Here is a 72,089-nt window from a genome sequence, read left to right on the forward strand (position 1 = left end):
CACCCAAAGGAGTAACCCCACCTTAATGCAACCAAGCAAATTCCTACTCCATGCACACTACATACTTCACGAATAACCACTCATTCATTCCATGATTCCCAGATACCCATAGAATGTAATACAACCCGTATCCACAAATTCCCTTACTCGAGTCATCCTCAATCTCAACCCCTGCAGTCATAGCTGATTCACCAGTATACCTCGAACCGAAACATAATCGTACAATCAACTCGTCGATTGCAGACTCCCCCACTTGGCTCAAAGCCATAGAACAAAATAGTCGATAACATCACGATACCCATACTCTATTACTGCCAAAATCCTGCACTGAAATTCAACTAAATCCTTCATAAGCTCATGTAACACAAACCATATAATACCTCAAATCGTCTGCAAATCTCGCATTCATCCTTGTGATAGTCAGGTCAACTGTTACAATCGATCCAAACTCAAATCACACAAATATACCCCACTAGTAGAAAAGAAAGCCTCCACAGAATATTATAAAAATTACACATCTATAGATTACCTCGCAGGTTATAACTCACTTGCTTAGCCTCAAACTGACATCTCTTTATACCCTTTCATAGCCACAACTACTAAGCAATCACTTAATCTCCCCGAGTCTGAACTCACCAACAAGGCATGAGAACCTACTCCACTTCATAATTAAACAACATGAAAGGTGCCCTCAACACCCCCATAACCCGAGCCAATACGTCAGATCAAGATAGAAATCTAACACCCAATGGTCCTTTCTACATCTCAAGCAAACTCTTCCCGTCACACTCAAACCATATGAACATATATGGCAGTCACATCATACTTATCACGTAGTCATCCAGCCACTCATCGAGCTATATATTTCGCTCATAGGGACACTATCGGATGTATAGGTCCAAAAGCTTGTGCTCACACAACCAAAATCTCCATGCTCAAGCTACAGTCAAAATTTGGCCTCAAGTCCTCCAGACTGGACCATCATCAGCACACAGAAATCACATCTCGCACCCCATCCATGGAAATCGCAAGCCGTCGACGCACCACTAATGTCGAGCGCTCACATGCGCATGAGAATGCATGGAAGGAATTCAAAGAGTTATGCTTCAAGATGAATCAATGCCATACGATAAGGAAAGAAAGTTGAGAAGTATATCCTAAATGTCCTGTAGCCTCTCGAAGATAGGTATGGATGTCACCTCGACACTTGCTCATGACTTGTAGAACCTATGAACCTAGAGCTCTGATACCAACTTGTCACGACCCTAAATCCAACTAGTCGTGATGGCTCATAACCCAACCCGCTAGGTAAGCCAAATAACTATCAAATTCCAATAATATTAATAAGACAATTAATTGAAAGAGAACATCTGAATCTTATACATTCCCCAAGGACTGGTAGTACAAATTATGAGCTTCTAAGAATAGAGTTTACAAAACTGAAATGAAGTTAATACATCATCTGTTTGAAAAGTACATAAACAGAGTTTTCTAAATCTAAGGCTACCATGAACAAGAGTCAACTACAACCGGAACGCAGGTACATCTTCAATTCCGTCTCCCATCAGTCACATCAACATCAACAGTCAATATTTGCACGCAAGGTGCAGAAGTATAATATGAGTACAATCGACCACACGTACTCAATAAATAACAAACCTAACCTTAGGTTGAAAGTAGTGACGAGCTAGAACAAAGGTCGGGTCCAATACCAATATCCCACAACAATTCATAACAACATAGTACAAGTAATAAAAGGAGTATCTCAGAAATAAAGTGCTCAGCCCATTCACAGTTCCAGAAAATAGGCATGCTTTTCAAGTATATAAGTGAAAACTCAAATCTTTTATCGCAATTTGCCAAAAATAAGAGTAAGTTTGAAAACTGTGATTTTTCCCAAAACTCCTTTCAACAATAAATAAGATGTTTCATTTTCCTTTGAGATAACACATGTAAGATGTCTCTCTATGCCCATATGTCAAAATGTATAAGAAGTCATAAATGATGTGATACTATACAACATGAGAAAAAATGCATCTCTATGCCTGTATGTCAAATGTGCATGCCAAATTCGATGCAAATCAGTGATAAAGACCATTTGCATATTCTCAGAGTATCAATTCACTCAGTCCTCCCACCCACTCAGTTCTCCCAATCACTCAATTCTCATAGTCACTCAGTCCTCCCAATCTCTCGGCACTCGCACTCAGTAGGTACCTGCGCTCACTAGGGGTGTGTACAGACTCCGTAGGGGCTCCTTTAACTCAAGCGCTATAATCTGCATGGATAACTCACATGATGCACGGACAACTCACATGCTATGGTATCAATATTTGGATCCGCACGGACAACTCACGTGCTATAATAAGCTAATTTGGCCTTCTACGACGTGCAACCCGATCCTCACAATTAGGCCCTCGGCCTCACTCAGTCATCAATCTCTCCAGTCTCTCGGGTTCATAATATCACGAAACTAGCCCAAAATAATGATATGATGTATCAATAAATAACAACTGAGACTGAGATATGGTATGAATGCATGAATATGACTGAATACAAAATATCAATGAAATCAGTAAAATGACAACAAGAAACGACCACTATGGGTCCTAGAAGTATTGTCATAAAGCCTAAACATGATATCTAGCATGATTGACAGCTCAATTACTTTATCACATGGTGAAAACACGGACATCAACAAAATAGGACCACTATACAATGCCATGGAAACAACAGAGTCTCAATTCACATGGTGCACGCCCACATGCCCGTCACCTAGCATGTGCGTCACCTCAATACCAATCACATAACACGTATTTCAGGATTTAATACTCTCAATACTAAGTTTAGAAGAGTTACTTATCTCGAACAAGCCAATACCAATGCCGAGCAAGCCAAGCGATGCTCCAAAGATGCCATCACGCGCGTTCCGACCTCTGAACGACTCGAAACTAACAAAAATAACTCAAGTACATCAAATAAAGCCCAAGGAAACAATTCCAAATGATAAAGATCGAATCCTTAAGTAAAACCCAAAATCGGCCAAAAATCACACCCGTGCGCGCGCCTCATAACCCAACAAAACTCAAAAAATCCACAACCCATTCAATTACGAGTTCAACCATACTAGTTTCACTCAAATCCGACTCGAATTAGATGTTGAAAACTCGAAATGCATATTATGAAACTTTTGGCCAAAACCCTTAATTACCTCTTTAAAATTCACCAACCAATAGCCAAAAATAAAGATAGATTCATGGAATAAGATCAAAACCAAGTATAGAACACTTACCCCAATCCTTGTGATGAAAATTTCTCCAAAAGTCGCCTCAATCCGAGCTTGAAAATGTTAAAATGAAGCCAAAATCGCGAACCCTTGTATTTATCATTCTGCCAAGCACTTTCGCACATGTGGCACATTAGCCGCTTCTGCGGCGTCGCTTTTGCAACCAAAAAGACGCTTCTGTGGAGAAGCACTGGAGGTCTGCCTTCGCACCTACGGTAGAAACTCCGCTGTGTGCACAAGCAGGTGTGAGTCCAAATTGCGCTCCTGCGCTGATGTTCGCTTTCGCGCCCTTTCACAATGCATCTGCGCCTTCGCATATGCGAATAAACCTCCGCTTCGGCGGACTCCTTCTCCCAGCAATACCTCCACTCCTGTGACTCCTTTGTCGCTTCTGCGACCATCGCACCTGTGCAAACCAACCGCTGGTGTGGTCACACCAGAACCAGCAACAACCAATAATGAAAACATGAAGAAAATGATTTGAAATACTACCGAGCCCCTCGAGACCCCGACCAAGCATACCAACAAGTCCCATAACATAACACAGACCTACTCGAGGCCTCAAAATACACATAACAATATTGTAACGACGAATCACACCTCAATTCAAAATCAATGAACTTGAAACTTCAAACTTCCATAACCGATGCCGAATCCTATCAAATCACGTCCGATTGACCTCAAATTTTGCACACAAGTCCCAAATGACATAACGAAACTATTTCAATTCCCAGAATCACAATCCGAATCCGATATCAAAAAGTCCACTCCCGTTCAAACTTTTCAAAACTCCAACTTCCGTCATTTCAAGCTAAATTCCACTGCGGACCTCCAAATCACAATCCGGACGCGCTCCTAAGTCCAAAATTATCCAACGGACCTACCGGAACCATCAAAATTTCGTTCCGTATTCAAATTCACAAAAAAGTCAAAATTGGTCAACTCTCCCAATTTAAAGCTTCAACAATGAAATTCATTCTTCCAATTTGATTCCGAATAACTTGAAAACCAAAATCGACGATTCACATAAGTCATAATATATCACACGGAGCTACTCATGCCCGTAAACTATCGAGCGAAGTGCAAATGCTCAAAACGACTGGTTGGGTCATTACAATATTATTCTTAGAGATAGAGATTTTATGTGTTTAGTTTGAATATAAATATGCAATGAAGTTTAGATTCAGTAGAAGTTCTCCTAAAGATAAGCCTCGACCGACATTGCTAAGAATGCTTAGAGGATGTTCTTCTATGGTAAGCTAATACCTACTTGCTTACTTTCCGAAACTGATATCTTTGTATACTATATTATATTGAGAAATAAGATTTCTCCACTATATGCTTGAGACCACTAAGATGCACATTATGTGCATTAATCTGCACATTTGGTAGTTGTTCAATCGTGTTTTAATGTACTAATTAGTTTGAATTGCTCCTTTTATCAGTAATTTTCCCGCGTAGATTGATTAGGATATGATTTATATTGTCCACCTACCTTGTTGTGTCTCTCCTCGCTAACTTTGGGATTGCTGAATCACAGACAAAAAAATAGTGTACCACTTCTGATTTTAGCTGGTTTCATATTTTGCTGTCACCAAAATAGTGTACCACTTCTGAATCTCAAGACTTAGATCGCATACTGTATTTCTTTAATAGCTGAACAATGTCCTAAGGTAGAAGAAATTACTGCAATTACTTGATTTGTTTTGTGAAAAATGTTGACTGTTGGGAGTATCTTTGGTCCCAATATTCTGGAAAGAAGAGAGGAGAGAGGAGAGAAAAAAGGAAAAAGGTGTAATTAAATCCCTTGATTGAAGACACTAATAATGAATTGAGAGCCTTTTAAGGTGGAATATATATAATTTATAAGTAATTTTTGTTTAGGACGTGTAATATACAAAATTAGAATAATTTTGGTAAATGAATTTCAAATATTATATAGGAACAAAAAAAAATCCAGTAAATAATCCGCCAGTCCAATACAATCCTAAAAGCGCCATAAACTATTGAAGTAGTAGGTTAGGACTTTCTTTTCTCTTTAAAAAAGATGCTTTAGTTCCTTGCATCCATTTACTGAGGTTACCAAGATGTTCAAAATATTAAAATAATGGATGTTTCAAGAATCAAAATATTGGAGTTGGAAAATATTGGACCGAATATTTTCAAAGTTGAAACGAGGAGAGTGGCACTAGTTCCTTTGATTCAGTTGTGAAATTCATTGAATCCATTATTTTTTAAATTAAAAGTCCATCATATAGATGGGAGGTTAGGCAGAACCCTAACCTATGGATAATGAAATAGAATCAATAAATGGAAGAAGACATGGACGTTATCCTTATTAATGAGATGAAGAATGATATTTTGTTAGGTGTAAACACCTAATATGAGTATTTACAGTAAATATTATTGATCAAACAATTTAGCCGTAATTTGTGTACTGGAACAAACGGATAAAACTGTATTATCATATGTTACAATAAATTTTATTATGTTTGATAAATTATAGTACTATAATCTTATTTTTTGTTCTAACTATTTATTATCCGAAATTCACTGGTCAGAGTAATTAGGATTTATGCCAAATAGTGTAAATTGTGGCCTACGTGACTTTTAATTTGGTTTAATAAAATTAATTAAAAATAAAGGTTAAATCATATTGATGTGGGAGTTACTAACCGGTTTAAAACTTCCCCACTTTTACACGTTTATGGAACGTGTAAATAAAGTTACAAAACTCTCAATTATATAGGGTCCTCTCTTTGCCTAACAAGAACATAAAGGAAAGGGAGAGAAACTACTTCTCCGAAAGTGAAAATTAAGCACTTCCCTCAAACAATTCCATCAAGAAAACTTATGAATTCGGGTAAGTTTCTTCAGTACAGTATTTATGTTCTAAATATATAGTGAAAATCATTAAGTTCATGATCCTGAAAATACTGCTAGGATTTATGTTAGATTGTTAATGAATCACAATCTAGGAGTAAAAATCCTAACATGTGGTATCAAGAGCGCAAGGTTTAGGAACTAATGATTTTTCGCTAAAATTACCGTTCTTCTTTTTTCCCCCAAATTGTGAACCCTAATTATGTGATTTAGGAATTTACTTGTTATTAGTAAACGGCTGATCCTGTTGTGATATGAATACAATTATCTGAAAGAAGTATTTGTCATCCACTTTAATGTCATCCATGGATATAGGGAAGAATAAACATTGTTGTTTTCCTGTATACTAGTTCATATTGGGTTGAGATATAAAATTATTTGTGCGTCCACTTGCTAGGATCTTAATTTGGTTCTCTTGGAAAAAGAGATTTGTGGGCAAAGGCAATAAACTTAGTTACTGTTTTGCATATGATACTCATGAAAGTTGTTTCTCTTGAGAATTGCTCTTGAACGGATTAGCCAGTATGATTTCTCCTAATGTGAACTACATGGAAGAAGTACAGAAACAAGTTAATTCCAGTATCCTTTCATGATTAATTTATGCCCTCCAAGTAGTTTGTTTCTAACTTGGAGATGCTTCCGCTGAAACTCCTAACAATAATGTGAATAAAATAATGAAGCTTTTGGTGTTGTAAAGATATGCACACTATTAATTTGTTAGAGACAGTTTAATGGATGTCTGAATCTTAATTATTCAGATCTAAGACATTAAGTGCGTTTATTTTTAAAGTCTGAAACTTAATTATTCAGATCTTAATCATTAAGTGTGTTTGTTTTTTTATTTCACAACCACTTAATAGGTCTGAATAGATCTGTATCATTAAGATCTATAACAGAGACTTAACTTCATTAAGATGCTATCATCCATATTCATTATTAACTGCCGCCACCGCCTACCATTATCAACTACCACCCACCACCACCATCCTCAATCATAGTCGCCACCATTGTCGACTACCACCACCCACCATCCCCACTACTCCCACCACCATCATTCTCAACAACAACCAACACTCATCCACCTCAACTACCACAACTAACCACCACATCACTATCAACAACCATAGCTGGCACTGCCCACCATTATAAACTACCACCACCCACCACCATCTTCCTCAATCATAACTACCATCACCCGCTATTTTTAACTATCACCACCCACCACCGCCATCCTCAATCATAATAGCTACCACTACCAATCACCACTAGCTACTACCCTAAACTACCACCATCAACTAAATCTACCACCAATCATCGCTTTTAGTCAGCATTCACAAGCACTATGATTAGTCATCACCACCAGCAACTATCATATTTTAAAAAGCTATGTATTTTAGTGATGGAATATTATATTAATTAGTATTTTATTTGAACTTTATGTTTATTAATTTTCAAATAAACGTAAATTTTATACATTCAGATGTTAAAAATCAAACAGTCTTAATTATTTAGTATTCAGATCTTAATACACATCTTAACATTCATATGTGTATTCAGATTTAGATGTCTTAATCTTAATACACATCTTGATATTCAGACGTTTATTCAGATTCATACGTCTTAATCTAAAAAAAAACAAATGAGGCCTTAATGCATCACATGGACTAATAGTATATAAATTAAAATACTTATATTAATTTATATGGAATTATTATGTATGATTCGTTAACCACTAAAGTGATCGAATCTTTAAGAATGATTAATTCCAAAATAATGATTGAATCTATATTCAATTACCCATAAGTTGTGATGCTTATAAATGCTATAATATTTATGGGTAAATTGAAGTTCTTAATTATAAGACATTTATGGATCGCCCAAAGGTTGGTCATTTGTTCTTCTAATCATTGAACATTAAGTCGATAATTTGAATGTGCTATTAGTTTTATTTATATATATCCAAAGATAGTAAGTATTACTAATTGATGTATTAAAAAATTATCAAATTAAGTTAAAATATTTAAGCATCATAATGTCTAAAGTTGTATTTTGATGATTCGCCCAAAGGAGGACATCAATATACATTTAATAGTACATAAACCATTTGAATCTGATAGTATATTTAATTTTAACTCAAAGCATTAACGAATGAGCATATTTTATTTGCAGCACTTGCTCTTCACTCGCACTCTGCTTTTGTTACGAGCTTTAATGGACTCAACTTCTCATATTGGTACGAACATATCAAATTCCATCTTGGAGTTTTATATCTTGACGTTGCACTTTATACTGAGAGACCGACTGCTATTACTGAAACTAGTAGTACTGAAGAAAGGTCCAATTTTAAGCATTGGGACAGGTCTAACATATTAAGCCTAATGTTTATGCGAATGAATATTGCGGGCAACATTAAAACTACTTTTTCCAAAATTGAAAATGCTAAAGAACTTCTGAAACTTGTGAAAGAATGCTCCCAAACTGCTGATAAGTCTTTTGCTGGGACACTAATGAGTACTTTGACCACCATAAAATTTTATGGTTCGCATACCATGCATGAGCATGTCATTGAAATGACAAATATAGCAGCAAGACTTAAGTCTTTGGGAATGAAAGTAGATGAGAATTTCCTTATTCAATTCATAATTAACTCATTACCATCTGAGTATGGTCCTTAAAAATGAACTACAACACTATGAAAGACAAATGGAACGTGCATGAACTGCACGGGATGTTGGTTCAAGAGGAAACAAGGCTGAAGAATCAAGGAACCCACTCCTTTAACCTTGTAGGCCATCAAGGAGCTGGAAATAAAGGAAAAAAATATGGAAAGGGCAAACGTAGACAACATAATGTAATGAGTCCTCTTCTCAAGTACGTAAGAAGGAGCACAAGAATGATAAATGTCATTTTTGTGGAAAACCTGGACACTTTCAAAAAGATTGCCTGAAACGTAAGGCATGGTTTGAGAAGAAAGGTAAGCCTTGTGCTTTTACGTGTCTCGAATCAAATTTAACTGAAGTTCCTTATAATACTTGGTGGATTGACTCTGGTTCTACTGATCGTGTTTCTAATACGATGCATGGATTCCTTACAACCCAAACCATAAATCGGAATGAAAGATTTGTGTATATGGGGAACAGAGTGAAGGCTCCAGTTAAAGTTATCGGGACTTATCGCTTAATCCTAGATACTAGGCGTCACTTAGACTTATTTGAAACTTTTTATGTACCTTCACTTTCAAAAAATTTAATTTCCTTGTCTAAGTTGGATAAATCTAGATATTTTTTAAATTTTGGCAATGGATGTTTCAGTTTGTTTAAGCATAATCATCTTATTGGTTCTGGTATTATTTGTGATAATTTATACAAATTGAACCTTGATAATCTGTTTGGCAATACCCTCTTAACTCTGCATCATAATATTAGAACCAAATGTAGTTTGGTGAATGAACATTCTGCTTACTTGTGGCATAAACGTTTAGGTCACATATCCAAAGAAAGACTGGAAAGGTTAGTTAAGAATGAAATCCTTCCATATTTGGATTTTACGGACCTTAATATTTGTGTGAATTGTATTAAAGGAAAACAAACAAAACACACAAAGAAAGGAGATACAAGAAGCACACAACTTCTTGAAATTATACACACTGATATATGTGGTCCTTTTGATGTCACTTCTTTCAATAAGGAAAGATATTTTATCACCTTTATTAATGACTTTTCACGTTATGGATATGTCTATTTATTGCATGAAAAATCTCAAGCAGCGAATGCCTTAGAGGTATTTATTAATGAGGTTGAAAGACAACTAGATAAAAAGGTGAAAATAATCAGGTCAGACAGATGTGGTGAGTATTATGGAAGATATGACGAAACTGGACAACACCCTGGTCCATTTGCTAAATTCTTTGAAAAATGTAGCATATGTGCTCAATACACAATGCCTGACAGACCACAACAAAATGGTGTGGCAGAAAGGTGTAATCATACATTAATGGATATGGTTAGAAGTATGCTAAGTAATTCATCTTACCCATCTCATTGTGGATGTATGCATTAAGGACTGACGTTTACTTGCTAAGTAGGGTTCCTAGTAAAGCTGTTCCAAAGACTCCTTTTGAACTTTGGACTGGTAGGAAACCTAGTTTGAGGCACTTTCATGTTTGGGGTTGCTCGGCAGAAATAAGAATTTATAATCCATAAGAAAAGAAACTAGATTCAAGAACAATAAGTGGTTTCTTCATTGGTTATCCAGAAAAATTAAAAGGGTATAACTTTTACTGTCCTAATCACAGTACGAGAATAGTTGAAACTGGAAATGCTAAGTTCATTGAGAATGGTGAAGTTATTGGGAGTGAAGAACCACGTAATGTAAAAATTAAAGAAGTCAGGGTGCAAGTTCCTCTTCCCTGCACTTCTTCTAAACTTATTGTTCCTGAAGTTGTTGTACAACCTAACAATCAGCAAGAACAACAAATAAATGATCCTACTACTAACAATGATGTTGCAGTTAATGAACCTATAGTATATGAACCACAAGAACTAGCATTAAGGAGGTATCAAAGACAAAATAGACCTGCTATATCAGATGATTATTTAGTTTATCTACATGAGCCAGAAATTGACTTTGGAATTGATAATGATCTAGTTTTATTTTTACAAGCCATTAAAAGTAATAATTCTGATAAATGGTTAGATGCTATGAAAGATGAGTTGAAATCTATGGAACAGAATAAGGTTTGGGACCTTATTGAATTACCAGAAGGTTGCAAAAGAGTCGGGCGTAAATAAGACCAAACACGACTCAAATGGCAACATCGAACGTCATAAGGCCAGACTTGTTGCCAAAGGTTTTACTCAGAATTATGGTATTGACTATAAAGAGACATTTTTGTCGGTCTCTAGAAAGGACTCACTCAGAATTATAATGGCTTTAGTAGCTCATTATGACTTAGAGCTACATCAAATGGATGTACAAACTTCCTTTTTGAATGAAAATTTAGAGGAATAAATTTATATGGATCTACCAGAGGGGTTTGTCATTAAAGGAAAGGAATACATGGTGTGTAAACTTAAGAAATCAATATACGAACTTAAACAAGCTTCCCGATAGTGGTATCTTAAATTTAACGAAACTATTGTCACCTTTGAATTCAAGGAAAACACTGTTGATCGGTGTATATATATCTGAAGGTCAGTGGGAGTAAGTTTATTATGTTAGTCTTGTATGTTGATAATATCTTACTTGCTACCAATGATCTTGGTATGATGTATAACACCAAGAAATTTCTTTCTAACAACTTTGAAATGAAAGATTTGGGAGAGGCATCCTATGTGATCGGGATAGAAATATTCCGAAATAGATCATTAGGATTATTGTGGTTATCTTAGAAAGCCTATATTAATAAAGTGTTAGAGAGATTTAGAATAGAAAAATACTCATCAAGTCCTGTTCCAATTCAGAAAGGAGATAAATTTAGTCTCAACCAATGTCCAAAGAATGAATTGAAACGTATGCAAATGAAAGATATTCCTTATGCATCTATAGTTGGAATGCTGGGCAGATATCAAAGTAAAGTAATCCAGGGATGGACCACTGGAAGGCTGCAAAGAAAGTGTTACGATACTTGCAAGGAACGAAAGATTATATGCTCGTTTATAGAAGATCTGATCATCTTGACATGATTGGATATTCAGATTCAAATTATGCTGGTTGTATGGATACAAGAAAATCTATATTTAGTTATTTGTTCCTGTTACCTGGAGGAGCAATATCATGGTAGAGTGCCAAGCAGTCTGTTATAGCTGCATCCACCATGGAACCTGAATTTGTGGCATGCTTTGAGGCTACAGTTCAGGCTAATTGGTCGCAGAACTTTATTTCAGGACTTGGAGTAGTCAACAGTATTGCCAGGCCGCTGAACATTTGTTATGATAATTCTGCAGCAGTCTTCTTCTCTAAGAACGACAAGTATTCAAAGGGTGCTAAGCATATGGAAGTGAAATACTTTGCCATCAAAGAAAAAGTCTTCAAACACAAAGTGTCAATTAAACATATTGGCACCAAACTTTGATTGTTGATCCTTTGACGAAAGGATTACCGCCCAAACTATTTATTGAACATGTTGAAAGAATGGGTATTATTGACATCAATGTATGAATTTATCTAAAGACTTTATGATGTTTATGCAATTGACACTTTGAGCTCATTTATGTATATGTTTCTGATGTTATATGTTTTCTCTTGTATACATGATGTCGAGAACAACGATGCATGTTTTATCTTAGATAAATATATTCTAAGATATTATTGGTGGACCCGTTATGTATTCCTAAGTGTTGTTATTTGAGTAATAAACTAATATTGTAGTACATGGAAGGGACTACATCCAATAAATGATATACTACCGCCATGACTCGTATTAGTTGATTTACTTGGTAACAACGAATGATATTTCCGGTGAAGGAAGGATTTAGCATGAATTGCACACATGACAGTTGGAATGTTTATTAAACCATTAAGAGAATGAACGTGTGCCAAGTGGGAGAATGTAAATTGTGGCCCACGTGACTTTTAATTTGGTTTAATAAAATTAATTAAAAATAAAGGTTGAATCCTATTGGATGTGGGAGTTACTAACCGGTTTAAAACTTCCCCTCTTTTACACGTTGATGGAACGTGTAAATAAAGTTACAAAACTCTCAACTATATAGGGTCCTCTCTCTGCCTAACAAGAACACGCTTTTTCCATCAAGAGTTGTTCTGAAGGTTAAAGGAAAGGGAGAGAAACTACTTCTCTGAAAGTGGAGATTAAGCACTTCCCTCAAACAATTCCATCAAGAAAACTTATGGATTCGGGTAAGTTTCTTCAGTACAGTATTTATATTCTAAATATATAGTGAAAATCATTAAGTTCATGATCCTGAAAACGCTGCTAGGATTTATGTAGATTGTTAATAAATCACAATCTAGGAGTGAAAATCCTAACAAATAGGCCCACCCATAAGATCAAAGTGCTTCATACAGAAAGATTTCTATTTCTTTGAGTTCAAATTGAAGACCTCTATAGTGGATTCACTCTTGTAAAATATAACTTATAACTAAGCAGAAATGTGTGTATTAACATCTAGTTTTTGTGATTACGATGTTGTGGTGTCGTGATAATCACGTTAGTCTTACACACAAGATCCCTCAATTTGATCTTGGGTAGTATAAGTATTTAGAAACTATTACGAGCATGAAATTTAAGGCCAAACACAAAAACTGTTAAGATCTTGAATTGAAGTGTGGTCGATTGATGTAATTCAACTCAACCAAAAACGATGGTTAGACTGATATGACGTACAATCTCGAGTGTGAATGTTTTGAAAGATCTTTCACGTTGTTAAATTTTGGGGCAAATTAAATTCTCGTGTCTGGTTAATGAGCTTGGACTTATAAAGATTAAGTGATTTTATAGTAATTGTGGCTGTGAAAGGGTATAACAAGATGCCAATTTGAGACTAAGTAGGTGGGTTATCTCCTGTGCAGTAATCTATATAGGTGTGTTCCTTATGATGTGAATAGAGTGTTTCTTTTCTGTCATCGGGGCGTATGTGTTGAGACTTGAATTTGAACCTAGTTGAGAAAGTTGACTTGAGTGTTAAGAGAATGAATACGAGATTAGCGGATGATTAAGGTATTTTATGGTTGGTGTGTCTTGAGCTTGAGAAGAATTTTCGTTGAACTGACTGCGATATTAAGGCAGTAATAAAGTATGGGTATTGTGAGTTATCAAGTATTTTAATCTATGGTTTTCAGCCAAGTGGGGGAGCCTGTTATTGACAATTCAATTCATGTTTATGTGTCAAATCTTTTGTTTTGGTATGAAATATACTTGGGAATTAGTGATGATTTGCAGAGGTGGAGTTCGAGAATGAGCCATGAAGCAAAAAGAATTTGCTCCAATTTGTACCACAATGTCAAACTCAAAAAAGAAAAAAAAAGAAAAAAAAACCACAGCTACCGTATAATGCTTCAAGTTTTCTAATTGTCAAAAATTATGGCCACAAAGTCACTTGACTGTGTCACGACCCGGAATCTCAACCTCGGAGTCACGATGACGCCTAACATTTATTTTCTAGGCAAGCCGATGTGAAAAGAAAATTTGCTGATTTTTAACAATTTATGACAAGATATGAACAATAAAAACGATATAAATCTGAAGACTAGTATAATAATACTGAACAACGAGTCTAAACATAACCTAGAAACTGGTGTCACGAGTACATGAACATCTAGAGTTCTGCAAACATGGTCTGAATAAAATACACTATTTTGAAACTCAGAAAACAGTAAAGATTGGAGGGAAGGGGAGTTCAGGGCTGCAAACGCTGTGCAGCTGCAGCTCAAGTCTCCGTCAACAACTGGGTCCGAGCAAAAGCTACTGAACGCCGCTAGGACCAACTCCGGTATCTGCACAAGAAGTGCAGAGTGTAGTATGATTATAACCGACCCCATGTACTCTGTAAGTGCCGAGCCTAACCTCGACGAAGTAGTGACGAGGTTAAATCAGCTACTTACAAAAAACCCTATTATACACTGTAATAATAATAATAACAGGAAAGGAAAAGCAGGAAATGGAAGTAAAGTAATTAATTTGTGGAAATAAACTTGAATCTCGCTATCAGAAAGTCCATATTAACAAGTATCGTAATAACATATAAAAATACTGAAACTAACACAACAACAAGTACAACACACACAATCCGTTACGGCGCGCAACCTGATCTCACCGTAAAATCCTTTATTAATATCAAGTATAACGTAAATATTCCGTTGCGGCGAGCAACCCGATCCCACCATATCAGTATTTATCAATATTATAATCCTCCCTTATTCCACTATTTCAATTTATTATCTTTCAATTCCCGTTACAGCGTGCAATCTGATCCACAAACAACTTCCATAAACATGAACAATCTAATAACTCAATTTGCAAGAATTTCTACAATCAGGAGTATGAGTGCAAAGCAATAAAGGCACCATGTATTAATCAAAGGAATGACACAAATATTACAAAAACAACAAGATGAGTAAAGCATGTACAATCAAGGTGTGCGAGTAAAGCAATTAAAGGCAAGTAGCAGATAAGCATGAAGTCGTGGAAGGGAAGATCAGTTTAAAACAAGAATAACTAAATGACAAATAAAAATTACGGTATAGAAGTCAAATAAAGCATGTAAAAATTAAGGCATGAAATGAAATAATTCCTTGGAAGGGCGACGTAAGGCTAGGCAACCGATGTCAGTACGGTTGTTGTCCGCCAATTGAGGTCCCCTCCGTACGCTAGACTAGATTGTCAGTGCCGTACGGAAAAACCAATGTCATGAGCAATTGAAAGAGAGCAGAAAAGAGAATTGAGAATGAAAGAAAGCTTGATTGCATTGAATGAAAGCTATTACAGAAAACAAGACGGTGTCGGGGGGGAGAGACACCAGTACAGAGAATTGTTTGCTTGCTTGAAAGTTTTGATTGCTTGGTCCCCCTTAATAATGCTTAAAAAAAATAAACCAAAATTACATGACTAGACCTATGAAAGCTGAAAAATCACACTTAAAGAAAATGCAGCAAAACTACTCTATATTTACAATGAAAAGGACTTAGACTTCTATAAAGCAGCAACAAGTCCGTTGGCAGCAACTTTGTCTTTAGCATCAGGGTCTGCGCGCGCGGCATTGTCTGCGCGCGCGGCGCTGTTGGCTTTTGCCTGTGGCTGGGCACTGGCGATGGCTATCGGTGGGGCGACAGAGGCACATGCGCGCTTGTCACTTGGAGCTGCCGAGACCACGGGGCCGACCGTGGTGACGGGCGTTGGGAGGCTGGCCAGGACGCCACGGGGCGCGTCCAAGGGGTCATGGGGCATGGTTGGAAAGCCGCCCATGACATTCTCCCCCACCTTGCATATACGCCATTTTTTCAAATAATCCACACAATACATAGTTCACAAGTTTCTAATTCCTTCAACTCAAGGTTAGATCCAATATTTACATTGCTCCACAATCAAATCAAAACTCAATCGGGGCCTTTCCTCTAAAATTCGCCTCCAAACCGATCTAATCTAACCAAATTTATTTCAAACAATTCAAAATAAACTTTAAAAACTACCCACGAGTGAAAAAGATTTCATCTTTAATGATTTTGAAAAAGAGTCAATAAACGTCAACCCCGGGCTCGCTTGGTCAAAATCCAAGATTCGGACTAAAACCTGATTATCCATTCACCCCCGAGCCCGATTATGTGATTTGTTGCGAAATTCGGCCTTCATTTGAGGTCTAAATCTCAATTTTATAAATATTTCCAATTGTACCCAAATCCCTATTTTCTACAATGAAAAAGCATAGTTTAAAGGTTAGAAATCAATTGGTGTTGATGGAAATGGAAGAAAACGGTTAAAATCTACTAACCTATAAAGTTAAGATGAAATTTCTCTTCAAAATCTCCTCTATGCCGAGCTCAAAATTAGAAATGGTAAAGAATGGGAAAAATCCCGACTTTGGGATATTTAAGTCACTGGGTATCAGGCCTTCTTCGTGTTCGCGAAGGGCCCGACGCGTTCGCGATGCACATCAACCAAAATGGTCTACGCGTTCGCGATAGTACTGTCATGGACTGCTTTCCAGCCATATCATATGAACCCTTAGACGTGCCCCGTGGCATCCTGGCAAGCCTCCTAACGCCCAGTGCCACGGTCGGCCCCGTGGTTTCGGCAATGCCAAGTCACAAGCGCACATGTACCTTTGTCGCCCCATCGATAGCTCTCGCCAGTGCCCATCAACTGGCATATGCCAACAGTGTCGCACGCACAGACAATGTTGCATGCACAGCCCATGATGATGCCAAGAGTGTCTCGCGCACTGATAGTGTCGCGCACACAGATGCTAATGCCTCGCTAGCGCCCAACTGCAGGCAGATTCCAACAGCGTCGGGCGCACAAACAATGCCGCGCGCAAAAACCCTGATGCCAAGTGCCAGCGCCTAGCCGCATGCAGATGCAAATAGTGTCGCATGCACCGACAACACCACGTGCGCAGACCCTGATGCTAAAGACAAAGTTGCTGCCAACTGACTTGTTTCTACCTTGTAGAAGACTAAGTCCTTTTCATTGTAAATAAAGAGTAGTTTTACTTCATTTACTTTTAGTGTGCTTCTACAGCTTAAATAGGTCAAGTCATGTAACTTTGGTTTATTATTTTAAAGCATTATTAGGGGGGATCAAGCATTCAAACATTCAAGCAAGCAAACATTTCTTTGTACTGGTATCTCTCTGCCTCGACACCGCGTAGCCTTTTGTAATAGCTTTCATTCATTAATGCAATCAACTTTCATTCTCAATTGCTCATTTCAATTCTCTCCATTGCTTATGATATTGGTTTTCCGATACGGTACTGACAATCTTGTCTAGCGTACGGAGGGGACCTCAGTTGGCGGACAACAACTGCACTGACATCGGTTGCTTAGCCTTATGTTGCCCGTTCAAGAAATCTCAGGAAGGCGCAACGTAGCAGTTGGTATCAGAGCCTAGGCTCGACATCGGACGAGGGATCACATTGCCATTACCACCATTTTTGACCATAGTGAATTATGGGGATCGCATCACGACCCTAGAAGAGACGGTTGACGTATTATGGCCCATCGTAGATACGGTGCCTGATCTAAGGACCAACCTAGTGCAAAGGTTGGACAACCAGGACCGCAGAATGCGGCAGGCCAAAGTTGACATAGCAAACATGAGTCGCGACTTTGAGAGAGACCAGCAAACGCTAGCCATAGAGGCAGCCGAAATTCATGGAAAATTTGAGGACCTCCAATAGGAGCGCGCCGAGGATTTATCTTATAGAGAACTAGAGGCAGACATGGTGAATGCCATGCAACAAACCATAGACAACTTGATAGGCCACCTCAATGTTGTCAATGCTGTCCTATAAAGCCTGCTTAGAGGAGGAAAAAATCAAATTAGGAGTGCTGTGAATGTCGCCCCCGTGCCACAAAAGCTTAAAATTCCGGAGCCAAAGCCATAAAACGGAGCTCGGGATGCTAAAGAAGTGGAGAACTTCATCTTCGATATCGAACAGTACTTCGATGCCGTAGGGGAGTTGGAAGAAGCCAAAGAGGTAGCAACTGCTGCCATGTATCTTCAGGGTGATGCTAAACTCTGGTGGCGGGTAAAATACGAAGCCATGAGGGCCAGGGAAGATACTCTCAAGACATGGGCAGAATTGAAGGCAGCCATATGCCTGGAGTTCTTCCCCAAAAATATGGAATACAATGCACGGAGAAAACTATAGGAACTCTGCCAGACCAGGTCAGTGCGGGATTACGTGCGGGAATTCTCCGCACTCATGCTAAATATACTGGTTAAGGGGGACAAAGAGAAACGCTTCACATTCATAGAAGGTTTGGAACCTCATGCTCGTATGGAGCTACAAAGACAAAGAGTAGATACTTTGCCCAAGGCGATCTAAGCTACAGAATGCCTTGGCGATTATCATATGGAAACTCAGAAGGATAGGCCTCAGCTGCCTGTCCGAGGGGGATACAACTGGAGCCAACCTAGCAATGGTGGTCCTAGCAGAAATGGAGGAGATCGAAGTGCAACAAAATCTAAGACTCCTTCCTCAAGTAGCAACAGTGCTGCATCCATCAACAAAAATCAGGGGAGAAAGCCCCCTTCAGAATGTCGTCATTGCGGCGGGCAACATTGGAACAATGAATGCCCACATACACAGAGCAACGCTCATCAGACTGTTTAAGATGAGTCAGATGACGACTCAAATGAGGAAGAACAAGTAGGTGCATTCAATGTAATTGCTGGCTCCATCACTGATACCTTTGCGGGAACTAGTGCTGGTAGCCCTACGAAGGATGCATGCCCAATCGCCAAGAAAGGGAAAATGAAGGCGGATGAGAGGCCTCCTCCCACACAAGAGAGGAACTTAATGTTCGTCGAAATGAAAGTAAATGGCAGACCCATTCGGGCAATGATAGACACGGGTGCTACTCATAACTACTTAACCTTGACTCAGGTAGAGTGCCTCGATTTAGTTGTGCAAAAGAGTAGGGGTCGTGTCAAGGCTATCAACTCTCCACACCAGCCAATGAGTGGAATAGCCAAAGAAGTGCCAATGAAGCTTGGCCCATACGAAGGAAGATTCAACCTACGCGATGCCATCATAGATGACTTCAAACTGATAGTGGGATTGGAACTCTTGAGGCAAACCAACACCATACCGGTACCTTATGCCGACATGCTCCTGATGATGGGAGAAAATGAGGCCAAACCCCACGTCATACCATGCATACCCATAAAGATGGCCGCTGAAAACATCTCGGCCATGCAGTCAAAGAAGGGAGTCAAAAGACATGAACCTTTCGTTCTGGCTACCCTCAACAATAAGAATCAGAAATAATATCATCACCCTCAAATGACTGATGATGCCCCTCAGTATGGGAAGACTTGTCAAGCATTCCAGAAGGACAAGTCGGACCGCTCAGCACAAGCGGGACTCTTAGAGCCACTACTTGTCCCAAAAAGACCTTGGGAAAGCGTTTCCCTGAATTTCATCACAGGATTACCTAAGGTTGGAGATCTTGCAACTATCCTGGTTGTGGTAGACCGGGTTTCTACATATGCCACCTTCATAGCAGCCTCACAGAACATATCAATAAAGATACACTTCGACTCTTCTTCTCTCATATTGTCAAATATTGGGGCCTGCCCAAACACATCGTTAGTGACCGCGACTCACGCTTCATTAGAAACTTTTGGACCCTTCTCTCTAGGTGCCTCGGATCCAAATTGAGTCATAACTCAAGCCTTTATCAACAATCGGATCGCCAAACAGAACGGTTCAATGACATGCTGGAGGAATATCTCTTGCCAATTTGCAACTGGATCACCGAAGAATTGGGTGAAGCTTCTGGATGCTGCTCAACTATGTTTCAATTCACAAAAGAGCTCTAGTACAAACAAAAGCTCTTTTGAAATTATCACCGTAAAATAACAGCTACTCCCATAAACTGTGAATGCACCAAACATGCCAAAATTGCCTCGAGCTGCCAGCTTTTCGAAGGAATGGGAGCGAAATTTGGAGTTAATGCAGAGCTATCTTGTTAAAGACCAAGAGAGGGCAAAGAGGTATGCCGACCAAAACCTTCGCTTTGTCCAACATCAAGCAGGAGATAAAGTGATGCTAAGAATCCCGAAGTTGTACTTGTTCGCAGAGAGGACCCATGACCTTTGCCTATTGGAAAAATATATCGGACCCTTGTCCATTGAAAGACACATTGGGAAAGCCACAGACCAAGTGAATACTCCAGCCTGGTGAAAGATTCATCCAGTCTTCCATGTCAGCCACCTGAAATTATTTCGGAAAGACATGGAGCATCATTCACAAAGCCACCTCACAAGACTGAGGGGAACATACCTCCAAGCCAACAAGAGCCTGATCAATCATCACCTTGTAGGTAAGGCTCCGAGGACATCGCCAACTCAGGTGGGGGAGAATGTCATGGGCTACTTTCCAACCATGCCCCATGACCCCTTGGACGTGCCCCGTGGCGTCCTGGCAAGCCTCCAACACCCAGTGCCACGGTCGGCCCGGTGGTTTTGGCAGCGCCAAGTGACAAGCGCGCATATGCCTCTGTCGCCTCACCGATAACCCTCGATAGCGCCCATAAATTGGCAGATGCCAATAGTGTCGTGCGCACAGACCATGGTGATGCAAAGAGTGCCGCGCGCACAGACAGTGCCGCACGTATAGATAGTGCCGCGCGCACATATCCTTATGACTCGCCAACGCCCAACTGCAGGCAGATTCCAACAGCGTTGCGCACACAAACCCTGATGCCAAGTGCCAGCGCCTAGCCGCAGGTAGATGCAAATAGTGCCGCGCGCACCGACAACACCACACGCGCAGACCCTGATGCTAAAGAAAAAGTTGCTGCCAACTGACTTATTTCTACCTTATAGAAGACTAAGTCCTTTTCATTGTAAATATAGAGTAGTTTTACTTTATTTACTTTCAGTGTGCTTCTACAACTTAGATAGGTCAAGTCATGTAACTTTGGTTTATTGTTTTAAGCATTATTAGGGGGGATAAAACATTCAAACATTCAAGCAAGCAAACATTTCTCTGTATTGTTATCTCTCCCCCTCGACACCATGTAGCTTTTTATAATAGCTTTCATTTATTAATGCATTTAGCTCTCATTCTCAATTGCTCATTTGAATTCTCTCCATTTCTCATGACATTGAGTTTCCTGTACGATACTGACAATCTTGTGTAGCGTACGAAGGGGACCTCAGTTGGCGGACAATAACCGCACTAACATCGGTTGCTTAGGCTTACGTCGCCCTTCCAAGAAATATCAGGAAGGCATCGCGTAACAGTACTCACATGTTCACGAAGGATTCTCCCCCCCATGGCCTTCGTGTTTGCGAGCTAGGGCTCGCATTCGCATAGAGTAACAGTCACGTCCCTTCCCAGGTCCCCTTAACCTTACATGTTCGCGAAGTGTAACCCCTCCAGTGCTTTGTGTTCGCGACCTAGCCATCACATTCGTGATGAAGAAATCCGCCCCCAACCCAACTTCTCCTTCGCAATCGCGAAGCACAAAATGACAGACACCAGTTATCAGCAAATCAACAGCTATCTAAGTCCAAAATTCGATCCATAGCCTATCTGAAACTCACCCGAGCCCCACGGGCTCCAAACCAAATATGCACACAAGTGTAATAACATCATACGAACTCACTCGCGCAATTAAAATACCAAAATAATACCTAGAGCAACGAATCAGACATCAAAATATATGAAATGTTTAATGAAACTTAAGAACTTTCAAATTTACAACCGAGCGTCCGAATCATGTCAAATCAACTCCGTTTTGAACCAAATTTTGCATACAAGTCTTAAATAGTAAAATGGACCTATACCAAGTTTCGGAACCAAAATTCGAACCCGGTAGAAACAAAGTCAACCTATGGTCAAACTTTGGAATTCTGTAAATCTTCAAATTGCTAGTTTTCAACAAATCACGTTAAATCAAGTTAGGGACTTCCGAATTCGATTCCGGTCATACGCCCAAGTCCCAAATCAAGATACGGATCCACCAGGAGCATCAAGATACTGATCTGAGTCCGTTTACATAAAATATTGATCGTCGTCAAGTTCAGTCATTTTAAGGCAAAAATTCACATTTTCTTCAAATTTTCATATAAAAGTTTTTCGGAAAAAGATACGGACTGCGCACGCAAGTCAAAGAATGCTAAACGGAGCTAATTAAGGTCTTGAAACACAAAAATAAAGGCTAAAACTCAAAATGATCTATCGGGTCATCACATTCTTCACCTCTAAAACGAACATTCGTCCTCGAACAGATATAGAAAGGTACCTGGACTGGTGAAAAGGTGTGGGTATCTTCTCCGCATGTCGGACTCAAAATCCCATGTGGCTGCCTCGACCGGCTGACCTCTCAGTTATACTCTAGCTGAAGGATAACTCTTAGATCTCAACTTCCGGATTTGCCGGGCTAGAATGGCCACTGGCTCCTCATAAGTCAAATCCTTGTCCAATTGGACTGAGATAAAATCTAACACATGGGACGGATCACCGTGATACTTTCGGAGCATGGAGACATGGAACAGCGGGTAGACTGCTGAAAAATTAGGTGGCAATGCAAGCTTGTAGGCCACCTCACCCACTCACTCAAGAATCTCAAAGGGCCCGATATACCTAAGGCTCAACTTGCCATTCTTTCCGAATATCAGCACACCCTTCATGGGTGAGACCCAAAGCAATACCATCTCTCCAACCATGAATGAAACATCACGAACTCTCCGATCGACTTAACTCTTCTTCCTAGACTGAGCTGTGTAAAGTCGATCCTGAATCATCTTGACCTTTTCCAAGGAATCTTGAACCAAATCGATACCCAACAATCGAGCCTCTCCCAACTCAAACCAACCAACTTGTGAATGGCATCGTATCCCGTATAATGCCTCATAGGGAGCCATCTGAATACTCGATTGGTAGCTGTTGTTATAGGCAAACTCCACAAGCGGCAAGAACAGATCCCAAGAACCCGTGAAATCTATAATGCAAGAGCGAATCATATCCTCCAATATCTGAATGTTGCGCTCGGACTGTCCATCCATCTGGGGGTAAAATGATGTACTCAACTCAACCCGTGTGCCTAACTCACATTGTATGACCCTCCAAAAGTGCGATGTGAACTACGTACCCCGATTAGAAAAGATGGACATTGGCACACCATGAAGATGGAAGATCTCGCAGATATAGATCTCAGCTATCCGCCTAAAGAATAAGTAACTAATGCTAGAATGAAATGTGCCGACTTGGTCAACATGTCCATAATGACCCATTTCGCGTCGAATTTATTCGATGTCCGTGGGATCCCAACAACAAAATCCATCGTAATATGCTCCCACTTCCACTCGGGAATCTCAAGCTTCTGAAGCAAACCACCAAGTCTCGGGTGCTCGCACTTTACTTGCTGACAATTCAAACATCGAGCCACATTTGCAACTATAGCCTTCTTTATTCTTCTCCATCAATAATGTTGCCTTAAGTCTTGATACATCTTGGCGGCACCCGGATGAATGAAATATCGTGAACTGTGGGCCTCCTCAAGAATCAACTCACGAAGCCCATCCACATTAGGCACACAAATCCGACCCTGCATCCGCAACACCCCATCGTCTCCAATAGTAACCTGCTTGGCACCACCATGCCGCACCGTGTCCTTAAGGACAAGAAAATGGGGGTCGTCATACTGACGCTCTTTGATGCGCTCATACAAAAAAGACCGAGAGACCGTTCAAGCTAGAACATGATTGGGCTCCGAAATATCTAACCTCACAAACTGATTGGCCAAAGCCTGAACACCTAATACTAGCGGTCTCTCACCAACCGGAATATGAGCAAGGCTACCCATACTCACAACCTTTCTACTAAGGCATCGGCCACCACATTGGCTTTCCCGGGATGATACAAAATGGTAATATCATAGTCTTTCAATAACTCCAACCACCTCCTCTGCCTCGAGTTGAGATCCTTTTGCTTGAACAAATATTGTAGGCTCCGATGATCCGTGAATACCTCACACGACACATCGTAGAGGTAATGCCTCCAAATCTTCAGTGTATGAACAATGGCTGCCAACTCTAAGTCATGAACAAGGTAATTCTTCTCATGAACCTTCAACTGTCGTGTCGCGTATGCAATTACCCTACAATCCTGCATCAACACTGCACCGAGACCAATACGCGATGCATCATAATACACCATGTAGATCCTGAACCTGTGGGCAATATCAACACCGGAGTTGTAGTCAAAGCAGTCTTGAGCTTCTGAAAGCTCAACTCACACTCATCCGACTAGCTGAATGGAGCACCCTTCTGGGTCAATCTAGTTAATGGGGCTGGTATGGATGAAAACCCCTCCAAACCCAGGAAACTCCGAATCTCTATAGATGAAGTAGGTCTAGGCCAGTTCTGAACCGCCTCAATCTTATTAGGATCCAATTTTATGCCCTCGTCTGATACAACATGCCCTAAAAAGATGACCGAGTCTAACCAAAACTCACACTTTGAAAACTTGGCATATAAACCGACTATCTCTCAAAGCTGTCTTAGGGACATCCGATGCCATAATGTTCAACTGATGGTAGCCAGACCTCAAATCAATCTTCGAAAACACTTTGGCACCCTGAAGCTGATCAAATAAGTCATCAAATCTCGGCAACCGATACTTGTTTTTGATAGTTACTTTGTTCAACTACCAATAGTTTATACACATCCTCATCGAACCATGTTTCTTCTTCACGAACAACACGGGCGTATTCCAAGGGGAGACACTAGGTCTAATGAATCCCTTATCAAGTAAATCTTGCAACTGCTCCTTCAGTTCCTTCAACTCAGGTGGGGCCATACTGTATGGTGGAATAGAAATGGGCTGAGTGCCCAGAGCCAAATCAATACAGAAGTCAATATATGTGCCGGGTGGCATCTCCGGCAAATCTGCAGGAAATACCTCTAGAAACTCACGCACAACAGGTATCGAATCCATGGATGGAACCTCCACACTAGAACCGTGAATATAGGCCAAATAAGTTAGACATCCCTTCTCGATCATACGCCGGGCCTTCACATAAAAAATAACCCTACTGGTAGAATGGCTAGGAGTCCCTCTCCACTCTAATCGAGGCAACCCCGGCATGGCTAAGGTCATCTTGGCGTGACAATCCAATATAGTATGATAAGGTGACAACCAATCCATACCCAAAATAACATTAAAGTCGACCATATCAAGAAGTAGGAGATCTAAAGTAGTCTCAAAACTCCCAATAGTAATCACATATGAGCGATAAACACGATCTACACCAATAGAATCTCCCACCAGCTTGGACACATACATAGGAGCACTCAAACAATCACGAGGCATAACTAGATATGAAGTAAAATAGAATGATACGTAGGTATAAGTAGAGACCGGATCAAATAGAACTAAAGCATCTATATGGAAAACTGGAACAATACCTGTGATAACAGCGTCAGTTGACTCGGCCTCAGGTCTAGCTGAGAATACATAAAAATGAGGCTAGGCCCTACCACCCCAACCTACGCCTCTTGGATGACCTCTAGCTGGCTGGCCTCCACCTCTAATAGCCTGACCTCCACCTCTAGCTGGCTGAGCGGGCAATGAAGCAACTGGTGCCAGAACCATGGCACGAGAACTCTGCTGTGGCATACTGCTCATTAATCTACGATAATACATCCTGATGTGACCTGTACCCCCACATTCAAAACACCCATCCACCTGCTGTAGCTGCTAAAGTTGCAACTGAACTGAACAGTCCGGATAACCACGGTGGTAGCTTTAGATCAGAGGAGCACTAATAGGAACTGAAGGTGCATTGTAGGCTAGCTACCCAGGATGAGATACATAAGGACCGCGACTACCTGAAACACTGTGGGATGACTGAAGCGCTGACTAAAATAGCCTAGGAGGATGGCCTTTATAAAAAGTACAATTGCCTATAGATGAGGCACCACTGAAACCACTGGAATGATGAGACTTCTTATCAGACACCGCCCCCCTCTCCTGACCATTAAACCATCTCGATCCATCTAGCAATATCTACAGAGAAATATCATCTCTAGTCTCCTTGGCCATCTGTAGCCTGATACTTAAAGTGAGCCCATCAATGAATCTCCTTACTCTCTCCCTCTCAGTAGGAAGCAAGACAATGACATGGCGAGCTAGGTCTACAAATCGAGTCTCATACTGGGTGACGGTAATGCCACATTGCTGAATGCGCTCAAATGGCCTGCGATACTCCTCTCTCAAAGTGAAAGGAATGAACTTCTCTAGAAATAGCTGTGAAAACTGATCCCAGGTAAGTGAAGGCGAATCAGCTGGTCTAGTCAAACATAATCTCTCCACCACCTCTTGGCGGAACCGGTCATCTAGAACACTGGAAAGCTGACCCCATTGGTCTCAACAATACCTATGTTGCGCAACACCTCGTGGTAATGGTCCAAGTAATCCTGTGGGTCCTCATAATGTGCATTGCTGAAAAAAACAGAAAAGAGCTTAGTAAACTTATCCATCCTCATCAAGGCCTTAGAAGACATATCAGGCATATCCCCGGCCTGTGCCGCAACAACCGGCTGAACTGCCCCAACTGGCTGGGCTACTGGAGTCTGATATAGGGGAGCCATCTACTCCAGAGTGTGAGTAGCGGGAGTCTTTGCTCCTCCCCCAGCCTAAGATATGGCTGGTGCCACCGGAAATGCATCGGTCTAGGCCACACTCTTCATAAGGCCTACCAAGCGGACTAGTTTGTCCTGAAGCACTGGAGTGGCTATGAATCCCTCGGGGACCTTAGCTGGTCCGACGGGATGAGACCTCCTCCTCATGATCAATCTGAGGCTCCACTACCGATGATGCTACTCGAGCTCTAGGCTGAGCTCTGCCTCTGGCTCGAGATCTGCCTCTGGCTTGACCTCGGCCTCTGCCCTTGATAGTAGCTGTAATAGGGGGCTCCGGCTTCTTCCCGGCTGTAGATGTTGTGCATGTTCTTACCATCTGCGAGAGGGCAAGAGTGGAATGATTTAAACATCAATGATAGAAACAAATCGCACGATAAGGAAAGAAGGAAGTGAAATTTTTCCTAAAACTCCATAGCCTTTGGAAGATAAGTATAGACGACTCCATACCAATCCCCCAGACTCTACTAAGCTTGCTCATGACTCGTGAGACCCAGGCAACCTAGTGCTCTAATACCAACTTGTCACGACTCAGAATCCCAACCTTGGGGGCATGATGGCGCCTAACATCTACTTGCTAGGCAAGCCGGCGTGAATAAAAAATTTACGGATTTGTAAATATTTATGACAAGATATGAACAATAAAAACGATATAAATCTGAAGAATAGTATAATAATGCTGAACAACGAGTCTAAAGATAACTCAGAAACTGGTGTCACGAGTACACGAACATCTAGAGTACTACAAACATGGTATGAATAAAATACACTATTTTGAAACTCAGAAAACAGTAAAGATTGGAGGGAAGGAGAGTTCAGGGCTGCGAACGCTGTGCAGTTGTACCTCAAGTCTCCATCAACAATTGGGTCCGAGCAAAAGCTACTGAACACCGCTAGGACCAACTCTGGTATCTGCACAAGAAGTATAGAGTGTAGTATGAGTACAACCGACCCCATGTACTCTGTAAGTGTAGAGCCTAACCTCGACAAAGTAGTGATGAGGCTAACGTGGCCACTTACAAAAACACTTGTACGCAGTAATAATAATAACATGAAAGGAAAAGCAAGAAATGGAAGTATAGCAATTAATTTATGGAAATGAACTCGAATCTCGCTATGAGAAAGTCCAGATTAACAAGTATCGTAATCTCATATAAAAATACTAAAACTAACACAAAAGAAACAACAAGTACAACACACACAATCCGTTGCGGCGCGCTACCCGATCCCACCGTAACATCCTTTATCTATATCAAGTATAACGTAATTAATCTATTGCGGCGCGCAACCCGATCCCACCATATCATCACTAATCAATATCATAATCCCCCCTTATTCCACCATATCATCATTTATCAATATCAAGTATTACGTACACAAACTGTTACGGTGCGCAACCCGATCCCACCATATCAGTATTTATCAATATCATAATCTTTCCTTATTCCACTATTTTAATTTATTATCTTTCAATTCCTATTACAGCGAGTTACTCGATCCACAAAAACCTTCCATAAACATAAACAAATTAATTACTCAATTTACAAGAATTTTTACAATCAGGAGTATGAGTGCAAAATAATAAAGACACCACGTAATAATCAAAGGAATGCAACAAATATTACAAAAACAACAAGACGAGTAAAGCATGTAACAATCAAGGTGTGCGAGTAAAGTAATTAATGGCAAGTAGCAGATAATCATGGAGTCATGGAAGGGAAGATCAACTTAATACAAGAATAATTAAATGACTAATAAAAAATACGGCATAGAAGTCAAATAAAGCATGTAACAATTAAGGCATGGAATGAGATAATTCATGAAATACGAGAAAACATGGAAACAAATATTTTGACAGCGTATATACACTCGTCACCTTGCATATACGCCTTTTTCTCAAATAATCCAAACAACACATAGTTCACAAGTTCCTAATTCCCTCAAGTCAAGGTTAGATCTAACACTTACCTCGCTTCGCAATCCAATCAAAGCTCAACCGAGGCCTTTCCTCTAAAATTTGCCCCCAAACCGATCTAATCTAACCAAATATAGTTCAAACAATTCAAAATAAGCTTTAGAAACTACCCACGAGTGAAAAAAATTTAATCTTTAATGATTTTAGAAAAAGTCAACAAAAGTTACCCCCGAGCTTACTAGGTCAAAACCCGAGATTCTGACGAAAACCTAATTACCCACTCGCCCCCGAGCCCGGTTATGTGATTTGTTGCGAAATCCGACCTCAATTCGAGGTCTAAATCTCATTTTTATAAAAATTCTCAATTCTACCTAAATCCCTAATTTCTACCCATAAAAGCATAGATTAAAGGTTAGAAATCAATGGGTGTTGATGGAAATGGAAGCTAGGATGAAATTTCTCTTTACGATCACCTCTAGGCCGAGCTCAAACTTGGAAATGGTGAAAAATGGGAAAAATCCCAACTTTGGGATATTTAGGTCACTGGGTGTCAGGCCTTCTTCGCGTTCGTGAAGGGCCCGACGTGTTCACGATGCACAGTAGACAAAATGGCCTACACGTTCGCGATGTTCCTCATGCATTCATGAAGGCTTCTCCCCTAGCCTTTGCGTTTGCGATCTAGGGCTCACGTTCTCGTAGAGTAACAGTCATGTCCCTTCCTAGGTCCCCTTAACCCTACGTGTTCGCGAAGGGTAACCCCTCTAGTGCTTCGCGATCAACCTAGCCATCACATTCGCGATGAAGAAATCCGACCCCATCCCAACTTCCCCTTCGCAATCATGAGAATAGCTTCACGATCGCGAAGCACAAAATGACAGACATCAGATATCAGCAAACCAGCAGCTATCCAAGTCCAAAAATTGATCTGTAGCATATCCGAAAATCACACGAGCCCCTTGGGTTCCAAACCAAATATGCACATAAGTATAATAACATCATACAAACTTGCTCACGTGATCAAAACACCAAAATAACACCTAGAACAATGAATCGGACATCAAAATGTATGAAATTTTCAATGAAACTCAAGAACTTTGAAATTTACAGCCGAGTGTCCGAATCATGTCAAATAAATTCTGTTTTGAACCAAATTTTGCAAACAAGTCATAAATAGTAAAATGGACCTATACCAAGTTCCGAAACCAAAAACCAAACCCGGTAGCAACAAAGTCAACCTACGGTTAAACTTAGGAATTCGTTAAACCTTCAAATTGCTCGTTCTCAACAAATCACGTTAAGTCAAGTTAGGGACTTTCAAATTCAATTCTGGGCATACGCCCGAGTCCCAAATTACTATATGGACCCACAGGGACCGTCAAAATATTGATCCGGATCCGTTTACATAAAATGTTGACCGTAGTCAACTCAAATAAATTTTAAGGCAAAAATTTACATTTTCTTCAAATTTTTACATAAAGGTTTTCTGGAAAAAGACACGAACTATGCATGCAAATTGAGGAATTCTAAGTGGAGCTAATCAAGGTCTCGAAACATAGAAATAAAGGCAAAAATGCAAAATGACCTATCAAGTAATTACAAACTGCATCTGGAACTATGTAACCATTAGAAAGTTTATTATAAACTTGGTACAATTTTGAAGTTTAAACCGGTAATATTCAAATTTTCCTTCATACATATTGGCCAATAGAATTTCTGCTCTTTTTTAGCAAATGATCATCTTTTTGTTTCTTTTACAATCTATAACGACTCGACCGGTCGTTTTGAGCTCTAGCGTATTGTTCTGCGGTTTGGGGTCTTGAGTATCTTCACTACATGTTTTATGACTTGTACGCGTAGTCGGAATTGAATTTCGGGAAGTCGGAGTTGATTCGGAAAAGAAAATTCTCAATTCGAAAATTTTAAATTGGAAGAGTTGACCAAGATAATTGAAGACTTTGTGTTCACCGTTCAGTTCTATACCATATTATTTGCTTATATCTTTTCTCACTGTTTACTTATCATGTTTTATACTTGTCTACCTTATTATATTTGATTTATTTGACCACTAGTAAGTCTCAATAGCAACCCTTCGTCACTAATTCTTCGGGGTTAGGCTAGATACTTACTAGGTACGCGTTGATTTACGTACTCATGCTGTACTTTTGCACTAAATGTGCAGGATCTGACATATTTATTTGGGCGCATAGGCGTAGCTGCTGAGGAACTTTATATTGAACTGCATTCCATGCTACGATTCACATCACATAGAGTTTCCATCATAATTATTTACTTTATCTTGTCTAGCTTGTATTCTAGACAGATGTTGTATTGTTATTGTACTTCTTAGTAGATGCTCATGCACTTTTGACATTGAGTTTTGGGGTGTTCTAGAATTTATTTATGGTTTCGCTTGACCATTGACACACTTTTACTTTATATTTTAATTAAATTGTACATATCTATGATTTTTAATGCATTGATCTCTCTATCTAATAAGATTCATGATTTTAAAAATAATAAAATAAATAATTAAGTTGGTAGTTCACCGTTGGCTTGCTTAACGACGGCGTTGGGCGCCATAATGACCTATAGTGGGTTTTGGGTCGTGACATATTGGTATCAGAGAACTAGATTCACTTAGGTTTCACGAGTCATGTGCAAGTCTAGTAGAGTCTTGCGGATCAGTACAGAGACATCTGTACTTATCTTCAAGAGGCTACATGGTTATTAGGAGAACTTCCCTTCCTTGATTCCTCATCGCGCGATTTGATTTCGTTGAAGCTTATGCCTTCGGTTCTTTCCTACTCATTCGTACGTGAAGTTGGGCCTTTGTTATCAGTATAGCACCGACGAGTTGTGAAGATGCTACAGATGAGGTACATGATTCTTTTCCCTGCGAATGGGGGAGGACCATTATCGTCGCCTTATGGAGGAGTGATATGTCATTTCAGCCCAATGTTGGTATTGTCTACGGTCGAGATTTGATATTTCCAAAATTAATGGAATTCTTGTTAACATTGGTGTTGCCGTCCTTGATTGAACGCATTGAGGCTCATCAACATGTTGGTCTTTATTTGTTTGGCTCTGGACACGGTGTTGTGAGATGGAACCTAAGAGGAAGTTATCAGATATGGCTATGTGTTGTGACTTTAGGATCGGATCAGCGTTTCCAGTGTTGATAGTTCAAGGGAGTTGATCCCTGAGGTGGTCTCTGTGCTTAGGAATTTTGAATGTGATGAGAAGGGCTTAATTGGAATGTAGGAAAATATAAGTATTCGATTAATGGTTTTGATGCAATACGGCTTTGAGTTTCAAACATATTATTGGACTTTCGGGTGATGTTAATGAATGAAAGGATTCTTACGGCTGGTGGATCAGTGTGGAGCCAGGGAGATTAATTGATTTCATGATGGATGTAACTATAGTAATGATGTTGGAAGAGGTCGATATGAGGTTACACATGTGGGCTATCTCCTGTGAGTTGGTTAGCGGTTGCGTGGTTTTGAGGAGGTTCCTACAAAGAGTTCTACTTTCTGCCTAACATGGGATGGATGTATCGCGATGTGACCTTGGGTCGCTTGAAGAAAACTGTATCACACTTAGGAGGTTGAGCATGCGATGGTGGCTGATAATTCGGGATGTGTTATTACTGGTGCAACAAGTGCTTGTGAGAAGTTGGCCGAGTAACAGTGTGGGATCATGGTAATTGGGAAGAAGAGGTCGTTGTGGGGTCTGGATCTAAGTGATTGTAGCGTAAAGCTAAGTGGGGGAGCCCACTGTTTACGATTAAGTCACGTGGTTGTGTGCCTATGCAATTTTTGATCATCGGTACACTGGTGGATCAGTGGTGACTAAGGGAAGAGAACATCAGGGGTAATTCGAGCAAGGGATTTTATGGGTGTGTGCTATACTTTTGCTTTATCGGTTTATGTGAAGGTTGGGGATGACTCATAATTATTATTTCTTTGAGAGTGTGATGTACAAGGGAAATGATCCTTTTGGTTGCTTCTTGGGAGAGTTCATATGCTAACGACACACTAGTTGTCTGGTTATATATAATCGGGATTGGATTAGAGTGGGCGACTTTCAATAATAGTACTAGTGGATTCGAGATTTAGGTGTGGTGCTGAAGGATTTTTGGGCTCGTTATGTGGCTGAGGATTTGGGTTTTGTGGCAGAGTGTGAAAGGTACTTGGAGAATTTCTATGTTATCATCGAGTTTGCGGTGCGGTGTTAGGAAGATGGAAAGGAAACAACTTCGGATTCGCAATAGGTCTTTCGGAATAGGTGTGTCAGTTGGAGATACTATTGAGTGCATGAGGAGGGTATGAGATGGCTTATGTGTATTGAGACGATGTAGTCTCGTGATTTAGGTCACTCAGGATGAGTGTGTTTTGAGGTTCGTTAAGTGTATGAATAGAGCTATTATTTTGAAGGCAACTCAAGAGTAAATTGGAAGAAGTTGAGTGTCACAACCCCAAATGCCCTCTGTAGGATGTCGTGACGGCACCTAGTCTCTAAGATTAGGTAAGCCTAACAACATGCGAAAACATTAAATAAAAGCTTAGAATTTCAAAACTCCAACAATTTTCATAAATAAAATCTGTAAACTCAATAGATACACCTCTCAAAACCTGGTAAAATATAAGTCACAAGCTCTAAATACAGTGCTGAACAATCCTATACATTACTATCTACAAAAGTGAAATGAAATAAGGAAGAACATGATAGAAGGGGACTGAGGCCTGCGAACGTGGACAGGTATACCTTAAAGTCTCCAAAAGCAAGTTTAGCGCGCTAGTACCGGGACTGATAAAATGTACATGGATCTGCACAAAACATATGCAGAAGTATAGTATGAGTACACCACAACGGTACCCAGTAAGTGCCAAGCCTAACCTCAATAGAGTAGTGACGAGGTCAGGTCAAGGACCTACTGGAGATAAAAAGAAACAAGACAAAAGATATAACGTTATAATGCTAATGACAAAGGAAATGAAACAAATAAGGAATTTACGGAAAGTTAGCAATACAGAATCAAGACAGTTAATACAACATGGAAAGAAATAAGGATTTACACGTTAAGAAAACAAACAACCAAGGCAAATACAGCAAATAAAGATAAAATCAACAAGGGCCACTACCGAGGTACCGCCTCGTAGTCCCAAATCATAAAAGTAACTCACAGTCTTTCCTTATATCACCGCGGGAGCCTTTATATTTAGTTTTAAAAATTATTTTCCCGAAATAGCACCGAGCGTTTTAGCCCACCTTATCACACTGCATGGCTTTTAGTAGATCCCCTACTAGCCACACGTATCAAGCCCACCTTATCTCACCGCATGCGTTTCAACACCCAAACCTTATACCACCACATGCATATCAATAGTAACAACGACACAACAAAAACCTCATGCAAATAGTAACAACAGCACGACAGAAACCTCGTGCAAACAACCAAACAATTCTCTCAACAATAACACGAATGCCAAAATATAACAATTCAATAAAATAATATTTTACAACTTACACTTTGCCTAAATAGAAACCATGGTCTTTGAAATTCAATACCAAACTCGACAGCAAGATATTTCAAGGATAGTAAATTTCAAGTAAAGAATCCCATAGTTAAATAACAAATACGTGTAACGACTCACCCGTTCGTTTGGAGTATTACAACCCTGCTTCGCCATTTTCTGCTCAAATTATACTTTATATTTGTTGTGTGACTTGTCGGGGTAATTGGTTCGGGTCCGGTGAGGTTTTGGAATGAATTAGAACACTTAGTTCCAAGGTTGAGGTTTTGGAATGAATTGGAACACTTAGTTCCAAGGTTTAAAGCTTAAGTTAAAATAGTGACCGGATGTGGACTTATGTGTAAACGATCTCGGATTCGAATTCTAATAATTCCAATAGCTCCGTATGGTGATTTTGGACTTAGGAGCATGTCCGAAAAATTATTTAGAGGTCCGTAGTGGAATTAGGCTTGAAATGCCGAAAGATAAATTTTTTTGGAAAGTTTGACCGGGGGGCTGACTTTTTGATATCGGGGTCGGAATCTGATTCTGGAAATTTGAATAGGTCCGTAATGTGAAATTTGACTTGTGTGCAAACTTTGAGGTCAATCGGACTTGATTTAATGTATTTTGGCACAAGATATAGAATTTGAAGTTTCAAAGTTTAACTATTTCAAATTTAGGTGTGATTCATCATTTCAATGTTATTATGTGGGTTTTGAGGCCTTGGGTAGGTCCGTGTTATGTTATGAGACTTATTGGTATGTTCGGACGGGATCCCGAGGGGCTCGGTTGAATTTCGGATGGTTAACGGATCAAATTTGGACTTAAGGAAATGATGGATTTGCTGCCTACTGGTGTGATCGCACCTGCGAAGTTTTGATCGCAGGTGTAAGCAGCATGTGTGCAAAATCAGTCATAGAAGCGAGGGAGTGGTGGCTGGGAAGGCATCGCAGAAGCGAAAGCAAGGGCGCAGAAGCGCTTGCGCATGAGCAGCCTAACGCGCGCAGAAGCGTGACCGCTGGTGCGGTCCTTGGCATTGCATTAGCGATTATGGCTGGCCAAGCTGTTCTCGCAGAAGCGAAGGTCGCAGATGCAACACCTTGACCGCAGATGCGGAAATCGCTGCGACAGAACCTTAAATTCGAGGGTTCGACATTTTCACCCATTTTTCAGATTTTGGAGCTCGGGTTGGGAGGTTTTGGAGTAAGTGTTCTTGGGGTAAGTGTTCTTAACTCCCTTATGATTATATTCTATGAATTAATCTTTATTTTTGGTGTAAGATTATCAAATCTTAAAGAGAAATAGAAGGAAATTTCTATAATGCCACAAAGCGAATTTTTCTAGTTTGAATACCGATTCAGAGTCGGAATAGAGTGAAATTAGTTCGGTTGAACTTGTAATTGGATGGGTTGTCGTATTTTGTGAGTTTCATCGGATTTCGAGACTTGGCCCCACAGATGAATTTTGGGGCGTAATTTCGAATTTTGTGGAAAATATTAGCATTTTAATATTGAATTAAATCCTATAAATTGTGTGGACTGAATCAAATTAATTGTGGTAGATTCGAGCCATTCGGGAGTTGATACGCGCATAATAGGATTTCTGGAGCATTGTTTAGCTTGCTTGACATTGGATTAGGCTTGTTCGAGGTAAGTAACTCTTCTAATCTTGGAGTTGAGGGTTTGAACCCTGAATATATGTATTTCGTGAATTGTTGGGAGGTGACGCACATGATAGGTGACGGGCGTGTGGGCGTGCACTATAAAAATTATGACATAATTGTTTTTGTGAAATTTTGTAGTTAAATGATCTTGGCATTTTCTATGTGGTTTTATGATTTAAAGAAATTGAGCTGAAAAGTATATTAAAAATCATGTTAAGGCTATGTGCCAGTATTATTGGGACCCACAGAGGTCATATTGTTGTGAATTATTGGTTTTAAATTAAAAATTCATACTTAGTCATATTCATTTCATTGCATATCATATCTCAGTCTCTGTTGTTATTTATTGATACATCATATCATCATTTTTGGGCTATTTTCATGACATTGTGAACCCATGAGAGAGAGACTGGAGAGATTGATGACTTAGGGAGGCCGAGGGCCTGATTGTGAGGATATTTTTGGGATCGGGTTGCACGCCACAATAGGCCATGTTGGCTTTATATATATTATACTATTGCAGGTGAGTTGACCGTGCAACACGTGAGTTGGCCATGCGGATCCTTATATTATGCTATTACACGTGAGTTGGCCGTGCAGCACGTGAGTTGGCCGTGCAACACGTCAGTTGGCCGTGCAACACGTGAGTTGGCTGTGCGGATCCAGATATTTATATTATGGCACGTGAGTTTTCTGTGCAACACGTGAGTTGTCCGTGCAGATTATAGCGCTTGGGCTGAAGGAGCCCCTCCGGAGTCTGTACACACCCCCAGTGAGGGCAGGTACCTATTGAGTGCGAGTGCCGAGTGCTGAGTGACTGGGAGGCATGAGTGATATTGAGGTATGACCGAGTGGCATGAGTGACTGTGAGGTATGCCCGAGAGGCATGAGTGACTGTGAGGTTTGCCCGCGAGGCTGTATATGAGTGATGTTCTGCCCGAGGGGCTATTTATGATTTTATCATTGAGTTGCATCGCATTGGCATGTACACATGACATACAAGCATAGAGATGCATTTTCCTCATGCTGTACAACATCACATCATTCATGATTTCTCACACATTTTGACAGATGGGCATAGTGATGCATTTGTTTTACACGGGTTATCCGGAAGGAAAATGAAACATCTTATTTATTATTGAAAAGATTTTGGGAGAAATTTATTATTTTCAAACTATTCATATTTTTGGCAACTTCGGCAAACGATTTGGGTTTTCACTAATGTATTTAAAAGGAAGAACTATTATTTTTGAAATCATGATTTGGCTGAGCATTTTATCTCTGAGTTACTTCTGGTATTATTTGCTTTATGTTGTTATGGACTGTTGTGGACTATTAGTTATGGACCCGACCTTGGTGGAAGCTCGTCACTACTTTCAACCTACGGCTAGGTTTGTTACTTACTCAGTACATGGGGTCGGTTGTACTGATACTACACTTCTGCACATTGCGTACAGATGTTGGCTGCTGTTGTTGCTATGCTCGATGGTTGCGTGATTTGAGGATGTACTTATGTTCCTGTTGTAGCTACCTCTTGTTCAGGGTAGCCTTAGATTTATAAAAGCTCTGTTTATGTATTATTCAAACAGACTATGTATTTATTTCATTTCCGCTTTGTATACTCTATTCCTAGAAGCTCATGATTTGTACTACCAGTTCTTGGGGATTGTATAAGATTAAGACCTTTATTCACTTAAATTGCTTTAATAATTATTATTGAAATTGGATAATTGAAAGTTTGCTTACCTAGTGGGTTGGGTTAGGTGCCATCACGACTAGTTGGATTTTGGGTCGCGACAAGGTGGTATCAGAGCTCTAGGTTCATAGGTTCTATAAGTCATGAGCAAGTGTCTAGTAGAGTCTTGCGGATCGGTATGATGATGTCCATACTTATCTTCGAGAGACTATAGGGAATTTAGGATATATATTTTAAATCTTTCTTTCCTTATCATGCGAGATTGATTCAGCTTGAGACATAACTCTTTGAATTCCTTCCACGTATTCGTATGCGCACATGAGCGCTCAGTATCAGCTGTGCATCGCCGGCTTGTGATTCCATGAACAAAGTTCGAGATGAGTATTCTATGTTTTGGTGATGGGCCAGTCTGGAGGACTTGAGGCCAGGTTTAGACCGTAGCTTAAGCTCGGTAGCTTCAGTTGTAACTTGTACATTTGGACTCATAAGTCCGGTAATATCCCTACAAGTGGAAATTGGTGGCTCGATGAGCAGTGAAATAGCTTTGTGATGAGTATGATGTAACTGTGGTATGTGTTAAGATAATGTGAATGTGGCGAGAAGTGTTTCCTTGAAGTGTAAAGGAAGGACAATGGGTACTTGATATTCGTTTTGATGTGGCGAACAGTCTCGAGTAATGAATGTTTTGAAGGATATTTCACATTGTTAAATTTTGGGGTAGACCAAACGCTCATGTCTGGTTAATGAGTTTGGACTCAAATAGACTAAGTGATTGCATAGTAATTATGACTGTGAAAAGGTATAACAAGATACCAGTTTGAGGCTAAGTAGTTGGGTTATCCCCTGCATAGTAATCTACGTAGGTGTATTCCTTATGATGTGAGTAGAGAGTTTCTTTTCTGCCGACAGGGTGTATGGGTGGAGATTTGAATCTGAATCTGATTGGGAAAGTTGACTTGTATGTTAAGAGGATGAATATGAGCTTAGCGGATGATTGAGGTATTTTTATGGTTAGCGTTGTATGAACTTGGGAAGACGTTTTGTTGGACTGACTATGGGATTATGGCAGTAAGAGAGTATTGGTATTGTGAGTTATGGAATGTTTTAATCTATGGCTTTGAGCCAAGTTGGGGAGTTCGCTATTGACAATTTGATTTCATGGTTAGGTGTTAAATTTTAATTTTGGTCTGAGGCAAACTTGTGGGTTAGCTATGACTTGCAGAAGTTGAGATCGAGGATGACTCGAATAAGGAAATTCCTGGTTAAGGATTATATTGCACGTATGAGTATATGAAATTCGTGGGATGAGTGAGTTGTTATTGGTGAATGATGTAGTGCGCACGGAGTATGAATTTGATATGTGATGTTAAAGTAGAGATACTTCTTTGAGTGTTGTGGTGCTAATGGGGCACGTGTCTTTTGGCCCATTTAGGTGGTGCAATTAGATTTGAGCAAAATGGGTGACTCCCGAGAAAATTCCAGTGGGTTTGAGAATTATATATAGCAATTGAGAATGTTTCCGGACTTGTGTATGGATAAAACCTGAGGTTTGCATTTGTTGGTGCCTGGACTTACAAAAAAAACAAAAATTCTGTATGACTATGGATTCTACATTTTTCTATAAGGAAGGTAAGAAGAACAATTTTAAATTCACATAAGATATTTTCGGAGTGAGTGTTACAGTTGTGGTATTTATGGAGGTGCTTAAGAAGAATGGCTTATGGGCCTTAGGGCGTTGTGGTTCTATGCTAGGGTTCGTGGGGAAGTTGTGGCTAAAGATCGTGATGTTTTAGCAAGTAGAAGTATCAATTTGAAGGCAAATTTGGAAGGGAATCGGAGAAAATAGGACAACTGGGTAGTAGATTAGACGAGTATAGTAATGGTAGGATCGGTCCTTTAGGTAATTATAATGTGGTAAGACTTTACAGGTGTTTGATGGCAATATTCTTGGGTTTGGTAACCTGCGTGGCTTGGTTGAGCTAGAGAGATTCAACTCTAATGGCTTGATTATGTGCAAATGGATTCCAAAGCATTCTCGAGGATTCCTACCACGGTTTGAGATGGGTATTTTCCTACCGGCTTGAGGAGCATGTTGAGTATTGTGATTTTATACTGGATGGGAACAAATGGAAGGCTTCTGGCTGATCACATATGTATTTTACATGTGACTCAGAATGATTATGAGGTTCTCGTATTTTTCAAATGATGGCATGATAGATGTAGTGTGTTGTGTGGGATTAAGGTTGGTGTGTGCAAGGTCATAGTTTAGCTTTGAAAGGGAGGTCATAAATTCTTAGAGGGAATGAACAGTTTTCGATGTTTAGACAAATGCTATAACTATTTGGTATTGCGTGAGTAGAGTGTACATTTCAGAAGGCACACTATGTTTTGAATTATGGATATTTCATAGGTATTGCGACACTCTCCTGGTTGATCGACTGCTGATTTTAAGACACTGCTAAGTGGCACGAAAGAATGGAAGAAATATTCCTCGTGGGATGATCGTGTATGAGAAATATGTTAGACATTCGGGCGGTGGAGACTGGGAGTTGTCAGGAGCATATTATTTTATGGCGGTGGACTGTGAGGTCGTGGCCGAAGCTAGCCAGATGATAGTATGTATTATGATTCAGTTGTTGTGATCTTTCAGAGGGTTATTTGTCTATTTGTGGGTGACCAGAGTTGTTTTGGGGGTCCATTGGTATGCCTAATTAAGATGTGTATTCTACACTGAGCCGGAATGGTTGGCTCCATACTGCTATTGTTGAGGGATGTGTCATCCGGTTGATGTTGAACTTATTCGTATTCTGAAATGATCTGTGAGTTACTCCTTTATGCTACAAGGAGTTGTGATTCGTTGGTTATGTGCACAGATGGTGCGGTTGTATTTGTGCCTTATAGCGACATTTGAGCGTGATGAGTATTTGGGTATTGCATGATCGATTACGTAATGGTTATGTTCTTTCAGGTTTTGTGTGGCATTTTTGTCATTTACCTCTCTGTGGTTATTAATTTTGAAAGGGGTGGCTCGAGGTATATATTATGGACCAACGTTTGGGTGGGGTCACGCATTGCAGCGAAGTTATGTTAAGGTATGAACCTTGTGTTAGGATCGGGTGATGGTTCTACGGTGTATGATGAATTTTCAGCATTTCATTGTGGTGGTACTTGTTAATCCGGCGGGGCAGTTCCCTCATTTGAGTCATTTTTCCATGACTGAGTACATTTGAATTGTTGCGTATTGGTGCACGGATGGCACGGGTTGTGGCTCTGAGTTATATTGGTGCGGCATGTCTGTGTAATAGTTGTGTTTAGTAATATATGATCATTGGACCTAGAATGGGTACTATCAGGTTTGATTACGGTATGTTCGGGAGTATAATATTGAAAGTCGGCTCAGAAAGCGATTATGGTTCTGGTTGGGGCGAGAGAGCTCCGTGACTTGTTGATCTGGTAAGTGGTCATGAAATTTTGCATGTTTCTTTTATTATCAATAGTGTGCGAAGGTTTTGGGATGAGGTTTGGTTCGATAGGGGTGTAATACTAGTATGTGGTTGGTTTTGGAGTAGTCACTGTGATCAGGAATGGTGCTATGAGCATGCGAGTTGTGTAATATGTTAGTTGATTATATCTGTGGTTATGGTTATGGCTTGATACAGCTGTTCAAACTCATACAGTGTGTAAATATAAGATTCGTGTCTTGAAAAGAAATTTCTAAAAATTGGAAATTAAATTCCAAGGTTTATGGGCTAAAGTTAAATTAATGATTTCAGTTGTATTGTGTTGTCAAGCTTATATGGAATAGGGTGATGTTGGTTCACCCCCGGGTACATGTGTTGTAAGATGGAGCAGTGATTTGATGGCTTGGAAACAACTCTTGGCACGATCGACGACGAACGTTTGTTTAAGTGGGGGGAGAATGTAACGACCCGGCCGGTCGTTTTGAGTATTACAACCCCGCTTCCCCATTTTCTGCTCAAATTATACTTTACAGTAGTTGTGTGACTTGTCGGAGTAATTGGTTCAGGTCCGGTGAGGTTTTGGAATGAATTGGAACACTTAGTTCCAAGGTTTAAAGCTTAAGTTAAAATAGTGACTGGATTGCACTTATGTCTAGACGATCTCGAATTCGAATTCTGATAATTCCAATAGCTCCGTATGGTGATTTTGGACTTAGGAGCGTGTCCGAAAAATTATTTGGAGGTCCGTAGTGGAATTAGGCTTGAAATGCCGAAAGATGAATTTTTTTGGAAAGTTTGACCGAGGGGTTGAATTTTTGATATCGGGGTCTGAATCCGATTATAAAAATTTGAATAGGCCCGTAATGTGAAATGTGACTTGTGTGCAAAATTTGAGGTCAATCGGACGTGATTTGATGTGTTTCGGCATAAGATATAGAATTTGAAGTTTCAAAGTTTAATGATTTCGAATTTAAGTGTGATTCGTCGTTTCAATGTTGTTATGTGGGTTTTGAGGCCTTGAGTAGGTCTGTGTTATGTTATGAGACTTGTTGGTATGTTCGGACAGGGTCCCGAGGGGCTCGGGTGAGTTTCGGATGGTTAACGGATCAAATTTGGACTTAAGGAAATGTTGGATCTACTGCCTACTGGTGTGATCGCACTTGCGAAGTTTTGATCACAGGTGCGCGAAATAAGTCGCAGAAGCGAGGGAGTGCTGGCTGGGAAGGCATCGCAGAAGCGGAAGCAAGGGCGCAGAAGCGCTTGCGCAGGAGCGGCCCAACGCGTGCAGAAGCGTGACCGCAGGTGCAGTCCTTGGCATCGCAGAAGCGATTATGGCTGGCCAAGTTGTTCTCGCATAAGAGAGATTTTTCCCGCAGATGCGACCCCTTGACCGCAGATGCGGAAATTGCTGGGACAGAACCTTAAATTCGAGGGTTCGACATTTTCACCCATTTTTCGGATTTTGAAGCTCAGGTTGGGAGATTTTGGAGAGGAAATATTTTATAAAACTTGGGGTAAGTGTTCTTAACTCCCTGAATTAATCTTGAATTTTGGTGTAAGATTATCAAATCTTCAAGAGAAATAGAAGGAAATTTCTATAATGCCACAAAACAAATTTTTTGAGTTTGAATACCGATTCAGAGTCGGAATAGAGTGAAATTAGTACGGTTGAACTTGTAATTGGATGGGTTGTCGTATTTTGTGAGTTTCGTCGGATTTCGAGACGTGGGCCCCACAGGTAAATTTTGGGACGTAATTTCGGATTTTGTGAAAAATATTAGCATTTTTATATGGAATTAATTCCTATAAATTGTGTGGACTGAATCAAATTTTTTATGGTAGATTCGAGCCGTTCGGGAGTTGATACGCGCATAATGGGATTTCTGAAGCATTGTTTGGCTTGCTCGACATTGGATTTGGCTTGTTCGAGGTAAGTAACTCTTCTAATCTAGGAGTTGAGGGTATGGACCCTAAATATATGTATTTCGTGAATTGATGGGCGGTGACGCACATGCTAGGTGACGGGCGTGTGGGCGTGCAATATAGAAATTGTGACATAATTATTTCTGTGAAATTTTGTAGTTAAATGATCTTGGCATTTTCCATGCGGTTTTGTGAGTTAAAGAAATTGAGCTGAAAAGCATATTAAAAATCATGTTGAGGCTATGTGCCCGTATTATTGGGACCCACAGAGGTCATATTGCTGTGAATTATTTGTTTTAAATTGAAAATTCATACTAAGTCATATTCATTTCATTGCATATCATATCTCAGTCTCTGTTATTATTTATTGATACATCATATCATCCTTTTTGGGCTATTTTCATGACATTGTGAACCCATGAGAGAGAGACTGGAGAGATTGATGACTTAGGGAGGCCGATGGCCTGATTGTAAGGATATTTTTGGGATCGGGTTGCACACCATAGCAGGCCACGTTGGCTTTATATTTATTATGCTATTGCACGTGAGTTGGCCGTGCAACACATGTGTTGGCCGCGCAGATCTTTATTTTATACTATTGCACGTGAGTTGGCCGTGCAGCACGTGAGTTGGCCGTGCGGATCCAGATATTTATATTATGGCACGTGAGTTGTCCGTGCAGCACGAGAGTTGTTCGTGCAGATTATAGCGCTTGGGCTGAATGAGTCCCTTCGGAGTCTGTACACACCCCAGTGAGCGCAAGTGCCTACTGAGTGCGAGTGCCGAGTGCCGAGTGCCGAGTGCTGACTAACTGGGAGGCATGAGTGATTGTGAGGTATGACCGAGTGGCATGAGTGACTGTGAGATATGCCTGAGAGGCATGAGTGACTGTGAGGTTTGCCCGCGAGGCTGTATATGAGTGATGTTCTGCCCGAGGGGCTGTTTATGATTTTATCATAAGTTGCATCGCATTGGCATGCACACATGACATACAAGCATAGAGATGTATTTTCCTCATATTGTACAACATCACATCATTCATGATTTCTCACACATGATAGATGGGCATAGTGATATATTTGTTTTACACGGGTTATCCGGAAGGAAAATAAAACATCTTATTTATTATTGAAAAGATTTTGGGAGAAATTTATTGTTTTCAAACTATTCATATTTTTGGCAACTTCGGCAAACGATTTGGGTTTTCACTGATGTATTTGAAAGAAAGAACTATTATTTTTGAAATCATGATTTGGTTGAGCATTTTATCTCTGAGTTACTTCTGATATTATTTGCTTTATGTTGTTATGGACTGTTGTGGACTATTAGTTATGGACCTGACCTTGGTGGAAGCTCGTCACTACTTTCAACCTACGGCTAGGTTTGTTACTTACTCAGTACATGGGATCGGTTGTACTCTAGACTTTTTCACATTACGTGCAGATGTTGGTTGTTGTTGTTGCTATGCTCGATGGTTGCGGGATTTGAAGATGTACCTGCGTTCTTGTTGTAGCCGCCTCTTGTTCAGAGTAGCCTTAGATTTATAAAAGCTCTGTTTATGTATTATTCAAATAGACTATGTATTTATTTTATTTCCGCTTTGTATACTCTATTCCTAGAAGCTTATGATTTGTACTACCAGTTTTTGGGGATTGTATAAGATTAAGACTTTATTCACTTATTTGCTTTAATAATTATTATTGGAATTGGATAATTGAAAGTTGGCTTACCTAGCGGGTTGGGTTAGGTGCCATGACGACTAGTTGGATTTTGGGTCGTGACAATACGAAATTAAGAAAGCAAATAATTCAACTAAACATGTAGTACAAGCTTAAAATAAGAGATAAGACAAGTAGACATACTAAATTAGACTAAAAATGGTGGTTGTAACATGCTAAAGTAAGTCAATTAAAGGATGAAAAAGAAACTACGTAGCTAAAATCGAAATCTCAACATTTAGCCTATGTACGCACTCGACACCTTACGTACGCGGCCTCCACATATCACAATTGTCACAACAATACCAAATGCTAAGGAGAATTTCCCCCACACAAGGTTAGACAAGTCACTTATCTCAAACCACGCTAAATCAATCAACTAGCCAAAACAAATTTAAATATAAATATAGCCGAACGACTCGAATCTAGCCAAAACAAATTTCATACTATAAATATAACTATAGGAAACTAATTTAAATAATGAAATTATGATCTTAGCAACGAATTGAAAAATCGCCCCAAAAAGTCGACCCGGGCCCGCATATCGAAACCCGATCAAAATTATAAAATCCGAGCACCCATTCTATATCGAGTCAAACCATACAAGAATGGTCCAAATCAAACCTCATTTTGCCTTTCAAAACCCCAAAACTTAGTCGAAGAACTTCTACACTTTTTCCCCAAATTTTCCAACTCAAATCCTTAATTACATGCTAATAATAATGATAGATTAGTATAATTTACCCAAAATCAAGTCAAGAACTCTTACCCCAACAATATCTCTAAAAATCCCTCAAAGTTTCGCCTCAACCGAGCTCCCAAGATCCCAAAATGAAATATGAACCAAGCCCTCAAATTCTTCCTTTTTCTGCCCAGTGAATCCATATCAGTGGTCATTTAGTCGCATATGCGATGCTGCACCTGCGGAAAAACCATTGTAGGTGCGGTCCCAGATTAATTCCTACAGTTCCGATTCTGTGGATAAAAGCTCGCATCTGCGAGCCCTCTTCTACGGACAAACGACCGCATCTGCGGTCACGCCCAAGGCTGCTTTCCCTAAGTTCCGCTTCTGCGTAGGCAGCCTCTGCATCCGTAAGTCCGCTTCAACGAACAATTGATCGCACCTGAGATCCCACCTGGGCTAGGACAAATCCTCTTCTGTGACTAGTGGCTCACATTTGCGAGTCCGTACCTGCGGCCAATCCCTTTGAGGTGCGAAGACACCAGAACCAGTCAGCAGATTTACTCAAGTCCAATCTTATTCCGGATTCGATCCGAATCACACTCGGGGCCCCGGGACCCCGTTAGATTATACCAACAAGTTCCAAAATACATAACAAACCTACTCGAGGCCACAAATCATATCAAACAACCTAAATTCAACGAATCGCAACCCAAATTCAAGCCTAAGAACCTATGAACTTCCGAAACCTACGCCGATTCATACCAAAAAAACTCCAATTGATACCAAATTTTGCACACAAGTCATAATTGACATTACAGACCTATTCCAACTTTCGAAATTGGGATCTGACCCCGAAATCAATAAACTCAACTCTTGGTCAAACTTCTCAAATTCCTCCAATTTCCAACTTCCGCCAAACTACGCCGAAACGACCTACAGACCTCCAAATCAACATTCGTACATGCTCCTAAAACCAAAATCACCATACATAGCTTTTGGAACCATCAAAACTCCATTCCAGAGTCGTATTGACACAAGCCAAACTACGGTCAACTCCAATGACTTAACCTTCCAACTTAGGGACTATGTGTCCTATTTCACTCCAAAACTCACTCGAAACCAAAACCAAACTCCCCGGCGATTCACGTGAATACGAAATAAATAGGGGAGGAAATAAATTGGGGATGGCGGCTAGTACACTCAAAACGACCAGCCGAGTTGTTACATCCTCTCCCTCTAAAAACAAACGTTCATCCTCAAACGAGTACAGAGACATACCTGAAGTGGTGAAAATATAGGGATAACGGCTACTCATATCATGCTCGGTCTCCCAAGTCGCCTCCTTGACTGGCTAACCCCTCCATTGAACCTGTAATGAAGCAATATTCTTCGACCTCAACTTTCGAACCTGCCTGTCCAAAAATGGCCACCGGCTCCTCAACATAAGACAAATCCTTGTCCAACTAGACTGAGCTGAAGTCTAACACACGAGACTGATCACCGGGATAATTTTAGAGCATAGAAACATGGAACACTGGATGAACTGCAGCTAGACTAGGTGGTAGTGCAAGCCTGTAGGCCACCTCTCGAACCCTCTCAAGTATCGGACTAAGACCCGCTCCGCGAGCGGCAAGAACTGATCCCAAGGACCCCCAAAATCCATCACATACGCACGAAACATATCCTCCAATATCTGAATAGTGTGCTCGGACTGCCCGTCCATCTGAGGGTGAAATGCAGTACTCAACTCAACCCGAGTACCTAACTCATGTTGTACGGCTCTCCAGAACCGTGATGTAAACTACGTACCCCGGTCACAGATGATAGATACCCCTATCAATCTCGCGAATATATTGAGCCTACTGCTCTGAAGAATAAATAGTCACCACTGGAATGAAATGAGTTGACTTGGTCAATCTATCCACAATCACCCAAACTGCATCGAACTTCCTCTGAGTCCGTGGGAGCCCAACAACAAAATCCATAGTAATCCGCTCCCATTTCCACTCCGAAATTTCTATCTTCTAAAGCAATCCACCTGGCCTATGATGCTCATACTTCACCTGCTGACAGTTTAGGCATCGAGCTACATACTCCACTATGTCCATCTTCATTCTCCTCCACCAATAATGTTGACTCAAGTCCTGATACATCTTTGCGGCACCTGGATGAATGGAGTACCGCGAACTGTGGGCCTTCTAGAGAATCAATTCATGCAAGCCATCTACATTGGGCACATATAGCCTGCCTTGCATCCGTAATACACTATCATCCCCAATAGTGATCTCCTTGGATCACCATGCTGAACTGTGTCCTTGAGGACAAGTAGATGGGGGTCGTTATACTGACGCTCTCTGATACGATCATAAAGAGAAGACCGAGAAACCACACAAGCCAAAACTCGACTCGGCTCAGAAACATCCAATCTAATAAACTGGTTGGCCAAGGCTTGAATATCCAAGGCTAATGGCCTCTCTGCTACCGTTAGATATGCTAAGCTGCCCAAACACTTCGCCTTGCGACTCAAGGCATCGACCACCACATTGGCCTTCCCGGGATGATATAGAATGGTGATATCACAGTCCTTAAGCAACTCTAACCACCTTCGCTGATACAAGTTAAGATTCTTCTGTCTGAATAGATGTTGTAGACTCTGGTGATTGGTGTAGATCTCACAAGGAACACCGTACAAATAGTGTCGCCAAATCTTCAAGGCATGAAAAATAGCTACTAACTCAAGGTCGTGGGCAAGATAGTTCTTCTCATTCACCTTTAGCTATCTAGACATGCAGGCAATCACCCTACTGTCCTGCATCAACACCGCACCAAGACCAATACCCGATGCATCATAATACACAGTGTAAGACCCCGAACCTGAAGGCAACACCAACACTGGGGCTGTAGTCAAAGCTTTCTTGAGCTTTTGAAAGCTTTCCTCACACTCCTCAGTCCACCTGAACGGAGCACCCTTCTGGGTCAATTTTGTCATAGGTGCTGCAATAGATGAGAAACCCTCTACAAATCGACGATAATACCCCGTCAAACCAAGAAAGCTTCGGATCTCCGTAGCTGAAGACGATTTGGGCCAACTCTGCACTGCTTCAATCTTCTTTGGATCTACCTTGATCCTCTCACTCAACACTACATGACCCAAAAATGCCACCAAATCAAGCCAAAATTCACACTTTGAAAATTTTGCATATAACTTCTTTTCTATCAAGGTTTGGAGCACGGTCCTCAAGTGCTACTCATGATCCTTTCGGCTCCGGGAGTACACCAGAATGTCATCAATAAACACAATGACGAATGAGTCAAGATAGGGATGAAATACACTATTCATCAAGTGCATGAATGTTGCTGGGGCGTTAGTCAGTCCAAATGACATCACAAGGAACTTGTAATGACCATACCGAGTCCTGAAGGAAGTCTTCGGGATATCTGACTCCCGAATCTTCAACTGATGATAGCCCGAATGCAAGTCAATCTTAGAGAACACTTTGGCACCCTGTAGCTGATCAAATAGTCATCAATATGTGGCAATGTGTACCTGTTCTTCATTGTAACCTTCTTCAACTAGCAATAATCAATACACATTCGCATAAAACCATCATTCTTCTTTACAAATAAGACTGGAGCACCCCAAGGTGACACACTGGACCGAATGAAGCCCTTATCGAGTAACAAGTGCTCCTTTAATTCTTTCAACTCTACTGGGGGAATACGATAAGGTGGAATAGAAATGGGTTGAATACCCGATAACAAATCAATACCAAAATCGATATCCCTGTCGGGCGGCATGCCCGGAAGATCTACTGGGAACACATCTAGATAGTCCCTCACTATCGAAACTGACTCAACAGTATGAGTATCAACACTGACATCTCTCACATAAGCTAGGTACGCATTACATCCCTTCTCAACCATCCGCTAAGCCTTTAGAAATGAGATAACCCTATTAGGAACATAATCTAAAGCACCTCTCCACTCTAACCGTGGTAATCCTGGCATAGCCAGTGTTATAGTCTTTGGTTGACAATCGAGAATAGCATGATAGGGTGACAATAGTCCATGCCCAAAATAATATCAAAATCTACCATACTGAGAAACAACAAATCGGCTATGGTCTCAAAATCACTAAGGACAACCAAACACGACTTATACACACGGTCAACAACAAGGGAATCTCCCACGGGATACACCCAAATATGGAACAAAATAAGACATAATATAGGAATAAATGGAGCCTGGATCAAATAAGATTGATGCATCTCTATGACAGACCGAAACAATACCTATGATGAATGAGTCGGCTGAAACTGCCCCCGTCCTAGCAGGAAGAGCATAATATCTGGCCCGACCTCCCCTTCTAGGGCGACCTCTACCTGCTCGACCTCCAACTCTAGCTGGCTATGTAGGTGGAGTGGAAACTGGTGCGGCGACCATGGTTTGAGAAGCATATGGACCTGGTGGAATACGTGGAGCCTGAGTAGTCGTTAGAGGTGCACCCCTCCCGAGTCTAGGGAAATCCTTCACCATATGACGAGTTTCACCACACTCAAAACAAGCTCTCAGAGGACGTGGATATTGTGGCTGGCTCAGGCCAGATCGGCTGGTTTGACCGCTGAAATCACCCCATGTAGGTGAACTAGAAAGTGGTGGTGCATAATAGGGAGCACCACCACCTAGGAGTGGCCGGAATACCGCTGGAGGCTGGAAGTGCTGAATGAACAGGGTAACTCACATAGCCCTTACCATGACGAGCTGTAACTGGGGAACGGGTACCACTATATGTGCCAGAATCTCGAGGCCTCTTGGCCTCCCTCTCCTCTCTCTCTCTCTCGGGTCCAGATACCCTCAAATATCCTAGCGATCCCCACTACCTGCTGGTATGCGATGTCCATCTCCAACTCTCGGGACATGCTAAATCTGATACTGGGGTTTAGCCCCTTGATAAATCGACGGACTCACTCTTTAACAGTAGCAACCAAGGTTGGTGCATACCTAGTCAAATCACTAAACCGGACCGCATACTCCGACACGATCATAGAATCCTGGTGCAATTGCTCAAACTCTGCACGCCATGTATCTCTGAGACTATGGGGAACAAACTCCCTCAAGAATATATCCGAGAATTGAGTCCAAGTGAGTGAAGTTGCCTCGGATAGACTACCCAACTCATATGCTCGCCACCACTAATAAGCCGCTCCCTTAAGCTGGAACGTAGTGAAAGCAGCCCATCTAGACTCCACAATACCCATAGTATGGAGAATACGGTGGAACTCCTCAAGAAAACCCTGGGCATCCTCTGAAGCCAAGCCGCTGAAAGTAGGAGGGTGGTACTTCTTGTACATCTCGAGCTTGAGTTGCTCCCCTGAAGAAACTGCTACCCTAACGTCAAGCTAAACTGGGGCAACCAGCTGCAATGGTATGACCTTTAGGATCTGGTCAACCTGGACCCGCTGCTCTAGGGTACGGGCGGTGACGAGCTCGAAACACACATTTAAATTATGCTCGCTAGTCAAAGATAGTATAGTATAATATCGTATCCCGATGGATTGAAGTTAAACATTATTTTTGTAGTTTCTAGCTTCATTGCTATTCAGGAGAATCAACAATTAAGATTTATATGATTAATAACTATAATTAACTAATAGTCTAGAGCTATTGACTAATGACTGTTGCAACAAAGGTAAGCACGGAAGTTATCAGTGGGAGAAAATAAGGTTGATAGGATAGGTGCAAGATGATTATTTGGGATCTAACTCTAGGTAATTCACTTTTAATGTTTAAGTGAGTCTCTCAAATTCACTCAATTATTAGTTCAAACGTTTAGTAGAAATTCCTCTCTCGATTAAGTCTCAACCTCACAAGATGAACCAATTTAAGCACGTGAAGATATGCAAGAATGCACAATGCATTGGTCTTTAGGAGAACTTCTCTCGATTATCCTCCTAACTAGGTTTAATCAATGATTTAACTAGCCCCTTTCGATTACTAAGAATAATTAATGAACTCAACCAACAATATAATGCAAAGATATCACAAGTTATGCCTCTCTCAATTACATAAACAAGTGAATATAGATGCAACAGTTAAATCATGCAAAACACTTCAATACATAAAACTAGAGTTATAATCCACAAACAATCATTAATACACCAAATACATCAAACCCTAAAGGGAACTACTCCATATATATGGAGCAATTCATCACAAATATAATTAAAAGATAGGAAAACATAAATTCGATCCAAACTCAGGTCTTGAGTAAGGAAGGAATGATGAAATCCTTGTGCTTTTTCTCCTCCCACTCCTCCTTCGCCTCCTTAGGTCTAATATGTGTCAAAAGTCCAAAAAATATCATTTTTCCATGTATTTATACCAAGTAGGATCAGGCCCAAACAAAATCACCCTTTCCTAGCTGAAATAGGAAAACTTGCAAACTTATTGCTTTTCATGCGATGCATTGTGCGTAGCAGGGTGCGTAGCATTAGTGCTTTTTCTTGTCAGACCAAAGAAACCCAGCCTCTGAACTTTGTCAATTCCTGACATAAAATTACACTGTTGCATCGCCCAGTGCGTCGCCCTAGTGCATTTCTTTAGCTGTTGCTTCTTCCTTGATTTTTGACTTCCATAAGTGATCCTCGACCCCTCCGGCTTAATCCCTTGGGCTTTTACTCAGATTTCAAAGCTCCAATTATTTGATTTAGCTCCACAACATCTACATAACTCGGAATCATTACTACAAGGCATAAAACACATAACAAGTAAAAACTACTAGCAATTAAAGCTCAACACAGGTAAAGTGCAGTGAATTAGAGTGCAATAAGTGACTAAAATACGGGATTATAGCCTACCATAAATACCCCACACTTAAACCATTGCTCGTCCTGGAGCAATCAAACTACACTTTATATAAACACGACCATTTTAACAACTCTCCTAACTCATCATACCAAGAATATTTAGAATAGACTAAGCACTCTAACGTAACATCCTCGCCTCAAGATTTGACTCAAAAGCATCGCGCATTTTTCACAACCCGCTCACTTACTCTAACACAGAGGTCAATGACATTACCTTTCCTTCGTGAATCAAGTGCCCTCACAGAACAATAGAGAGTAGTTCCACACACAATGAAATTTAAGAACAATCAGGAACTCAAGATAGAAAGAATTCACTCACTCTCAGAAACAACATTCATATACCACAAAAGACGTACCATAGGCTTGTCTGTAGTGTACTACTCTACTAATTGAGCTCATTCAGTCAAGGATCAAGTAGGACGTTAATTGGTTGTAATGTAGGCTGCGGGATGGGTATGATACATTTAGATATAAGAGTGACTACACCTCCCTAAGCAATTCAATACATATAATTAACCATTCAAAACCCCACACTTATGTCAAACCATAACTCCACCTTCACATCAATATACGTCAACTCCCAACTTCTTTAAGAAAAAATACATCAAGAGTTACCACTATCAAGGAATATGTTTTCACAACAATACAACTTTTTTTTATTTTTCTTTTTCTTATTCAATTCAAATGGATCTTACTTTTTTAAAACACTGCACATTTCTCCTTATTTCAATAGTTCCACTCAAAAGCCAAACCAACCACCCTATACTTTAACTTTTACAAAGTTCATAACAAATTCAAGTGCTCACGAGAGGTACAAGATTCAAATAGATGGTCAATTCAAACAAATGGGTAAGGCTTGTAATGTAGTTGCCAAAGAAATAGGATTACATGCTCAAAGGGGTTAACTAAGATACAAACCAACTAGGTGGGTAAAAGCATATAACTGGATCAACAAAGAAATACCTATATCACTTCCAAGACTGAATACAATTACTATTTCGCTTTGCAAACACACGGGGCAAGTTCTAAACATAAAATGCAATGCACCGAATAACACAAAACTTCACACACACATGGCACATAACTCACTCAAGATTGGATTATCAAGACACTCTAGTCAAAGAAGTTAAGCAAAGTTAAGATCATATAGTTTAAGGTACTTATACAAGAGTCAAAAACTGAGCCTAAGCAGCACAACTAAAGTACTCACTATTCTCAAGATATAATAAAGTCAAGACACATTGCTTTCAATTCAAATCGTAGCACAAGGTTTCCTACTCCTAAAAAAAATAAACAAACTACACCCAGTTTAAACAAAACCCTTGGAAAAGAATCGCGGCACAAAGAAAAACCAATGAGGAATTAATACACTACCTACAAAAGAAAATCTTTTTGTCTTTTTTCCTTCGACTTTAATCCCTCAAGAAACCCGTCGAATGATATCCATCATCGGGAAAAATAGAAAATCTTTCAATTTTTTTGTGGTTTTTTTTCAATTATTTTCTATCTCTAACTACTACAACTAACAAAAAGAAAACTACTATACATACATACATACATACATACAAATATCCCCCACCCCATACTTTAAGTTGTGGCATGTCCCCATGACACACAATTAAAAAGTATAAGATAGAGAAAACATCCCTGAACATCTAGTCGGGGTCTGAGTCGAAGTCGGGCTCCATTCCTCGCCTCCAAACTAATGCGCACATCCAGGCAGACAACTTCTTCTCAGCCTTCTTGGGGTACACCCCAACTTATCTTTCTCACTCAGTGCAGGCTTCCCTTTCGAGCTCTTCACTTACCATTCAACACTTGCAGCTGGTTTTTCCTTTTGTATCCCCTTTTCTACATTCATATCAAAAGTCACCATCTCCTCGCCCACTCTAAGCATGAGTTTCCTCTTGTGTATATCTAGTATAACTCTAGCCGTCGCTAAGAATGGTCTTCCTAGGATGAGGGGGATCTCTTTGTTCTCCTCCATATTCACCACTATAAAGTCTACAAGAAATACGAACTTATCCACCCGAACTAACACATATTCCACTATTTCCTTGGGTACTAAAGTCGTCTAGTCCGTCAGCTGCAAAGATATTGGCACCGACCTTATCTCTCCAATCTCCTTCTCCAGTTTTCTGTAAATAGATAGAGGTATTAAATTAATTGAGGCACCAAAATCACATAATGATTTATCAAAATGAATAGCTCCTATAGAACAATGTATAGTAAAACTCCCTGGATCTCCACACTTCTGTGAAAGTTTGTTTTGTAAGATCGCACTACAATGCTCTGTGAGATTGACCACTGAGGTCTCCTTTATTTTCCTCTTCTTCGTAAGGATCTCTTTCAAGAATTTAGCATAAGAAGGCGTTTGTGAGAGCACTTCTGTTAATGGTAAGTTTACATGAACCCATTTCAGCACATCTAGAAATCTCTCAAACCGCTTGTCAAGCCTTTATCAATATAGCTTTTGAGGGTAAGGTAAAGCATGCATATGCTCGCTCTTCATAGGTTCCTCCATTCTCGATTATTCTTCCTTCTTCTTCTTCTCAGTTTTCATTAGGCCTTTCTTCTTCTTGTCATCATCACTTTTAAGCTGCTCCCCACTTTCTTTTGCAATTATCACATCTTTTTGGATTGGGGTAGGATCCTTCAACACTTGCCCACTTCTCAAGGTCACAACATTCACTATTTTTTGGGATTCTTTTCTGTATCAGCGGGGAGAGTACCTGGAACCCTCTCAGATAATATTGTTGCAATCTGCCCCACTCTTCTCTCCAGGTTTTGCAAACCAGTGCCAAATTCTTTAATATCTTCTCCATTAGCGTCCAACCTCTAATCTGTCTTGATAACGAAAGCCTCCATTAGATCCTCTAGACCAGGCTAAATGGGCTGTTGAGTCTGAAATTGCTGCCTCTGCTAATTTTGGTATGCTGGAGCTCCTTGTCCCTGCGGTCTAGAGTTATTTTGCTGCCAAGCATTCGTAGTTCCTCCAGGTGAACTCCATGAAAATCTAGGGTGCCTCTGGCCCATTGCATTAAAGTTCTAGTTTCCCACATCATTTATTTCCTTAGTTAGGGCTTGACACTCATGAGTAGGGTGTCCTTGTCTACATATATCACATGATGCATGAGGCTCACTTTATATCGAGGCTAAGGTCAGCTTCCTTGTCTCTTTGGCCATAGCATCAAGCTGTACCCGCACAGATGTGTTAGCATCAACTTGGTAAACACCAGTTGGTCTTCTTCTTTTTGCACTCTCAGAGGGCCAATGATTTGCATCTTCAGATAACTCATCAAGAATTATAACTATCTCCTCTGGAGTCTTCTTCATCAACGGACCTCAAGCTACATTGCTCAATGTTCTACGCGAGGTCGGTATCAATCCATCCCAAAAGTCCCAGTGTTGCATCCAGAGTTCTATCCCACTATGTTGACACTTTCGAACAATCTCCATAAACCTCTCCCATGCTTCAAAAATACTTTCCGTGTCTTTCTAGCAGAAATTATCGATTTATCTTCTAAATTTGCCCGTTTTAGCTGAGGAGAAATATTTATCAAGGAATTTTCTGGTCATCTTCTCCTAAGTTATAATTGATCCTGTGGGCAAGCTTTGAAGCCACTGTTTTGCATCGTCTTTGAGAGAAAAGGAGAATGCCCTAAAGTACAATGCATTTTATGACACACCATTGTACTGAAAGGTGTTCATAATCTCCTCGAAGTCCATTAGATGTGTGTTTGGATCTTCATTTGGCTTCCCTCTGAAGACACAACAATTATGAAGGGTTTGATGCAACCTTGCTTTAACTCAAAATTGTTCGCTACAATTGGAGGTGGTCTAATACTTGATAAACCTTGATTGTAGGCCGGTCTAACATAATCGCCAAATGGTCTCCTAGGAAAGGGTTGATGTTGATTAAGTCTGAGACCCCCCTCTTCTTTATAGATGTTCTGTGCATCTCTAATAGCTTCTTCCTCACCATCCCGTGCAACTTGTTCCCTTCGTTGGGCTGCTTCTCTCGTAGCCAAATCCATATTATCTTCACTATTTCCAGCCATAAGTTCTTTGGTTGAGTATTGCCCAAACTTTTCTGTTGTCTCGGTGAGATTTCTCTCCTTCTTTAGATGTCGCAATTGTTTTTCAATTTCTGTCTTGTATGGTAGCACTTCCTTCGCAGAAGTTCTAGTCATTCACCACTCCGAACCTGTAACCTGTGCACAGTCAAATAACACCAATAGTAAAAAAAGGAAAATAAAATAAAATAAAAATAAAAATTCCTGAATTAGCACTACAAACTATTTCAAACACTATAGATTCCCAATCCCCGACAAAGGTGCCAAAATTTGACGAGCTCAAAACACACTCTTAAATTATACTCGCTAGTAAAAGATAGCATAGTATAATATCGTATCCACAGGGATTAGAGTTAAACAGTATTTTCGTAGTTTCTAGCTTGATTGCTATTCAGGAGAATCAATAATTGATATTTATATGATTAATACCTACAATTAACTAAGAGTCTAGAGCTATTGACTAATGACTATTGCAACAAAGGTACGCACGGAAGTTATTATTTGGAGAAAATAAGGGTTGATGGGATAGGTGCAAGATAATTGTTTGGGATCTAACTCTAGGTAATTCACTTCTAATGTTTAAGTGGGTCTCTCGAATTCACTCAATTATTAGTTCAAACGTTTAGTAGAAACTCCTCTCTCGATTAAGTCTCAACCTCACAAGATGAACCAATTTAAGCACGTGAAGATATGCAAGAATGCGTAGTGGGTTGGTCTTTAGGACAACCTCTCTCGATTTTCCTCCTAACTAGGTTTAATCAATGATTCAACTATCCTCTTTCGATTACTAAGAAGAATTAATGAACCCAACCAACAATAAAATGCAAAGATATACCTATCTCGATTACATGAACAAGTGAATATAGATGCAACAGTTAAATCATCCAAAACGCTTCAATACATAAAAGCAGAGTTATAATCCATAAACAATCATCAATACACCAAATTCATCAAACCCTAAAGGGAACTACTCCACAGATATGGAGCAATTCATCACAAATATAATTAAAAGATAGGAAAACATAAATTCGATCTAAACTCGGGTCTTGAGTGAGGAAGGAATGATGAAATCCTCGTGCTTTTGCTCCTCCCACTCCTCCTTGGCCTCCTTAGGTCTAATATGTTCCAAACATCCAGAAAATAACATTTTTCATGTATTTATACTAAGTAGGGTCGCGCCCAAATAAAATCACCCTTTCCCAGGTGAAATAGGAAAACTTGCAAACTTATTGCTTTTTATGTGTCGCATTGTGCGTAGCATTAGTGCTTTTTCTTGTCAAACCACAGAAACCCAGCCTCTGAACTTTGTCAATTCCTGACACTAAATTACACTATGGCGTCGCCTAGTGCGTCGCACTAGTGCATTCCTTCAGCTGTTGCTTCTTCCTTTATTTTTGACGTCCAGAAGTGATCCTCGACCCCCGAACACGACTTCAAAGCTCTAATTATTTGATTTAGCTCCACAACATTTACATAACTCGAAATCATTTCTACAAGGCATAACACTCACAACAAGTACAAAATACTAGAAATTAAAGCTCAACACAGGTAAAGTGAAGTGAATTAGAGTGTAATAAGCGACTAAAATACGGGATTATAGCCTACTATCAGGCGGCAGGAGTCTGTGCTCCTCCCCCGGCCTGAGATGTGGCAGGAGCAACTGCAATAAACCCCGCCTGAGCTAATGTTACAACCCAAATTCGCATATCATAGATCACGCCATAAGGTAGTCGACGTAAATCCAAGAAGAGATTATCTTTGAGATGATAATAAGTTAATCCTATTGGTCTTAAACGATACAAGGGTGTATAAGAGTGGTTAACAAGTATTTGAAGTTAAGCTAATCAAGGATGTTGTAACCCGTATTTTCGGATAACACTAGAGGTGATTAACTGTCCCAAGAGGTCTTGTTTTAATGTATTTGAATCATATAATATCCGCATCATAAGTCTTGAAGTCAAGCGAGTCATGAAACAAAAGTCGATAAAAGTTGTCGCAACTTAGGTTTATAATTTTACTTAAACTTTAGGTCAAATGTTACTGCATTTTACTCCCAATGTGCTTGGAATTATGGGGTGATCTACCTATAAAATTGAAGATCTATGAGTCTAGTTTCCAACGCATTAAACCGTTTGTCGATACATTCTCGGAATAGAGAGACATTCGCGTTTTCGCGAGAGTGCGCCAAGCTGCTCTCTATGGGGCCCACAAAGGCGGTTTAAGACATTTGGACATATATAAGATAACTCAACCCCGTTTTAAGTCATTATTTTTCAGTATATTCAGACCTTATAACCCTAAAAACATTCTCTCAAGGTTCTCTCATGATCCAAGACCCAAACAAAGGGCAAACAACACAAATCAAATGTCGGGAATCCCGTGGTGCTAGTAAGTTTCTTGTTTTTCTTGTTGTTGCTGATTTTTGTGTTGTTCCAGCTCGTGTGGGAGGTTGTTTTAAGTGCTTTATGTTCTGTAAATACACCTTCAAGTTTTTAATATCAACCCTAGGTGATTTCAAGTCTTCTAAAGTAATTCTAGTGCCGAAAAACCCGAATTAATTGCTAGTTTCGCTTCCTTGTTCTTGTGGCAGAATTGAAGGGATATTTCGAGGAAAATTAAGGTCAAATTGGAGTTGTTCTTTCTGTTTAAAGGTAATGAACCTCTTACTCTATATATATTTAAGATTATCCAAGTTGTGGCTAAGTCGTTGATGCTAGAACTTGTGAAATATATATCGAAAGGCTTGGTAGTAATGTTGTTAGTTGGTGGACTGTTTTGGAGGCTCAATATGATTATTAATGATGTTGTTTGGGCTGTTTGGTGATTGTATTGACTTGTGTGAAGTCATATAAATAGGGGAGGTGCTGTCCGTTTCATCGTAAAATAGGTTGCGGTCGATACATAATAGTTACGACGCTTAAACGATAATGATAGTGTCATTTCTTTTATTGTAGACTAAGGAGTCGTGACATTTGCATAGCTTGAGGTTGGGCAGTATATACAAGGTATGTGAGGCTATCCCCTTCATTCTTTTGCACGACTCCGATTGTACATAATGTAATGAACGAGCTCCCAAAGATACTCTACTCTTAGAAGCTAGCAGTACTTACATTGCTGCCCTTCTTAAGAAACGATTGATATTGATGTTACTTCTCTTATTCTTATATTATCAATGTTGTTGGTAGTTCCTGATTCTTATAAGATTCTTGATGAAGAGTTAATCCTAATAACGTGTACGAAAGATACCAACCTTATGTCACTCCGAAAGGTTCAAAATGTGATTCCAATGAGTCCAGCATGCATCATATATATGTATCTATTTTACTCTACCGAGCCGCGCTATAGTCGGCCGGGTACGGCACCTATTGTGCAACCACTGATCAGTTGGGTTTTACCGAGCTCCACGTGGCCGGGTACGATTCTACCGAGCCCTATGATGGCCGGGTACGTTTTACCGAGCCTATTATGGCCGGGTACGATATGATGATGATGATGCCCACAAAGGCATATGTTTTAAACGTTTATGTATATATATATATGTATGTATCATGTATTTCATGTCAGTAGCCCTCAGAGGTACCCAGATGTCACAGGTTGTATATTCCCTATCACTGTTTACATTATTGTTCTTACTTATGCTATTCTGCCTTACATACTCAGTACTTTATTCGTACTGACGTCCTTTTTATTTGTGGACGCTGCATGTCGTGCTGCAGGTCCTGATAGACGGGTAGACGCAGCTCCCCCATCACAGTAGGCTATCCGGTTCAGCGTTATTGGCAAGATCCTTTCTCCGGACTTGCCGTGGTCTTGGTATGCATTTTTGTTATAGACATTATGGGTATGTCGGGGCCCTGTTCCGGCAATGTTGTAGCACTTATGTTCTTTTAGAGGCTCATAGACAGGTGTCGACTCATGTATGGTTTGGAATGCCTTGTCGGCTGATTTTTGTTGTATAGTCTTTCATGGCACCATGGTAGCTCGTACCTTATATATAGTTTCTTGATAGTCTTGTCGTCCCATGTTACGTATGTTCATGACATTATCTTTCATTGTTGGATGTTCATGATCCATGTCTTTCATTTATATTGGTCTTGTCGGCCCTTAAAGATAATAAGGAAGGTTAGATAAAATGTACGTTGGTGCTCGGCAAGTATGGCCCGGGTGCTAGTCATGACCCTCCAGTTGGGTCGTGACAAACTTGGTATCAGAGCAAGTCTGTCCTAGGGGTTGTCTATGAGCCGTGTCTAGTAGAGTTTTGATTATGGATGTGTAGCGCGCCACATTTATAATCAGGAGGCTACATGACATCTAGGGTTGTTACCTTCTTCCTAAATCTAGATCGTGCGTAGAGTTGAGTCGTAAGTGTTCATATCTAATATTCACATTGTTTTCTTTCAGCGATGCCTTCGACTAGGAAGCAAGCGATTAGTAAACGGCTTGATACAGCTGTGGGCGAGGGTAACATTCAGGTCCCTCCAGCCAGAGCAGGCCAAAGTGAGGCTCATAGTGAGATGCCGTCTCATACCTCTCCGTCTTCTCCAGAGGATATTAGGAGGCACCCAGTACATCCAGTTCCACCGTCTGGCACTACAGACCACGATATGCGCAGTGCAGTGCAGTTGTTGACTAGCTTGGTAGCTGCTCAGGCTCAGAGGCAGAATACCGGTGTTGCTGATAAACCGGTTAGTGCGAGAGTTCGTGATTTTATTAATCTAGACCCTCCAGTGTTTACCGGATCAGATCCCAAGGAGGACCCACAAACATTTATTGATCAGGTTCATCGTACATTGCGGGTTATGCATGCTAGTGATACGGAGGCAGTAGAGTTGGCTTCTTATCGGTTACGGGATTTAGCGGTTTTCTGGTATGATAGTTGGGAGAGATCTAGGGGTCCGAACGCTCCTCTAGCCGTGTGGAAGGAATTTTCTGAGGCCTTTCTTCGTCACTACTTGCCAGTTGAGATACGACGAGCAAGAGCTGATAAGTTCTTGAACCTTCGACAGGGTAATATGAGTGTACGAGAGTATAGTATACAATTTGATTCTTTAGCAAGGTATGCTCCCCATATGGTGGCCGAAATGAGTGATAGGGTGCATCTGTTCGTGAACGGGTTGGGACCACATCTGATAAATGAGTGCACAACAGCCTCCTTGGTAGAGGGCATGGATATTTCCCGTATTCAGGCTTATGCCCAGACCCTAGAGGATCGTAAGCGCCAGCAAAGGGCAGATAGGGAGCAGGATAGGGGCCAGCATAAGAGGGCAAGATTTGCAGGGTATTCTGATGAGTTCAGAGGCAGTATCAGGCCCCAATCTTCGAGGAGTTCGGCGCCACCTGTAGCTAGTGCTCCTCCACAGTTTCAGAGGCCTCGGTATGATCGATTTACCTATTCTGGTTCAGGTCAGAGTTCGAGGGCATCAGGCTCACAATTTCATAGAGATACTAGTCAGACGAGACCCCCAACACCTCGTTGTGATCAGTGTGGCAAGGCCCACTTTGGACTGTGCCGTCGAGGTTCCGATGCGTGCTATTCTTGCGGACAGCGTGGCAATATGATGCGGGATTGTCCTAACAGAGGAGGTGGTGGTATGGCTCAACCGACTGGATCTGTGTCTGGTTCTTCCTCATCAGTTCGACCTCCAGCACAAGGTTTTCAGCAGTCGACAGGTCGTGGTAGAGGTAGAGGTTCAGTGCCGAGTTCGAGTGGTGCTCAAAATCGAACCTATGCTCTAGTAGGTCGACAAGATCTCGAATCGTCTCCGGATGTTGTTACAGGTATATTGTCTGTGTTTTCTTATGATGTATATGCGCTAATTGATCCAGGATCTACCTTATCATATGTTACACCCTTTGTGGCTAATAAGTTTGGCATTGAACCTGAATTGATAAGTAAACCACTTGCGGTATCCACTCCGTTAGGAGATTCTGTGATTGCTAGAAGGGTATATAAAGGTTGCACTGTGATGATTTGTAGTCGTCAAACCTCGGCAAATTTATTTGAGTTAGAAATGGTTGATTTCGATGTGATAATGGGAATGGACTGGTTGGCCTCATGCTATGCAACTGTTGACTGTCGTACGAAGATGGTTAGGTTTCAGTTTCCGGGTGAACCCACCATTGAATGGAAGGGGAACATTGCTATGCCGAAAGGTAGGTTTATTTCCTATCTTAAGGCAAGGAAGATGATCTCAAAAGGTTACATTTATCATCTTGTTCGTGTTAGGGATGTGGAGGCGAAGCCGCCTACTCTACAATTAATCCCCGTGGTCAATGAATTTCCAGATGTTTTCCCAGATGAACTCCCAGGCCTTCCTCCTGAAAGGGAGATTGAGTTTAGCATTGATGCATTGCCTGACACTCAACCGATCTCTATCCCTCCATACAGGATGGCCCCGGCAGAGTTGCGAGAGTTGAAGGCACAGTTGAAGGACTTGCTGGATAAGGGTTTCATTAGGCCTAGCACTTCACCTTGGGGTGCGCCAGTCTTGTTCGTGCGGAAGAAAGATGGGTCGTTAAGGATGTGTATCGATTATCGACAGTTGAATAAGTTTACAATAAAGAACAAGTATCCACTTCCAAGAATTGATGACCTGTTTGACCAACTCCAGGGTGCCAAGTATTTCTCCAAGATTGACTTGCGTTCAGGGTATCATCAGGTGAGGGTTAAGGAGAAGGATATTCCAAAGACGGCCTTTCGGACAAGATATGGGCATTTTGAGTTCTTGGTGATGTCGTTCGGGCTAACAAATGCCCCAGCAGCTTTTATGGATCTCATGAATAGTGTATTCAGGCCCTATCTTGATGTGTTCGTGATCGTATTCATTGATGACATTCTGGTGTATTCTCGTTCGGAGGCGGAACATGCGGGCCACTTGCGGATAGTATTACAGACCCTTCAGGATCATAAGTTATATGCTAAGCTCTCTAAATGTGAATTCTGGCTGAACTCAGTAGCATTCCTTGGCCATGTGATATCTGATGAGGGTATTAGTGTCGACACTCAGAAGATCGATGCAGTGAAGAATTGGCCGAGACCTACAACACCATCAGAAGTCCGCAGCTTCCTGGGGCTAGCAGGGTATTATAGGCGGTTTGTAGAAGGGTTTTCCTCTATATCAGCACCATTGACTAAGTTAACACAGAAAGCTACCAAGTTCCAGTGGTCTGATTCTTGTGAACATAGTTTTCAGGAGCTAAAGAATCGATTGACATCTGCGCCAGTGCTCACTCTCCCAGAAGGAACAGAAGGTTATGTGGTATATTGTGATGCCTCAGGTATAGGTTTGGGGTGCGTATTGATGCAACGTGGGAAGGTGATTGCTTATGCATCACGACAATTGAAGAAGCATGAAAAGAATTACCCGACTCATGATTTGGAATTGGCTGCAGTAATATATGCTTTGAAGATATGGCGGCACTACTTATACGGCGTCCATGTTGACATCTACACAGATCACAAAAGTTTACAATACATCTTCAAGCAGAAGGAGTTGAATTTGAGGCAGCGTAGGTGGCTTGAATTACTGAAAGACTATGACGTCGAGATATTGTACCATCCTGGTAAAGCCAATGTTGTGGCAGACGCTCTCAGCCGTAAGTCAATGGGAAGCTTAATACATATTGAGGCAGGTAGACAAGGGTTGACCAAAGAGCTTCACCAGCTGGCCAATATGAGAATCAGATTGTTGGACTCTGATGACGGAGGTGTTACTGTACAGAATACAGCAGAATCATCTTTGGTAGCCGAGGTAAAAGCACGGCAATATGAAGATCCTACCTTAGTAAGATTGAGAGAGGGAATTCAGCAGTGTAAGATTACAGCTTTCAAGATCGGAGGAGATGGGACACTGAGATACCAGGGCCGATTATGTGTACCTAGTGTGGCAGGGTTGCGAAGAGAAGATTATGATTGAGATTCATCAGTCCCGATATTCTATCCATCCTGGCTCGACAAAGATGTATCATGACGTTAAGGAGCAGTATTGGTGGGACAACATGAAGAAGTCTATTGCAGAATTTGTAGCCCAGTGTCCTAATTGTCAACAAGTAAAGATCGAGCATCAGAAACCCAGTGGATTGATTCAGAATATAGAGATTCCGACCTGGAAATGGGAGGTGATTAATATGGACTTCATTATTGGATTACCTCGCTCTTATCATAAGTTTGACTCCATTTGGGTGATAGTTGATCGACTTACAAAATCTGCCCATTTTCTACCAGTTAAGACAACTTACACGGCTGAAGATTATGCGAAGTTGTATATCAAGGAGATTGTTAGGCTTCATGGTGTGCCGGTATCTATTATATCAGACCGAGGAGCTCAATTTACGGCTAACTTTTGGAGGTCTTTTCAGAAGGGTTTAGGCACATAAGTAAATCTCAGCACTGCATTCCATCCGCAGACTGACGGACAGGCTGAACGTACCATCCAGACGCTGGAAGATATGCTACGAGCATGTGTTCTAGATTTTAAGGGGAATTGGGATGACCATCTGGCACTTATAGAATTTGCCTACAATAATAGCTACCATTCCAGTATTAAAATGGCCCCGTATGAGGCACTGTACGGGAGGAGATGTAGATCACCAGTTGGATGGTTCGAAGTCGGTGAGACAGAATTATATGGGCCAGATTTGATTTACCAAGCCATTGAGAAGGTGAAACTGATACAAGAGCGGCTGAGGACGGCACAAAGCAGGCAAAAATCTTATTCCGATGTCCGACGTCGTGATCTGGAATTTGAGGTTGGTGATTGGGTTTTCCTGAAGATCTCGCCGATGAAGGGTGTTATGCGTTTTGGGAAGAAGGGTAAGTTGAGTCCACGGTATATTGGGCCGTACAAAATTCTTCGACGAATTGGACAGGTTGCTTACGAGTTAGAATTGCCATCTGAATTGGAATTTGTCCACCCGGTATTCCATGTATCTATGTTGAGGAAATGTATTGGAGACCCTTCTCGGGTCGTCCCTATCAAAGATGTACAAGTTACAAAGGATCTATCATATGATGAACTGCCAGTGGCTATATTAGATCGACAAGTCCGCAAGCTGAGAACAAAGGATGTAGCTTCCGTGAAAGTATTATGGAGGAACAAGAATATAGAAGAAATGACATGGGAAGCAGAAGAGGAGATGAAGTCTAAATACCCTTACCTATTCCAGAGTGAAAATAACGAGGATACCGGGGGAAAGAAGGACGCATTATAAGGTGAAACGGCTCTATGAGGTAAGCAATAGCTTGTGAATACTCTTTTTTTTAATACAAAATGGTGATATGCAGATAATGTACATATCCATAATGCTTTGTATAGTCTTGTATGGCCATAGGTTGGGTTTAACTGCTTGCAAGTTTGGCTAGTGTCCATTTTATAAGGGAAACTCAGCCGGAAATCTCCGTCGGAATCCACGATGAGTTAGACACCCCATAAACCTTTACATTCGAGGACGAATGTTCCTAAGGGGGAGAGGATGTTACAACCCAAATTCGCATATCATAGATCACGCCGTAAGGTAGTCGACGTAAATCCAAGAAGAGATTATCTTTGAGATGATAATAAGTTAATCCTATTGGTCTTAAACGATACAAGGGTGTATAAGAGTGGTTAACAAGTATTTGAAGTTAAGCTAATCAAGGATGTTGTAACCCGTATTTTCGGATAACACTAGAGGTGATTAACTGTCCCAAGAGGTCTTGTTTTAATGTATTTGAATCATATAATATCCGCATCATAAGTCTTGAAGTCAAGCGAGTCATGAAATAAAAGTCGATAAAAGTTGTCGCAACTTAGGTTTATAATTTTACTTAAACTTTAGGTCAAATGTTACTGCATTTTACTCCCAATGTGCTTGGAATTATGGAGTGATCTACCTATCAAATTGAAGATCTATGAGTCTAGTTTCCAACGCATTAAACCGTTCGTCGATACGATCTCGGAATAGAGAGATATTCGCGTTTTTGCGAGAGTGCGCCAAGCTGCTCTCTATGGGGCCCACAAAGGCGGTTTAAGACATTTGGACATATATAAGATAACTCAACCCCGTTTTAAGTCATTATTTTTCAGTATATTCAGACCTTATAACCCTAAAAACATTCTCTCAAGGTTCTCTCATGATCCAAGACCCAAACAAAGGGCAAACAACACAAATCAAATGTCGGGAATCCCGTGGTGCTAGTAAGTTTCTTATTTTTCTTGTTGTTGCTGATTTTTGTGTTGTTCCAGCTCGTGTGGGAGGTTGTTTTAAGTGCTTTATGTTCTGTAAATACACCTTCAAGTTTTTAATATCAACCCTAGGTGATTTCAAGTCTTCTAAAGTAATTCTAGTGCCGAAAAACCCGAATTAATTGCTAGTTTCGCTTCCTTGTTCTTGTGGCAGAATTGAAGGGATATTTCGAGGAAAATTAAGGTCAAATTGGAGTTGTTCTTTCTGTTTAAAGGTAATGAACCTCTTACTCTATATATATTTAAGATTATCCAAGTTGTGGCTAAGTCGTTGATGCTAGAACTTGTGAAATATATATCGAAAGGCTTGGTAGTAATGTTGTTAGTTGGTGGACTGTTTTGGAGGCTCAATATGATTATTAATGATGTTGTTTGGGCTGTTTGGTGATTGTATTGACTTGTTTGAAGTCATATAAATAGGGGAGGTGCTGTCCGTTTCATCGTAAAATAGGTTGCGGTCGATACATAATAGTTACGACGCTTAAACGATAATGATAGTGTCATTTCTTTTATTGTAGACTAAGGAGTCGTGACATTTGCATAGCTTGAGGTTGGGCAGTATATACAAGGTATGTGAGGCTATCCCCTTCATTCTTTTGCACGACTCCGATTGTACATAATGTAATGAACGAGCTCCCAAAGATACTCTACTCTTAGAAGCTAGCAGTACTTACATTGCTGCCCTTCTTAAGAAACGATTGATATTGATGTTACTTCTCTTATTCTTATATTATCAATGTTGTTGGTAGTTCCTGATTCTTATAAGAATCTTGATGAAGAGTTAATCCTAATAACGTGTACGAAAGATACCAACCTTATGTCACTCCGAAAGGTTCAAAATGTGATTCCAATGAGTCCAGCATGCATCATATATATGTATCTATTTTACTCTACCGAGCCGCGCTATAGTCGGCCGGGTACGGCACCTATTGTGCAACCACTGATCAGTTGGGTTTTACCGAGCTCCACGTGGCCGGGTACGATTCTACCGAGCCCTATGATGGCCGGGTACGTTTTACCGAGCCTATTATGGCCGGGTACGATATGATGATGATGATGCCCACAAAGGCATATGTTTTAAACGTTTATGTATATATATATGTATGTATCATGTATTTCATGTCAGTAGCCCTCAGAGGTACCCAGATGTCACAGGTTGTATATTCCCTATCACTGTTTACATTATTGTTCTTACTTATGCTATTCTGCCTTACATACTCAGTACTTTATTCGTACTGACGTCCTTTTTATTTGTGGATGCTGCATGTCGTGCTGCAGGTCTTGATAGACGGGTAGACGCAGCTCCCCCATCACAGTAGGCTATCCGGTTCAGCGTTATTGGCAAGATCCTTTCTTCGGACTTGCCGTGGTCTTGGTATGCATTTTTGTTATAGACATTATGGGTATGTCGGGGCCCTGTTCCGGCAATGTTGTAGCACTTATGTTCTTTTAGAGGCTCATAGACAGGTGTCGACTCATGTATGGTTTGGAATGCCTTGTCGGCTGATTTTTGTTGTATAGTCTTTCATGGCACCATGGTAGCTCGTACCTTATATATAGTTTCTTGACAGTCTTGTCGTCCCATGTTACGTATGTTCATGACATTATCTTTCATTGTTGGATGTTCATGATCCATGTCTTTCATTTATATTGGTCTTGTCGGCCCTTAAAGATAATAAGGAAGGTTAGATAAAATGTACGTTGGTGCTCGGCAAGTATGGCCCGGGTGCTAGTCATGACCCTCCAGTTGGGTCGTGACAGCTAAAGTGCCTAACAATCTCAGAAACTGGGCGAGAGTCTCCAGAAGTGCTGGGGTAGTAACAAGCATCTCAGGTGCCTGCTCTCTAGCTGGAGCTACTGGTGTCTCCTTTGTAGCAGCTCGTGCAGGTGCTCTGGTTGCACCACGTAGACTTCCTCAACCTTTACCACGACCCTAGCCTCTCACGGCTCTAGTAGGGGGCGCGGGTGTCTGGTCATCTAATTCGGTTGTGCGTGTCCTCACCATCGGTGAGAGAATAGAAAGACAGAAGTTTAGAATCCCGAAGTCAACAATTTCACATGATAAGGAATCAAAGAAGTGAAGCTTTTCCTAATTGTTTCATAGCCTCCTGAAGATAAGTACAAACGTCTCTGTACCGATCCGCGAGACTCTACTAAACCTACTTGTGACTCATAACACCAATGAACCTAGAGCTCTGATACCAACTTTTCACGACCCCAAATTCCCTCCGTAGGATGTCGTGATGACACCTTGTCTCTAAGACTAGGTAAGCCTAACAGCATGCGGAAACATTAAATAAAAACTTAGAATTTCAAAACTCCAAAATTTTTTATAAAATTTGTAAACTCAATACGTACACCTCCCAAAACCTGGTGAAATATAAGTCACAAGCTCTAAATACAGTGCCGGATAATCCTATACATCACTGTATAAAAAAGTGAAATGAAATAAGGAAGAACAAGATAGAAGGGGACTGAGGCCTACGGACGCAGGCATGTGTACCTTGAAGTCTCCGAAAGCAAGCTCAACGCGCTAGTACCTGGACTGATAAGATGTACTTGGATCTGCACAAAACATGTGCAGAAGCATAGTATGAGTATACAACAATGGTACCCAGTAAGTGCCAAGCCTAACCTCGGTAGAGTAGTGATAAGGTCAGGTCAAGGCCCTACTGGAGACAATAAGAAACAAGACGACAAATATAACAATATAATGATAGTGACAAAGCAAATGAAACAAATAAGGAATTTACGGAAAGTTAACAACACAGAATCAAGATAGTTATTACAGCACGGAAAGAAACAAGGATTTATACGTTAAGGAAACAAACAACCAAGACAAATACAACAAATAAAGAAAAGATCAACAAGGGCCACTACCGAGGTACCACCTCGTTGTCCCAAATCATAAAAGTAATTCATAGTCTTTCCTTATATCACCGCGTGAGCCTTTACATTTAGTTTTGAAAATCATTTTTCCGAAATAGCACCCCGTGTTTTAGCCCACCTTATCACACCGCATGGCTTCTAGTAGTTCCCCTACTAGCCACGCGTATCTAGCCCACCTTATCTCACCGCATGCGTTTCAACACCCAGACCTTATACCACCGTATGCGTTTAATAGTAACAACGACACGGCAGAAACCTCGTGCAAATAGTAACAACAACGTGGAAGAAACCTCGTGCAAACAACCAAACAATCCTCTCAATAATAACACGAATGCCAAAACATAATAACTCAATAAAATGATATTTCACAACTTACACTTTGCCTCAATAGAAACCACAGCCTTTGCAGCTCAACATCAAACTCGACAGCAAGATATTTCAAGGATAGCAAATTTCAAGTAAAGAATCCCACAGTTAAATAATGAATACGGAATTAGGAAAGCAAGTAATTCAACTAAACATGTAGTACAAGTTGCAAATAAGAGATAAGACAAGTAGACATGTGAAATTAGACTAAAAATGGTGGTTGTAACATGCTAAAATAACTCAATTAAAGTATGAAAAAGAAACTACGTAGCTAAAACCGAAATCTCAATATTTAGCCTGTGCACGCACTTGACACCTTGCATACACGGCCTCCACATATCACAATTGTCACAACAATACAAAATACCAAGGGAAATTTCCTTCACACAAGGTTAGAAAAGTCACTTACCTCAAACCACGCTAAATCAATCAACAAGAAAGCCATTTTCTTGATTTTCCAACTCTGAACGGCTCGAATCTAGCCAAAACAAATTTCATACTATAAATATAACTATAGGAAACTAATTTAAATAATGAAATTATGATCTTAACAAAGAATTGAAAAATCGCCCCAAAAAGTCGACACGGGCCCGCATCACAGAATCCGACCAAAATTATAAAATTCGAACACCCATTCGATATCGAGTCCAACCATACAAGAATTATCCAAATCGGACCTCATTTTGCCTTTCAAAACCCAAAAACTTTGTCTAAGAACTTCTACACATCTTTTCCAATTTTTCGAGCTCAAATCCTTAATTACATGCTAATAATAATGATAGATTAGTATAATTTAACAAAACTCAAGTCAAGAACTCTAACCCTAACAATTCTTCTGAAAATCCCCTGAAATTTTGCCTCAAACCGAGATCCCAAAATACCGAAATGAAATATGTACCAAACCCTCAAATTCTTCCTTTTTCTGCCCAGTGAATCCGCATCTTTGGACACTTAGTCACATCTGCGGGACCATCCAGGTGCTGTCCCAGCTTAAGTCCCAGAGTTCCACTTCTGCGGATAAAATCCCGCATCTGCAAGCCCTCTTCTACAGGACAAATGATCGTGTCTGCGGTCACGCCCAAGGTTGCTTTCCCCAAGTTTCGCTTCTGCATAGGCAGCCTCCGCATCCGCGAGTCCGCTTCTGCGAGCAAATGATCGCACCTACGATCCCACCTGGGCTAGGACAAATCCTCTTCTACGACCAGTGGCTCACATTTGCGAGTCTGCACCTGCGGCCAATCCCTTTGAGGTGCGAAGAAACTAGAACTAGCCCAGCTTCAACAGATTCACACAAGTCCAATCATGTTCCGGATTCATTCTTATCACACTCGGGGCCCCGGGACCCCGTTCAAGTATACTAAAAAGTTCCAAAACACATAACGGACCTACTCGAGGCCACAAATCACATCAAACAACCTAAATTAAACGAATCGCAACCCAAATTCAAGCCTAAGAAACTATGAACTTTTGAATTGCGAAACTGACGCCGATTCATACCAAAACAACTCTGATTGACACCAAACTTTGCACACAAGTCATAATTGACATTACGGACCTATTCCCACTTTCTGAATCGGGATCCGATCCCGATATCAATAAAGTCAACTCTCGATCAGACTTCTTAAATTCCTCCAATTTCCAACTTCCGCCAAACTACGCTGAAACGACCTACGGACATCCAAATCAATATTCGGACACGCTACTTAGACCAAAATCACCATACATAGCTTTTGGAAACATCAAAACTCCATTCCAGAGTCGTATTCACACAACTCAAACCACGATCAACTCCTACGACTTAATCTTTCAACTTACGGACTATGTGTCTCACTTCACTCCGAAACTCACCCGAAACCAAAACCAAATACCCCGACGAGTCACGTGACTACAATATAACATAGAGGATGATATATAAAGGATTGGGGCTAGTACACTCAAAACGACCGGCCGTGTAGTTACATCCTCCCCCTCTTAAAATATATGTTCGTCCTCGAACGAGTACAGAGACATACCTAAAGTTGTGAAAATGTGGGGATAACGGCTACGCATATCATGCTCTGTCTCCCAAGTCGCCTCCTTGACTGGCT

The 72,089-nt window shown here is 40.6% G+C and overlaps 1 long non-coding RNA gene and 1 other non-coding gene across 2 annotated transcripts; both read left to right on the forward strand.

Annotated features, from left to right (window-relative positions):
* Positions 1-12,873: 12,873 nt before the first annotated feature.
* Positions 12,874-37,825, forward strand: LOC138906693 (uncharacterized). Its single transcript, XR_011414254.1, has 3 exons — positions 12,874-13,027; positions 35,998-36,085; positions 37,557-37,825. It is a non-coding gene; the product is annotated as an uncharacterized lncRNA (long non-coding RNA).
* An 18,047-nt stretch (positions 37,826-55,872) lies between these two features.
* LOC117281212 (small nucleolar RNA R71) lies at positions 55,873-55,979 on the forward strand. Its single transcript, XR_004511833.1, has one exon. It is a non-coding gene; the product is annotated as a small nucleolar RNA R71 (small nucleolar RNA).
* The last annotated feature ends 16,110 nt before the right edge of the window (positions 55,980-72,089 follow it).

The sequence above is a fragment of the Nicotiana tomentosiformis genome, chromosome 2 (assembly GCF_000390325.3).
Source record: "Nicotiana tomentosiformis chromosome 2, ASM39032v3, whole genome shotgun sequence".
Taxonomy (NCBI): Eukaryota; Viridiplantae; Streptophyta; class Magnoliopsida; order Solanales; family Solanaceae; genus Nicotiana; species Nicotiana tomentosiformis.